The following is a 60,948-nucleotide window of genomic DNA, read 5'->3' as shown; positions in this document are numbered from 1 at the left end:
CTAGCCACAGCTTTCCCAGCTGAGGTACAAGCTATAAAAATAAAGGTTTTGACTGTTCAGCACTTGTACCCAGCCAGGACGCTCTAGCAGATGGATCAGGCAGGCTGTGCACGTGGGCTGATCACTGAAGAGCCGCTTTCAGCTTTCCTTACATTCACGCTGCTACTGGGTTGCAAGAGTTCAACAGGATCTCACTGCTGCAGTTACAGCTCAGTGTACACCGCTGCCCACACCAGACCTCCCTCCCTTTCCCCGTCCTTGTTGCGAGCTCTGCCAAAGGTGATGCCTTCTGCGGTGGACACGAATCGCTCTGCTGCAAGTCCTGAAAAGGGAGGCAGGGGCAGGGCAGAATCTATCTCTGCACGTGCCGGACAAAGGCCTGCACAAGCTGGAACAAAGGCTCCTGCCCCTCAGGACCCAGCTTGGAGGCAGACTTTCCTTGGGGAGAGGGAAGAACCCCGCTGGCAGGTGAAGAGGGACCACCGCGGCGGAAGTAACGAGACAGGCTGGAAAGCAGCGTACTCTGAAATCAGAAGCATGTAACAAGTTAGCTTCTTACAAACACATGCCCCTCTCCCTCCCCAAACCAGGTGCCGGTGGCGCAGGAACAGGTGCCAGTACACGCAGCCCAAGATCCCTGAGGCTGTTGACTCATGCTGGGGAACAGGCTTCATTGGGCAGCCAAAGACAAATGACCTTCTCCCACAAGACACATTTACAATGCAGAGCAAGGAAGGATGGTACAAGCTGCTTACCAGCTCAGAGCTGAGCTCCTGCTTCATCCGCTGCTTATCACGGGGATGCACTGCTGGGTCTCTCAAGTACCGAACAGCCTGGGAGATGAGCAGGTAGAAACAGTTTTCCATTGTAAACATAAGCAGAGACCTGTGCAAAGAAACGCACATCAGAAGGAGCCAAAAGGATCAGCACACTCTAGTTTCAAGGTGAAATACTCTTAGAAAGACTTCACACACAGGATATGAGGAAATGCTGTTACTGTTAACATTCTGCTCAAGTAGTGATGCCCAAAAGCTACAGTCTGCAGACTAGAAACTTCTGTCGGCCATCAGGAAAGTCCGATGTAAATGTACCGATAAGTAAGCATTGAACAACTCTCTACACCGCATCTTAGGATGGGATGGCTTCATACACCCTCCCAAAAAATATCCCTGATTGCTTTGGAGAGCTTCTGATGGACTATCTGAACTCCTTGGTTCAGAGTGAGCAGCTCTGAAGCTACAGGTATCCCTGTAAACCTCAATTCTGAGCTGAGGAGCATGAGGTTCCACTCCTTTGGCCATGACTAAATCGAACAGCTAGAAACTCACTTGAGGGTTTTGGTTCCCTCTTGCATATTCAGCCCTGCAGCCTGAGGGAAAGGCTCCTTCTTCTTATCCAGCTGAGAGGGGAAAAAAAGACAGGCATTAGAGACAGGAGACAGAAAAGAGGAAATACTCCTACTCTTCAAAATATCAGATGAATGAGTGCTCTGAGATCACTGCAACTGCTGTGCTCTCCCAAACAGAGAAATGGCTAGTACCTCTCCCAACATGTTAAGGGCCACGTTGACTGTGGCAAGGAGGGTCCCAAAGGAAGGTGCGACATCTGAATCAAAGGCTGGTGTAGTGAAACTCAGAACGAAGAGCACGTTGTACTCTGCAAGGTCCAGTGACTGTGGAGAAAAAGAAAGAGGAGTGAGTGACCCCTGAGGCCATGAGCATGCTATTGTTATAGTAATGGGAATACCTAGTCCCTGTATCACGCTTTTTGTATGGAGAACCAGAAGCACTGAGATGTTTCCCAAATCTCAAGTATACAGATGGAGCAGTGGAGAGCGTTCTGTACAGTACTGCACAATCAGACTATATGGCTCTCCTCACACAAATGAACCTTCTCCAGCTCCCAAGCTGTACAGCTTGCCACCAAGTGGCAAGCAAAAGTAATGACTGTTTCCAGATTGTTTTCAAAAGTCCAGACCTATGTACCTAGAGACACAGGAAAAGGAAGTTAGCTATCCAAAAGTTAGCAGCAGGACACTGCCAGAATCCAAGATTAAACCTTCCTTTTCTGAAGTTGGAGATGAGCCACCAAGTCACACCAACACAGGATAACGAGGATGTCTTTTCTGAAGAGTGACATACTGACGATACAAACCTAGCTGGGTTATTAGCCTGCTCCAGTAAGGTTACACATACACAGCGTTGTGTGGATCACACAAAAGCTCAGCCAAGCCTTCCTTCCACACTGATCAGTGACCAAGTGACCTTCCACACTGATCAGTGACCAGTGATCCACACTGATCAGTGACCAATTCCAAAGGGGAATTTCTTGGGCCCTGCCTCCCTGCTTTGTACAGCAGGCAGAGGTATGGTGGGGTCATTGTCTCAAGAAGGACAGAATGTACCTCATGGTTTGGACCCAGAACATCACTTGAAATGCTGGAAACTTCCCCCTTCAGGGAACAGCATGTCTCCTCTTGCTCTACCTGATCAAGGAGGATCTGGCAGACATCAGGGGTGAAATGGCGCAGGGCAGCAAGAGATTTGCTGAGGATTTTCAAGAGGCTGTACTGCACTGTCAGCAGTGCTTTCTGCTCTGCTGCCTCCGACTCAGGGCTGGGATGCTTGGAGGAGGCTTGTGGATTACGCTGCACTCGTGGAGTCACACTTGATGGAAGAGAATCACCATTTTTTGTCTGTGGGGAAAGAAAAAAATAAAGCCTTGAATACAGATATGACTATTTTGCACTACTTTCAGGAAAAAAAAGTGCTATGAACAAAAGGAATGAGGAAATAAGGCACCCAAAGTCAGTCACCCACTAAAAGCATGAGAATCTACACTTAGGGTGCATTGGGGGAGGCACTGCATTGCAGGGAGGCAGCTGCAGAGGCTATTTAGATTCCACATTCCAGAAAAAAGAATCTCTAATGACACACCAAGCAGTAGCAATGCATCATCTCCACCTCATAAATCTAAGGATTCCCCAAGAACAAGAGCTATCTCTCTTGAACAAACTAAATCAGATCAAGGACACCAGGTCAACAGTGGCTTAATTAACAGCACTACAGAGTACTACAGCAATGCAGCCTTCCTGCTGCAGTGTAGGCAGTTATAAAATGATAACTGCACCATTCAAACATAGGCTGCTGCTTCTCTGGGACTGGCTTTACACAGTCCAGAGTTTTTAGAGTCCAGACTACTCTTTGCACATTTTTTTTGCTGTGGAGAAATGCAAATCCTTACTATTGATGATTGTCAACAATCACCACTAGGATTACTGACCATCAATTCGATATCCAAGAGCCTGGATATTGAATAATATTTGCCTTTTAACAAGGAGCATGGGCATGCAACACTCCTGACTTAACAGTTTGGCTTACTGTCCCCATCCTCACCTGCAAGTAGTGCTGGAGCATTTTGCGGCTGTGCAGGAGGGAGGTACAGGCCTGACACAGGTAACAGAGATTCACCTGAAATAAATAAAGTGAGGGAGAAATCTCTTAAAAGCTCAAAACCCATCAATTCACTACCATTGGTGGAAGCTAGAAAATCCAGTCAAAGAGAACACTCTGATTATAAAGGATCAACGCAGTCTCTTGATTTCCCAGTATTTTCTCTGAGTTACCTGGCACTGAGAACTGAGAGTAACATATTGAATTTCCCAAGTTATTCTTCCAAGCTACCACCTCTCTGTCCCCAAGAGTTACCTTTCCTCACTCAATTCAGAGAAGGTACTGATGGAACAGACATTTAAATGGCCTCAGCAGTAATTCCTATTAAAAGAGCAGTAGTAAAAGGGTGATACAGTGCCATTTTCTCTTAACACATCGAAATCCCCATGCTCCAAGGCAATGTATTATCCACAGCAGTATCCCAATTCCTACCTGCATGTCCCTCATAAGCTGTGGCAAGTGGAAATGCCACTCCTTTGTGAAATTTGAGAGCTGAAGAATGAAGCCAACAGTGTGATCAGCCTCTTCCAGGCAGGCCAAGCTCTGCACTGTCCGTACTGCATTCAGGCACTGGAAAGGAGAGAGAAGTAAATCAGGGCAATGACAGTTAAAATCACAAAAATCCAATTCCCTCCTCTAGAAGAAAAAGCTGAAGATGCAGAGGATCTGCCCCCTTGGGGACAGAAAATGCATTCATGGAAGTTAGCCACACAGCACATGGGTCAGTCTTGGAGCACTTTATATTCTTAGTCAGAGGTCAACGCATTTCACGAACTGTGCTGCCATACGAGAAGACAGCTATTTGTCTAAGGAGCATGCTTATAAACAAGTAATTCAGCACCTACGTACAAACAGGACTCCTCAGCACGTCTGCACCGACACAATCCAGCCAGTACAGGTACTTCAGTATCGCAGGACATGAGAGCTTGCCAACCCAAATGGTGACTGAACCCTGACCATAGCATTTTCATTCTTTGAGCAAGGCTGAGCTGAAGCCACCTCCAAGAACAGCCTTCATACTTTTCTTTCCAGACCAGACAGCCACAAAGTGAGTTCCCATCACACTCTCACTTGGGCTACTGTCTTGAGTAGGCATATTAAACACCTGTAGCAAAGTTACAACCCCAAGAGTGAACAGGATGAACAGATGGTGACTGCCCAGCTCTAACAAGTGTCGTAATAATCATCGCTGCCTGACTGCATGGCTTGTATATTCTATCCTCCTTCCCCCACTATTCAATTATTTCCACTGTAAATCTTTCTGAGGCAGGAGCCTCTTTTCAATGCTTCTGCCCTTTCTGACATGTTTCCACTGCTATTGCAACACAGAAGCCAAGGGAACCATCGCAGAGGAAGTACATGACATACCTGAAGAATCCTCTCTTGATGAACACCGACAAAGTCCAGTGCTTCCGTCAGGAAGTTGTATCTAAGTGTTTTAAGAAGACGCTCCATCAGTGACATGGAGAGACGATAGACCCCAGGCCAAGAGGGGGCATCCAGAGACTTTCGAGATGAAGCGGATGTCTGAACAAATCAGATACAAAAATAAATTACTTATTTACACTGCTGCCCAGCAGAGCACACACCACAAACCCTCCACACCATTTTGGTAGTCTCCAGGCTCTAAAGGCAGCTGCTGTCCTTCCCAGAGCAGGAGGGCTCTGCTCCAACCACAGCATGGTGGACAAGGCATGGCAAGCTCTCCTGGCATATCCCACTCAAAAGGAAGTAGCACCCACCTGAATGGCTCCATTAGTGCTGAGCTGGTACACGCTCAAGAGGGGCAGGCAGACACTCTGTGTGACACCAGCTCCAGCCACTGCTGCTGCTCCCTACAAGAGAGAGAACAAACTACTGTTTAATTTATGATTCTGAGAATGATTGAATTTCAGGTTGTGTTAGTAAATGCTGTTTGTTAAATCTGCATGCCTGTCTCCTCTCTGAGACTAGAGAGACTTATTTTGCATTAGATATTTCTGTCCTTTGCACTGTCACCACCCTTTTAGAGAACTTTCATCTACACACACTTCTTCTATGTTGTTAAAATTCAGTATCAAGAAAAGCAACACTGTTCTTCCAGTAAAATCTAACCTGCATAACTGTACTATAAATTCCATTTCACTATCACCTGGTTTGGTATATAATCTTTGAAAAGGGCTGGCTTTGGAATGACCTTGCTTTCACCTAAAGCCCAACCCAAAGTTGAATTTGTAACAGATAAATAATGCTTTATTGCAACTAATGAGGAAGCAGGTTCCAACACTTAATGCTGTTTTAACGGGGCTGGGGATAACTTGCACTGCAGAAGAATACATTCAGTGAAAGTGCCTGCTCTAAATTACAGGGCTCCTCTGGCTGGCCCAGCTCTTCCATCTGAGACATCCCATTATCAAGAAGAACAAAGCAAACTAAGCAGGTGTACACACAGGACCTGCTGCTTGCCAGCCTCTAAGACACCCTTTATCTACAGATCGTTGTTCAGACACATCACAGACAGAATAACGAGAGATATGGTTCCTATTAAAAACGTGTAGCTATACTCTCTAATTTCTCTGCATATCTCACCTGTTGAGTCCTTGCTAAGGTCAGCAGTAAATGTAATGAGGCCTCTGTGAAGTGAAGGTTTTGTTTAACTCTCAGGCTGATCTCCAATGCGGCAAAGATAGTAGGGAGCACAGGGACTTTCCTAGTAATCTGTAGCCAGTAGTCTCCATCTTCATCAACTTCACAGAGCTCTTTAGCCAGATGCAGACCCAGAACACATACCTGCAGTGACAAAGATAGGACAACAAGGTATAGGCTTGACATGTATAGCATGAAAATCCTGAAAGCATTTACTAACATAACCTGAAGTTTAATCATTCTCAGAATCATGAATTAAGACACCCCTCACATTATACTCTGCACACTTCCTGGCTGTATTAGCAATTGTGACACTTTTAGGACATATCTGAAAGAGAGGCAGCAACAGCCAATTTCCCAAACTGATGCATGCCAAAAAGACATGGAGTAATTCTGAGATAGAAACTGCCAAAACCTCCTTTGAAGGCCAGCAGGCTGCAAGGGAAAGTTGTTCCAAACATACACGGAACTTTTGTCTAGAGAGAAGAAACATGGCTGCAAAGCAGAGAAACAGGTCTTTTACCCCATCTCGCTGGTCCTTGTGCTTAACTCGGGAGGCATCATCTGTTTCCATGCTGTCCTTGTCATCTGTAGCATCTCCCAGTGTCAGGCTGTGTCGAGTCTGATCAAAGAGTGCAATGACCTCATCTTGGAGTGTTTCACACACGCTCAGCACCAGCTGGGAGTACTGTGGGATCTCATTCACTGTGACACACACAGAACAGGCAACAGTTAACACATACTCCTTGTACTTAGATTTCCAGTTGAACCGGTAACATCACTGGGCACATTTCTTGGGGTTAGTATTTACTCTGTTTTCATTTCAAAAACCTACAAAACAGAAGGGGAGGAACCGTGACTAAGTTAGATGATTAAGCCTAGGAGGACATAATAAAGGATTAGACAGTCATCTGGATAATAAAAACATGTAGTTTTCCCAAGAAGTCATATAAGCTCATGACATTTCAAGGCACAAATCGAGCACTACTGTGGACAGATTATTCCATAACTGCTCACTACATTACTTCCTACCCATTTCTCCAGATTGCTGGTACTGGCCAGTGGGTACAGTCTATGTTCTGTGGGTCTGTACAAATACTACATTCTCATCAAAACTATTATAATAAATTACACCACCTTTTAGCAGCATGACTGGAAACTCAAATTCAACAGCAAAGAAAAACATTCAAAACCAACCCAATCCTCCACTTTTTTTTTTTTCTTCATTTATTTTCAAATATATATGGGCTTGCAGAGCCAAAGCAGTGGGACAAGGACTACACAGAAAGGTGAGCTGATACACTTCTCAACACTACGCTTGCCTTTGCATGAGTTGTACAGAGAAATACTGCCCAGATTCCACTGAGGGTCTTCAAGTTCTACTGCAATGTAAGACACCCCAACAAGTGGCAGGAATAATGACCAGATTAGTTTCTCTGGTTTGTAACAAAATGTACCCTCAGAAGACTTCCTTGTATTTGGGTCTTTTGTTATCTCTAACTAGAAATTCATGTCAGAATCTAAGTCCTACAATCACTCTGTGAGATGGCATTTCTAGGGTGTCCCTCCCACACCTGCTCAGATATTTTCCGAAACAGATGGGAACCCTAACTTGTTTCTATCAAACTGATCAAATATGGGGGTTATTGTTGGGGAAAGACATGAGAAGGGAAGACATACACATATTGTGAATGATAAACCTCTTTCTAAAACTAGCCAAAATAAGTAAGAAAAAAGTAGAGAAGTTCCACAGATTGGTGACTATATTCAGCATCCTGTACTACTACTAACACCAAAAGCATTTTTATCTTGGAAACGCTAGTGTTAGGGTGTATTCAGCCATGGCAGTCCTGCTCTTGACACTTGTACATACACCACCTCACCTTTCATCTCCTTCATTTGCAGCACAGTGATAAGAGCTGAGAACACTTTGGCTTTGGTTTTCTCCATCATCTGCTGATCTGCCTGTAGTACTCCCTCCAGAATCTGCGTCAAGGAGTTTATGATTTTATCCACAGAACACAACTCGCTGACAACAAAAAGGAAGAGCTCTTCAGATTAGACAAGATCCCTCAATAGATATATTGGCTTGATTGAGCTGTGTGTATCATAAGTTATATGATCCACACAAATAAAAGCAGTTCTTCCAAGTAAAGTTTAAGTCACTACCTGGATCTCACTAAAGACATTGCACAGTACAGTGAGAATGCAGGACTGACTATCACAAAAGCTTTCTGATACACTTTTTTTTCCAGCAAGCAGGAAGCCAAACCATAAACGTATTACTAAAAGAGATTTCAGCAACAGATATTTGCCATCCCAAAAGAGAACTCTAGGATAAGGCTTTGGTTTCCTCCCCAAATCACTAAGGGAATCTCACTAGAGCAAAACACTTAAACATAATCTCCCAGAAGTGTTTATATTTAGCAGTGACTAATAATTATCCAAACAAAATACCTACCTCTTCCACTGTTTGAGCAGGATCAGAAGAAGAGTACAGAGCATAGACCCCAGCTGCAGACAGGATACTGACATGGGAACTAGAAGCTAAGAAGAAAGAGTTACAGTTGCAACAGTCACATCGAAGAACACTTAAGAAATCCTCAGCCCGAGCACTGCCACTAAATGACCAGGACCAGGTTTGTTCTTCAGCAGCTAGCAGCAGTGAGGGAACCAGAGTCAGGACCCTCTGCAGGGTCACTCAGTGATGACACAGACAAAATAAAGACTTATAAGCAGCTCATCAATTCAGGCAGACATACTTTGTTTCAGCCCAATTTCACAGGATCTAAAAAAACCTATGACGGCAAGCAGCTGCAGAAGTAGAACTCCTCATAGTACAAAGGAGATGAGCAATTGGGAAATTAAAGAACTGACAAGAAGCAGCACCTACCAAAACCTTGGTCCCATTTAGCACATCCAGAAACAACTGCTGATGAACTGCAGAATCAGTCAGATGCATTATATCCGCCTAAGATCCACAAAGACAGAGATCAGTCACGCACAACAAACGATGCACCTTCTTAGCAGTCTAACATCAGTCTACTGCTTTAGTTACTTTAAGAATTCACCAAATTTTACAGCTGCTGAACGATGCAGTTTTACAGAAATCACTGAAGTATTACGCTAACAGTTGACAAGAAGTCAGCGATGACTGATTTACCTAATGGTGCATCCCTGCCTCACTTGACTCAGCAGAATCTCTTCAGGATTACAGAATTACTCATAATTGCTATAAAAATTACTGACCACCTCCCTCCTCTGCTCAGACAGACAATATGCTCATTTTGATCAAACAGCAAAACCCCACTTACTCTAACCTCTTGTACCGTGCTCATGACAACTTGTGTTGTAAGCATATACACAGGAAAATTGAAAGAAAAACCAGTGAATTCTTCATTGTAGCTTAGCTGGCCCTGAGAAGTTGACATTGTATTATTTGAAATGTTAATTTCAGAGTATCATGAAAGATAAGAGGTAGCTCTTACATGGCTAGTAGAGATTATCAGCAGCATCCGCCAGGCTGAGATCAGCATTTGATATTCTGTCATGGAGGCACAGCTGCTACCCTCTGTCTCTGCCACGTGATATGCCAGTAACTTCACATATTCTGACCAATAGGCAAAGCGCTTTTTGGTGGAGAAATTCTTCAGCGTGTCTTTCAGGGACTGATCCAGTGAGCCCCTGACCAAATCAAAAGGAGAGGTTACCTTCATTTATTCTTTGGTCAGAAAATACAGTTCTTCTGAGATTCAGGTAGGAAAGCCAAGGACACAGCTTGCAAGTGAAGGTTATTCCACATATTAGACCTGTGCAAGGAATCCCACTTTTCGCATCAAATTATGAAGGAAAAGCATGATCCCTCAAGAAAATCTATGATTTTAATTGGTTTTTAAGCAGAGATTTTAGTTAATCCTGACTTTTCAACATATTAAAGGGCAGTTACATTCAGGGAAACAAAATGAGCAGGAGAAAACGACTAAAATGTTATTCAGCAATCACTATCATAGGTGTACTTAGTTTAGTTTACAATTAGTTTTAATAAATATAGCATATTCTCATTCTAGGATGCCAGGAAAATACTAATACTAATATTTTCACCTACAGGCTGCAGAAACACTATAACATCTCTTTCTGCAATTGGTGATTGCAAGAGTCTCAAACGCATGTTTGTGATTTCTTTATAAATCACTGTTCCTCCCCATTTTCACAGGATTATATGTACTTTGTCCCTCAAGGCCTGCATGGTCTATCAAGATTTAACACACGCAGTTTAGATAACTAAAAAGTACAGGGACAAAGGACAGACTACCAAAGACTCACTTGACAACATAGTAGATCTCCAAACAGATGATTTTCATAATTAAGGCACAGGTATCCAAGACACTGAGCTATAAAGACAAAAAAAAAAAAACAAAACCAAACAAAATCTGAGCACCTAGCTCTGCAGGAATTCTGATTTATCCATACCCATCCACTTGCAGTGACAGATACTCCAGATTTGCAGGAGATTTGTTTCTCCCATGATAGCAATAGTTATGTCATTTGACTATGGACTGGTGGTAATAAGGAAAGAATGCTGTGTTCAAAGTGGCACTCTGAGTGAGAGCACAGGACTTCCATAATGAAAACTCCCACAGAAAGGAAGAATAACAAGAACCTAACGGATTCCACTAGTCAGCCTGAGCTATGCCTAAAAAAAAAAGTTTCTTTTGCCAAACAGCACGCGACGTATAGGATGGATACACTACAGACAGCATACCTTACAAAGAGTAAGTGTTACCACAGATGCTAGGTAACATCTAATTTTGTTTCATATGTGAATAAAAAGCAGAGAATTTCAAAAGGCAGTTCATAGCTGTACAGTCTCTGCAAAGCCAGAAAGCATACACTTCATCTCCTGCCTGTGTTTAAAGCACTCGATAATACTTCCTTTTAGAAAACTGCAAGCAGAGGGAAGAGCCATGTACATCACTTAGAAACCTTTTCTGAGAAGTGCGTAACTACCTGCATTTTGTTTGGATGTAACTCACCTCTGACGATTCTGAAGGTGGAGGAAGAGTCCCAAAGAGGGGATTGGTTAAATTTTCCCAAAACTTTGGCCTAAAGAGATATATAGAGAAGTAATATCAATTATCTCCCCGACACCACAGGCCTAGCAGCATTTTGACTGTTCCAAACTTCACAGAAGATATGCTTTCGCAAATACAAGTTTATACAGCTTTGTACAAAAGAAACAGAACAAGATATATTTGCTTCTGAACATGTACATAGGGGCTTCTCATCTTCTTTCCTGAGAGACTAAGTTCAAAGCCCACACACTGCATACCCTTACCAGGGCACACACAGACTAAGATGCAAATGTCCCTGAAAAGTCTGATGAACCAAAGAAAAACCGTTTTGGACAAAAGGAAGGAAAATGCATTGTAGAAAAACAACAACTCACTTCGTCCTCAGAACTAGCATGGCGCTATCTCGCCGGTCCTGCCACAGAGCATGCAGGAAGGCAATGGCAGCACGATGCAAGAGAGGAGGGCACCAGTACCTCTCCTGTTGTTTGGAGTCTATCAGCTCTAAGACTACTTGGAGGCAACTCCACTCCCCTAAGCTGAATTCCTAAAGCAAAAGGAAACCAGAGAGGTTACATTGCCACAGAAGCACTATGTAGGCACCTATTAAAGCAGAATTTGCTTGATTCCACTTTAACAATACACCGACAAATAAATCTTGAGCACATGATGCCATCATATATTTTGTATATAACTACAAGGAATGTAGTCGTAACAGGAGAGAAAAAAAATAGTTTTTAGGGGAAGAAAAAATGAGCTAAACTAAGACTTAGTTACACCAAGTGCCTTCAGAACGTCTCAATCCAAGAAGACCTTGAAATGAAAACTGATATTGTCCATTGTACCTCAATCTTCAGTTTTCTCACTGACTGGCCACTGTCAAGAGTCAAGAGAGGGGGCCACAGGGATCTTTGGTCTGACCCAGTTCTTATGTTAACTCAGTATCTCCCTTGAAACACTGGGGAAAGTTTCTCTTTGGTTACAGGGAAAAGTGAACTGGGATAGCAGCACATCCATTAATTGCAAGCACAAGCTGCATTTATCTGTACATTAAGCACATCAGGTTACATGTAAGAACTATCAGATTTTAGAGCCTAGTGCCATAAGATTTGCTATGAATGCTACAATAAAAGACTAGTGAGTCCTTGGGCAAATATCTGCTATTCTACCTTTGACCCGTCACTGCCATCCTTCACTTCCAAGTTCAGGAACAGCTCAATGAGCCCAGGTTGTGTCTCCACCGCAACTGTGAGGAATTCCAGTATCATGACCTTAATACGCATGTCCTCAATCTTGCTCTGCAAGCGGGTGAGGAAGGCATCACGGATGGCAGCAGCATCACTACCAAGGCAGGCATAAACAGACATGGGAGCAACCTGCAAAAGGAAAGAAACATCAGATGCAAGAATAACTAAACTCTACAGAATGCTTCTTCTCTATATAAAAGGTGTTTTGCATTTCAAATTGAAACTCCAAAATACTTGATATTGGATATCATATATCCTAGTTCGTAGTATCATACACATATGATACTACGAACATATGTGAGGGAACTCAAAAGTAAGTTGTTGTCATTAAGCAGGAAGAAACTTGCAAAGTGATCCAAATTTTCCTCTTCGGCAGTTCTGCTCTATCCCTCACCTATTTCTCAAGGGTTATGACAAAACCGGACAAGACAAGGAGAAAAGCAGTTTTGGAGTAAGGTTTCTTGAAATAAATAAGCCCAGAGCTGGATTTATGTGCTTTAATAAAACTGCAAATACCTTCTCAGAAGTTTAGGAGCCAAAACGAGCAAGTCTGAAAGGCAAAGTTGAAAGTTCCTGATAAAAACTTAAACAGGATCCTCATCACAGTAAGATGTTAAAGTTCTAGTTAAGAAGGTGTTGGAATTGTATTTAAGAATGTGACTTGAGAACGTTACTCAAAGAAGTGGAAAGAGATCAACTGGAGGTGCAAATACTTTGCATAAAACATCCCACTCATATGAAGCCTCTCAGTGACTGAGTGACTTCTGAAACAGCAGAGGATTACATTAAAAAACTAAGAGGCCTTTATGTGATTTTTAACGTGCTCTACCTTTCAGTCCACACTGCCTTCAACTGACTTGCATTAAGCTCCCTGATACAAAAAAGCCTCAAGAAATTTTCTTGAAAGAATTTCAGTGGTGGAATCAGTCACAAGGGGAAAAGCAACGGAGCACTTGGGCTAGTCTCATCTTACCGTAGCCAGTCGTTTGAGCAATTGGATGGCCAGGCGTGGAAGTGCAGGGTCATGCTTGTGGTAGATGTATTTGGCCAAGACCGCAATAAGATTGTTTCCATGAGCACCTGGAGAACACACAATTAAAATCAAAGAGAAGAAACTGCAACAAGATGTAAATATTTGCCAAATAATGATTTCCATAGCAGAAGGTGAGAACTAGGTCAGTCTTCCAAAAGAACAAGGCATGGGGCCCAGCCAGAGGTACTAATGGCAGCTGATTTACTGTATTCTGTAATTACACCATCTCATTACAAAGCAGCAAACAATAAGCCACATTTGCTTAATACTTTAGAAGCTGTCCCAGAGCAAAAGAATCCCTTAGAGGAGGGAGAATAGGCCTTCTGCCATCACTAGAAACCACTTTTTGGAACCTTGAAATCTTAACTACTGTTTGTAACGAGACACACACTGACTATCTGCAAATAACAAAAAAGCATAGCTGCCCAGGCTGTCCCCATGGAAAAATACATACCATGCTGCGTAAGTGCCTGTTCTAGTGGAGATACCACACTAGAGGGAGGTTTCAACCGGATGACATTATTGGTAACAGAGAATGCCAGCTTAACTGTTTGGATCAGCAGCTGACCTTGGCCTTGTGACTCATCACTGTGTTTCCAAAAAGAAACCAAAGTAAGTAACTGTGTTGACAATCGACATTTATTATTTGCACAACATTCAAAGAGGAAAGTCTATACTCTGTCAAACAGGGGTTATAAGACATTTTTACTCAAGACTGTCATGTCACCGCACAACAGCTGCTGAAAACAAACCCCTGCATATCCACACAAAATAGTCTACCCAGCCCCAAGTTTTCAGCATCAAACAAAAAAGAAAAATAGCCTGTCAGCCTGTTGTCACTTTTTTTTTCCCTCTTTGGGATACAGAGATTTAAAATGTCTTAAGACAGAGGAAGAAACATTTACAGAACCAATCTCACAGAAATTATAGTATACCAAAACTGTATGAAGACAGAAAGCTGTCTCTAAGTCTGGTATTTTCCAAGATTTTCCTTATCAGATAAACGTTCTGAAGAGACATTAATGCCAAAGAGGTTTCTCAGATAGGTCTCACTTTCTCCTTAACAAGTCTGGATTCCCTTCCAGACTTGTTTCGAAAGAAAAAAATGGCAGACTGTACCAGAAACAACCTGCTAGCAAGTTTGGCTGGCTGTGTGTCAAGTAAGGTTGGCCAGGAAAAGAGAATAGAGGAAAGACGAGAGATTCAAGCCTCAGTGAGAGCCACATAAGGAGGTTAAAGCACTCAGCACTGGAGACATCTTCAATACTTCCAGAGTACTGCAAGTTGCCTTTAGAACCGCCCTGAAAAGACTGATCATCTCTAGCACTTGCAAAAGTACAGTTCAAGCTTCATTAAAATTTATTCACGAGCATAGCTTCACTTGAACTCTGGTGTTAACTAGAAGATACAAAACTTCTAACATTTTCTCAAACTTCTCTAACATCTTCTCGCTTCCAATTCACTCATGCAATCTTATAAATTGCATTCAAATGAATTCTTTATTAAAAAAAATGTAACTGCTAGCAAACATTAAACAATTGAGCACATTTACACTCACCATCATACTCCAAATGTAATTTAGAAATAGAAAATTAAAACAACTGCATGGAATGGATAGCGTACAGAAAAGACTATATACACATCTGGAACAAACAGGCTTGTTCCTCCAGACCACAGAAGGCAGGCTGTCATCGCTAGCAGCTATGCTGATTCCCTGTTAAGTGCAATCAACTAAAGCTACACTTCAGATATTATCATTTGCTTCTTTCCTCACACTACTGAAACCAAACAGACCACTCACCTACTAGACTGGGAGGCCATTACCATATCAATAGTGTCCACACCAATTCCCATGATGTTAATGACAGCTTGCCCTGCTTCAGTGTTGGCCAGGCTGAAGATGCACAAGGACTGAAGGCTGGGGGCATTGCTGTGACAAATGAACAACACAGAACATCATCACTAGGGGCACTTGCAGTATTTTCCCACCAACCACTTAGAAAACTACCACAAAGTAACCTCTTCGTTTCTACACCACCACTGACCCCTACTTTATCCTCCCTTCTACTTTCTTCAGAGTGGATACACCAAATAGGAAAAGTGGATGGCAGTCTGTCCCAGTAACTGTATTTACTGTTTTCTCTTTCTTCACCAGGTATTCTAAAAAACAATGTCTGCCATCTTTTTCTACCCTTCCTGTACTCAGTAACACTGAAAAGAGCTAAAAACAGCACTACACAACCATACCAGTTCATTCCTAGTCATTTACATTCAAAAACTGAAACAAAAAGATAGCAACAGATCCCTCCTGCACTGTAAGCCAGGCTAGTGCAGATCTGAAATCCATCACCTGTCTTACCTGCTGCGAGGATCCATTTCAGGGCATAAATTCAGTATAGCATGGATCAACTGCAGAATAAGGCATCCTAAAACAGAGATGAAATGGACTACTCAGTTTTCAGGAAGATCTGTTGCCGAGTTCCTAATATTTTCAAAGAAATCACAGCATCTAGCAATACTGGTAGACATACAGATCAAATCCCAAATGGCTGCTAGAAAAGGTATGATAAAAATGCAGTAAAAATTCACACATCCTCTCTGAGAAGACAGGTGATCCTTTTTATGCCCTCCTCCTCCCCACCAACAACATCCTTACCAATTTTCTCTCTCACTCCATGAGAGTTGTAACGCCATTTGTGGTAATTTGGTAACATCTCCTTCAAGACAAACACAATGCAGGGCACAAGTCCTTGGCTCTGGGTGCTACCAAGTTGTCCCTAGGAGAAAGAGAAATGTTGTCCCCCTTCTACTAAGACGGACAAGAAACCTTTTGCAGGAAGATACGCCATAGGTCTTTACAGTGTCGAGCATGGCAACATAGATTTACAAGCGACTTTATTCTTTTGTAGATGAGATGAATCAGAACAGTTTTTTGAAAGAATCAGACTGAAGAGAAAGCACAAACGGTAGCACAGAAGGGAGTGTCCACCAATGATTACTGAGAGACCTATTGCACAGGGGATCTCAGACACAGCTATATTTTACTTTCCTATGGTAACAGCCTACAGCTGACTTAACATGCAGACCATTCCAGAAACACTCACCCGGACAAGAGTTGTGATCAGGTTCAGGAAGGAGATGGTAACACTGTACTCGCCTTGAGGCTGTTCTATGCTCATCAATAGGTTTCCATAGCCCCCAGCATTCATTCCCTCCGCACTGTGAAATGAGCAAGAGGGTTTATTACATGAATAGCAGGACTCTGACACGAGGGAGAGATGTCAGATGCATAGATTTCACAGTAGCAAAAAGTTCTTATGACAGGTTAGGAATAGATTAGGGGAAAAAAGAAATTTTTAAAAAAAGGGCTGGGGGATCATCAATACCTAATCATGTGATTCATACTGGACACTGGATTGGCAACAAAAGGTAAGAACCCCGTATGGTGAAGGTCAGTCCAAACCTGCAAGAGAAAAAGTACAGGCATTCCCTCTCATTCACATATACATGTCTACTAGTTCTCAAACCTAGCAAACTCAGAAGGTCATTTCCTCACCTTGGCTGGCATCCGAGCAGCTAGTACCGTCAAACAATTGACACAAGAAGCAATAACATCCACAGGGGGAGAGATTACAGTCGTTAGCCTAGAAAAAAGAAATATTATGCCTAAAATGCACTGCCACCTGTGGTGTAGCCTATATACTGGTTTTTTCTAATCAAAAAAGCTTCTCTCTCACTGAAGTACACAGTGAGAAGTGTGTACTGAAGTACACAGTACTTCAGTGTGTACTTAGTACATAGTTAGTAGTAGTTAGTACTTAGTACTTCAGTCCTAAGCCTAAAACCTAACTAGGTAAATACAGACACCACAGTCTGCACTTTCAGTCTAGACTTGCCACCTCCCCCTCATACCTGAGTCAGATCAATTTACTGCAAGAGGCAAGGCTGGCAAGATAGCAGACTGTCACAGCAAACAATGCATATCCAGCAGAAAATCACTTCCCAGGCAGTTAACACTGCGAGGAGAGTTAGTATGTACAACTGTTTTAACACCTGGAAGTTACTGCTCTAATGATATGCTTTATTCCCCTTTCCAGTAAATATAGCTACCGAAAAAATGCCTTTAAATAGATAAAAATTGCAGAACATTCAGGAAAGAAGCAGGAGAGGAGCCATTCAGCTGCATCAAAGCATGAAACAGTGTGTAGCCAAAATAGTCTTGAGAACTGAATGCCAGTCTTGGGGAGTTCAAGCCCTGAGCCACACTTCTTGCAAAGGTCTTGTCAAAATTAGTAATTCACCATTCTTCCAGATCGTATCTTCCCAGGCACCTCTGCTGTTAATGACTTCATGCCAGTCAGTGACGTACCTCTGCAGGAGCATGTAGATTCGCGACGTGATTGGCAGAAGGCAATCTGCTATTGATACATCAGTGCTGATGACTTTATGAACTAGATCAATTATTGGCTTGACCCTCTGGCAATGCTGAATCACATCTGGGTAAAGAAAACTAACACTAGAATGCAAAATCATACTTATGCAGTAATCAAATCTGGAACAATGTACATTAATCTTACCACACATCCCCATGATCATTCCCCATACCAAAAAACAATTATTTTATCTATCTCAACTTTTCCTTCATCTACAATTTATCCCATCTCACTAAATGTTCTTGGCCTTTTGCAGTGAATTTTATAGCATTGTAACAATAATTTTAAGAATCGCATTTCTTGGAAAGTATTCCATGCTCTTTCAAAAGTATTCAGAGCTGTTCAACCCTACTGATACCGATTAACAATTACTTATTCTCTTTTATACTCCCAGCCTATCTCACCTGCTGTTGATACAACATGGAGGAGCATCTCAATCTCACAGGTAAACAGTGTCCAGCTACTGTAGGAATACTCCCATCGTACCAAATAAGCTCGATCATCCAGCATCACTTGTCCCACTGTTCCCTGAGGTATCCGCAGATTGGTTTGACCTAGTCCTAAAGAATGAAGGAGCAGGTGAAATAGTCAAAAATTCACCCACGAGTTAGAAGCCAGATAAAAGAAATAAATTTCCCAAAGCATTTCAGCAAGAGGTTTAGTGCAGTTTCCTTACCAAGAGGATAGAGGAGCTTTGGAGCCTGTCTTCGCCAAAGTGTGCCATCTTCATGAGAGATCACATCAGGAGGTTTATGCTTGTACAGTTCGATATAGAAGGACATTTTATCCAGGAAACTGTATACCTGCATACAGAGAGAGCTTAAACAACACAGCCGAAGAGCCAGGCTGTGTTGTTTTAATTCTTAAAAATTAATCAACCAGGTCATTTCCAGGAATAGGCAACTTTTCTTGATGTGGACAATATCCTTCTAATACACCAACCCTACTAAAACATCATTAGACAGCTCACAAGTCCAAAAACATCTGATGTAATGAATCAGGAACTTACGAATAAAGTACAACCTGAAAAATTACAGAATATCTTAATCTTCAGCCAGTACACTTGAAGAGTTTTCTAAAAGCCAGGAAACAGTGTCCTGCAACAGCACAGGACTAAAAAGGAGCCCTGTCCACTGCCTTTTAACAAAACCTTTATGTCTGTTATCTAAGATTGCAACTGAGACAGGTACATGCAATGGAAAGAAAGAAAGAATCACACAGCACATTATCCCTGACTTAAAATAAATCATCTCCAAAATACTAAGAGAGAACCTGTACCTTTTTTGCTGTAGATTTATCTGACACAAGGGCTTGGAGCAGCTGAAGGAGAGGAGTAAGCACATGGGGGAACATCCCACACACACTGTCCAGGATAATACCCAGACCTGCAGTAGGTTCCTGGCAGCAGAAACAGAAAACAAATGTCTTATTACTAAAAATAAACACTGAAATGGTCTCAGTATAGTACAAGGATACAGTTCCTTTTAAGTTGTACATTTAACATTAATCATGCACAAAAGTATCACTCCAGTCCTTGCACAGACTAAAGCATGAGGCAGTGTGCAAGTATAAGGCAGGAAGTAAGACTGTAATGCATTACATATCATCCTAATTCTGTGACAACAAAAAAAATAAGCATGATGCTTTTGCCAGCAGTTAGTTCAATCCTTGCAACCCCAGCCCTGGTTTAAACTATCACCTATATTAAAACTTGTTCCAGTATCCTTCAAGAGTAAAGCCAAGGCTGTACCTAAAAGGCAGGAAAGGGCAAAAGTAAATCAAAGATAGATACAAATGAACACTAGCTCCTCAGGCCCTCCTAGAAACTAACTAAATACAATCAGTCTGTTCCTTTCCTAAAAGGGGACCTTTTATCAGGTTTTAGTTATAAGAAAGGTAGGTCAAAGAAGTTGGCAACACACTCACCGTCTTCCAGAAGAGCTGAGGAATGCTGGAAGCCGCCAGAACTTCACATGCAGCATCAATTATATCCTTCAAAGGAAGAGAGGACGGAGAAAATAAAAGTTACTTTACACAGGGGGATTTCATCCCATACAAGTTCTGCCACATCTTTGGAATTTAAATTTCCGTGTTTACTAGCCAAGATGTAACTACTTCCTCTAGTCAAAACAGAAGGAAACACCCAACACACCCAAACCCAGAACACACAGCCAGCCTAAAGCCATGCTCTTTATTGTAAATGGACTGACCGGGACAAATACATCCACTATATCTGCATGTCTTCTCAAACATGGAAACTGAGTATGTATTATTTCTATTGCTTTGGAAATAACACATCAGCAATTACTTCAAATCCATAGGACTTCAAGTGCAAGATATGTTATCTTTCATTATTAATCAGCCAGTCTGCAGAGGTGTTTACTAAGTCTGCATAGTATAAATGCAGTAGGGAAAACAGCAAATCACTCTTCTAGATCTAAGTCACAAAGTTTGCAGTCTCAAATGCAGGATTACAATTTAACAAAAGTAATTAGCATCAGTTATGACAGGTTATTTTAAATTAGCTAAGACACACAACAAGCCTTGGATGCTTACCTGCTGATTGCCCAATGTATGTAATTCCAGTGATGTCAGGACAAAGGAAAGAAGCCCATAAATACACATACAAGCTGTGCTGGCAGTACACTGGGAAGAAAGAATACACAAGGCCATTATAAGAAAGATTATGAATTATAGAACACACTGTAACTTTACTCAGCCTCCTTTACAAACTGTGGGCACATCTGAGTAACTGCCTCTTTCATTTCATCCTTGCTGCAGTCAGCAGAGGGCCAGCAAAACAAGTATCAGTCATTAGTTAAGCACCACATTAACATCAAGTATTTCACTGAAATGAGAAATCTTGCCACTACCATTATCATCGAAATGCCTTCCAGACATCAAAAAAAGCAGCACTCGGTGTTCATAGAAATCAAAAGGATTTACTTTCACTGGTTTCCGCCTACGAAGTAGTTTACTCTCATACACAGTATTGTCTAATGAAACCATATATAGAGAAGAGTGCAGAGTTAAATCATATAATACTCAAGATCTACTATGGCAAGTACACCTATGGAGGCAAATCAACAAATGTGATTAAATGCAGCTATTCTGCTCAGAAGAGATGTAGTTCCTGAACTTAGAAAAGCTTTTTTTTTTATTCTTAGGGCATAAAAATCTGTTTTCTTTCAACTTGATTTCTGATCTTCACTGAAAGAAGGTAAGATGATAAAACATGCTTTACTGCATATTCTGTTTAAAACCAGATTTAGTTTGAAAGAACACTCGTTCAAAATCATCCATCTCCCACCACACCTTTACATCAGCAGTAGTTAAAAACCTTCAAGAGCTTACGTATATGATTATAAGAAACTCACATTCTTCCCCCCGCTGCTCAGTGATCGCAGAAGCTTTGTCAGATACTGGAAAACATTCAGCTGGATAGCAGTGCTGCCCATTCTTCTGATAATGTTTGTTGACTCCTCTGGGTTTACAGTGTGACGGAGCAGAGCCCAAGCCAAAAGCACTGGAGCATGATGTGAGACATCCCCTAACTGCAGCAGCTGATTGTCCATCTCCTGCACAGAGAAAAGACAAAGGCAAAATAACTGACATCTTCTGAAAGCGGCTCATACTCAGCAAGCATATAACTGATTGCATCTGCTTGCTAACAGTCACCTTTCCCTTGCAGGTAATTATTTCAAACATGCAACTGACCAAATTATATACTTGCAGCCTTGGTCTGCTTTTCTGCATCATTTACTGACTTATAGTTGGCCTAACCTCAGATATCTCTGTCCTAAAAGCCCTGACACCACAAATCTTTTCTTTCATTCCCTTCTGGAAAGTTCACACTGCCTATTTCTTTGCACACACCTTTCTTTAGAGAAAGGTCCAAGATAACTAAGGAAATGTAAGTGGGAGAGGAATTAATTTTGTTCTTATTTGCCCCAGAATGTTATGTGGATGTAAGTTCTTACACCTGGTCAACAAAACCAAGGATTAGAAACTTACAGACATAATCTTTAAACAGCACTGCTTGGCTAACAACAGTAAGTTCTGCATTGTTAGGCCTGACAAGGGGTTACTCTGCCAGTGCTTTACCTGGTGGATGTGCTCATTATTGGCTAACTTGTGCTCCTCCGTCCTGTCATCCAAAGCACGCTCATGGAGGGAGTCAATTTCCATGCCTTCCACCAGAATAAGAGCACTAAAGTAGCTGCAAGCAGGAAAAGAATAAAACCAAGTAGGTCAGAAGAATTCAGCTGTGGTTTTTTTCAATTAAAAGTGGTCAAAAAACAACCCTTAGTTTTCTTTTGTCCAGCTCTTCTTTCAACCAATAGAAATTGCAGAAAATTAACAGCAGATAATCCAAATTTTGCCTTGAAATGCTAGTAGATGACAGATTACAACCTTCAGAACTACCATTTCTGGAAAGAAAAAAAGGTCACTGAAATTTAGAGATAGCTTTTCCACCTTTGTAACTCTCTGCCACCCGGCAGGATTTTCATTCCCCCTGGCTGCAGCTCAAGTTATGTCCCATGCAGCAAAATGAAAACATTACTGCCATTTGTGTAAGCAGACTCACAATAGCTTGAACTGAGGCAACACAGTTAATGACACAGGTCAGAGAAAGAGTGCAAGCCTCCATGCAGCCAGACTACCAGCACAGGACCGTGAAGACACAACTTCACTTTACCACTAGACCATCTAATTAGGAAGGAGTGGCACCGTGTCTTCTTACCATTCTTATCAGAGGCTAGATTATGTACTAGATTAAAGTATATGGATTCCTTTCTGCTTTGCAATCATACCTTCATTTTGCCACAAATCTCCAACTTCACCAGAAAAGATATTTTGGCTTCATCACAATAAGCTTATCTTGAAATAGCAGTGATTTTAAGAGGCAGCAGCAGGAATTAAAAATGCTTTTTTCCTGAGGAAATAAATTGTTTTGCTCTGTAGTCACTTCACAAATATACATGATACTTACCCAATACGATCCACCAGGTGATCCATGCTCTCATCTACCAAATGTCTGTTGGTTTGTCTAGTGCCAAACCCCTGTTCTTTGAACATCTTTGCAAATGCCAGAAGCTCATCAGGTGCCATTTCAAAGTACGCATAGTAGAGGAAGATGACTTCCAGGAGCATGGACTGTTCACGGAGGCATTGCACAAACCAACGGGAAACCTGACGCTCTGTCTGCACAAGGAAAAGTTCTACCATCATACATCGAAGCTCACAGGTCAGTCAAAGCAGTGAGAAACTGAGAAGTGTTGAAGCATTTCACCAGCTTGTGTAGCCAGCGGCTTGTACCAATGGCAAGGAAAGCCACTGTAAATACTGATGCTGATGCAGAGAGATTATGAATAACTACAAATAAATGGATCTGTTAGCCTAAGGCTATCAACGGATTTATTACAAAGAACAATACGTTTCATGCAACTCACTCTGTTTCTGAGCAAAAGTGTGTTCTGTTAGAGAGAAAACAAATTTTAGGTTTCCTGGACCACAAGAAACATCGTTTTTAACTGTATCTGCACATATGCATTCTCCAACACACTACATGTAAGGAAAGACTTTATAAGTTTAATAAATAATAGCAAGAAACAAAATACCATGAGATTTCCATGTGTTTCCCATGTAGGAGCTTCTGCTTTGTACAGCACTTCAAACTGTTTCCGGTAATTAGGAACTAGTTCCTTGTCCAACTTTTCGACACACTGGAAGTATTGTGCCTTAAATAAACAGATAAGCAAATGAACTTCTCACACGCACACTCACGTGCTTTTACAATCACAAGTGGACAACTACTACACAACTTATATGTTCAGCCTATTTCAATGACATCAGAACCAGAAAAAGGTTCCTGTACTCACTGTGTAAGGATGCCTCTCATCCTGAAAATAGGTGAGTAGATGGAGGACACAGCGCAAAATGCAGATTCTCTCTTCGTAGTAATAGTCAGCGAGCTGTGAATATATAACGTCACTGATATCAATTTGCTATAATGTCCAACTCCCATACACCTTCCTCTCCCATACACTGCCAAGGCCTCCATCACAAGAATATATAGTGCTCTAATATTACTACAGTTGGAGTTTCAACTAAGCAGTTTTTAAGTTATCTGAAAAAAAACCCACCTTAATTAACTTTACAGAACTCAGTAAGACATCCCCATAGGGACATGTCTATAATTACACTGCTAAGTGAGAAAACTTGGAAAAGAAAGGCAAAAAAAACAGAGAGATGGTATCTCATTCCTCATTCCTATTATCCTCTGTCAGATATGATCACCAGTCTCCATTTCAGAGTTGTCACTTCAGACAGTACCATATAAACCTGTAAGCTTTGGAAAACATGGGAGCGTATGTCTGCCCAGCCTAATTCCCTGATATTAAGCTAAAATTTCCTTTCTGCAGCAACTATTAACACTGTTCAAATCTTTACGCACATCCCTCTGTTTCAGGAGCATTTTCTAAAATCTGTTCTTTATATGAAGGAATACTTCAATTATCCCAAGATTTTCTGGATCCATAGAAATAAAGTTGGTTCTCTGTCAACAGATCTTTTCAACAGCAAATACAAATGGAAACAACTAACCTTCAGCATCAGAGCCTGACTCTGCCTTTCATCCTGAAGAACCGTCTGTAAGCAAAACACAACAAAATAAAGACGTATCTACTGCAGAAATACCTACTGACAAAATACACACACAAATAAGGCAAATTTTTCTTTCCATTTCTTTTGGAAAGACAGATTCCAAAAGTACAAAGCCAAAAACACTCATTTATAACTACATATTTGTTCTTCATCTCCGCTCACTCTCCTTCACAAATCTGTAGCTTTCCTCTCTTTCCTGCAAGAGAGAGGAGCTGAGTTCCTGCAGAGAGATTCAAGCAGGAAGATGTACTAGAAAGTTAGGCCTGGATTTCTGCTATCACATTTCCTTAAAGCGGAACTTGAGCATTGTAGGTTCAGAGCAGAAAAGCTACAAAGCCATTTCCAAATCAGAACTCAGACTCACATGTGACCATATGCATCAGCAAACTACTGGTATTAAGGAAAGATGTGGAGTAAATAGAACATAAAATGGGAACTACGGACCTTCAGGGAGTCCCTTGTTCCTCTGTAATCCTCTTGAAGATAACACTGTAACAACTGCACGCTCTGCTCTTCATCCAGACCCTGCAAAAAAGAGAGATGCTCTGAGATGAATAAAAGGCAAATATTCAGGCAGCTCTTCTCTTCAAAACAAATAACTTCCAAAATATGCCAGAAGAAAATTTTTTGCATCATGCAGATGCTTGCTTTAATCAGCACTTCTGTTTAAACCAAAATACATAAGCTTTGATGTCACTTAGATGTTGCCAGTTTAACTTCAGCAAAAAGGAGTACAACAGTGATTTGTTGTACTGGTACCGCCACCAGTCACTGAATTCTAACTTCTCGCTTGAAGGAACATAACCTTGCAGGTGAGCCAACAGTATTTTCAAACAAGGCAACTGATTTCAGGGACATCAGTTTTTAACTGAGCAGTTTCAGATGTCTTGAAAGAACCTGAGAAAGACCAAAAGCAGGTGACTGCTGCTGAAAAGCAGGGCCCTTTGCAGCAGGAAGGGGTGTTAACCAGGAAAACTGAGGCACTTCAAGGTCACTAACCACTGTTTAAAATTTTCACCTACAGCCCCAACAAGTACTTCTAACATTCTTTAGATTATTTTGAACTGCAAGTAATTTAAATTTGCCTCTATTCAACATCAAGGAGTTTACTTAAACAACAGAATCCAAATAACAATGCATTCCAATTACAGGGATAAAAAATAATCAGAATAGGACCTTCACTCACCAAAAACTTGCTGACCCTCAGGCCCAACTCTTTTAGTGGAGCAGCTACATCTTTATCAGCTCTTATTTTTTCTGCAGAAGTCGTGCTAAAGAAAAAAGAAATTTGAGTCACAAAAAATGTAGCAATTCCAAGGAATGAACTAATGAGGCTTAATTTCAAAGTTCTCAGTTTCATCATTTTAAACTAAACATTTGCTTTTTCCCCAATGGCCTTTCAATATCCATACAACAATATTCTGTAATCTTCCCACTAGACAAAAACTTAACATTGTTCACAATTATTACTACAATAAATGCAGGCTATATTCATTCCACCTTCTGCAGTGAGGTAATCTGGATATCTTTCCGGGATGACTGAGTGTGGAGTCACTTCTCCAGATGCTGCACACTTGCACAGGATTGCTGCAGCTCAGCAGAGGCAAGGCCTCTAAGCTACGTAAGATTAGTAATGGCTGTAGAAATTGCTGTTACTTCTTTCTGGTCTGTACTTCATGACCAAAAATGTTATGTGGATTAAGTACCTTCTCTTACTATTCCTATTCTGAAATCTCAAGTCGTGAAAGAGAGTAAAAAAATCTATTTTTATGTAATCAGAGAGAAATATTCAACATGCTCCTCTACTTATTAGAAGACCCCATTTCAGAGGTTAATTTCTAAAATCAGGCAATTACCATACCTTGGCGGTTTATAGTATGAAAGTCCCTCTAACAACCTCTGCCAGTGCTTGCTCAATTCTGCCGCAATCTGTGCCTACAAAAAGAACCAAATACTACTGAACGGATTCCTCAACATACACTGCCGAGCACCAGATTTCTTAAATTTAAGCGAAGCAAAGAAATTCCACCACCACAAAGAGACAGGAACAACACAAGACAAGCATCTATGATTCAGACTGATTCAAGGTGCGTATCGTATGAGAAAGCTCGCTGCTTTGCCTAATCACGGGAAGGAAGAGGAAATAGGAGGCAATGGACTAGGTTCAGAAACATTTGGATTTCCAACCTCTGGGCAAATTCTTGAAAGCACGGGCTCCATCCCAGAAAATAAGGAAGCAGGCTGTACCACTCATGAATACCCCAGGCCAGCCAGTCTAGAAAGCAGCACTTGTGTCCACTCCAGAAAGGGAACCACCTTTTCACATACACCCTTCCAGGTAGTTCGTGAAGCAGCTATAAACAAGGAGTGGAAGAATGAACAAGTAGCAGACATAGAGGAACACAAAATCACACAGAGGAAGAGGGAAAAGCAGCAAAACATATTTTCACTAATATTCAAACAGATGTACAAATTATATATTCGGCCATGGAGTCCATTCAGTGATGAGCAAACCTGCTTAGGAAGACACAGACTTACTGGTTCTCTTAAAGCTGATCTGCCCAGAAGAATTGTCCACAATTCTCTGCTGCTCCTGCATGCAAAGGGAAAAGGTGGAGAGTATTTTAATGATGAACACTATTTCAGGCTTCCATTTAGCTTACACCTTTTCAAACCTGCAATTAACTCAGAGCAGATCACGCTGCAATATAAGAAAACTGATTTAAGGAACATTAGTTTTTAGCTGACCAGTTTCAGATGTCCCGGAAGAACCCAGGAAAGACCCAAAGAGGGTGACAACTGATATAGCAAGACTTGGAAACTTGTATCAAAGCAGCATCACACTTATATCTGTTTACTAGCTCAGTTTGATTTTGTTAATTGGATATTTGAGGTTAGTAAAAACAAACCTAATGAAAGCATAGAGCAATATTTCATTCAGTTACATTTGATGCTCTCCTCCAAACAAATTCTTCTGTAACAGTTTCATCCTTCACTCTAAGTGGGTGAAGTGAAAAATTGCAACACCTTTTCATAAGGTAGAATAATTTGCCACAGATCTTCAGCCCATTTACCCTTGGCCTCTTGTTTCTACCCAAGAACTCTGTAGAAAAGCCAATCAGCGCTGTAACATATTATAGATCAAATCCTGACCCTGGCACAGGCATCCAGAAAAAATTAATTTCCCTACAACAGCTCTGAAAAAGGATGTTTGTCAAGAAGAGTATTTCAGGAACTTAGACAAATGCTGACTTGATAGCAATGTAATACAAATCAGGAGTTAAACACCACAGCTCCCCACGCAAAGACTGCCTATAAAAGCAAGAACACTCATTAACTTATTTTTAGAATAGCATCATCAAAATAACTTACTATGGCAGTGAAAGTCATCTGCAACTTCTGACACATGGTGCCACTTCTTAAAAGAACGATAAGACCTATTATTTCCAGTACACCTATCAACATAATTTCTACCTGCTAATTCCTCGGCAGTTAGGTGCACCTCCCTGTGTGGTTGGCATCCAGCTGTGGGTGCAAACTCTCCAGACCACAAAGAGCACCGAAACGCCAAAGAATTTTACCAAGAAAAGAATCGCTTCGTAGAACTGAGCAGCAGCCTAGCAGAGCCAACCCTTCCACTTTTCATTCCCTCCTAACCTCTTCTGTGAATAAAACAGACTACAGGTTGTTGCCAGTTCATTAATTAGACTCCAAGACAGTTAAGGAAGGACCGTTCTCTTTATACTATCACACGTAACAGTGGTGTTCTTGTCCCCATTAGGGCTTACAGACATTAATTTAATAAAAATTAGACACCTAAGAACAGTGCGGACTCTCAAAATGTTACAATAAAAGTCAAAAAACGTGCTCAGGACAAACGAGGGCACCGATCTATTCGCTGATCCTGGGATTCATTGAATGGTTTCCTTTGTACACCCTCCACATCTCTATTGTGATTTTTGTATTTGCAAACAGTTGTCCAAAAGGTGAAAATCGAGCCCTGAATGCTCCGCTCTTCTGGGACTGGGGCGGAGGTCTGACAGGCGCCGCCGCGAGGTTTGCGTAAACCCCGACTTCAGCTTCGAAAGAGCTTTGAAAGTTCTACTTAACGTTTCATCTTTTACAATACGGCAGAATAAAAGAAACGCAAAATCACGAAAAAGTCACTACCAACACCAAAATTTAGCCGCCTCGGGGGTCCCCGCGAGGCCCCTCAGCGAGGGACGGGGCGGGGCCTCGCTGCGCGCGCGGGGGGCGGGACCAGGCCGGCGCGGGCCCCGCTGCCGTTAACCCTCCCCTCCCCGCTCCCCCGCCAGCACTGCCCCTCTCCCCGCGGGGCCCCTCTCCGCCCCTCCCTGCCCCACGGAGGGGGACCCACGCGCAGCCAGGGACGGGGCCGCCCCCGCCTTCCCCCTCCCCAGCGCCGGAGCAGCCACCGCCGCGTCCCCGCACCTCGCGCACAGCCCGCCCGCCGCCATCTTCGCTCCCTTCTCACGTGACCCGCCGCGCGGAGTCACCGTCTCCTCCTCCTGCCCAGCGCCGTCGTCACGTGGTGGGGCTTGCCACTCCGCCTCCGGCCCCCTCCCGGCGGGTCTGGTCATGTGACAGACGGCAGCGCCAAGATGGCGGCGCCTGTGAGGTAGGTGCCCGCTCCCGGGCTGCAGTGGGGCGGTCGGGGAAGGCCGCGGCGCCTCGGTGGGACCCGGAGTTCACCGAGGCAGCGCCTCCGAGACCTTCCGGCGGCTGTTGCGGCCGCCATTCCCCCTGAGGCCCGTGCCCCTTCGCAGCTTCGTGGTAGCCATGGCTGAGGGGAAGAGGAGGCGGAGGGCGGCGCGGAAGGACGGGGCAAGGGGAGGCTGCGGCGCCGCGGGCGACACAGGGAAGAGAGGGAGTAGGCAGGTGCTGCAGCGAGGCGAGGGCTGACGGGCGTTTGGGAGCACGTCGGTGGGAAGCTTCCCCACTAAGAGCAGCCGGGATGCAGATCACGGAACGGGCAGAAAACGGGCGATGGGTCCCATTCGGTGTGTGAGAGCACCGGAGCGCTGAAGCGCTTCACGTTACCGGAAAGAAGCGGGGGGGGCGGAATTGCAGGAGGCATAAGAAAATGAAGTAATTCAGTAGTGAAATACACCGTGTTGCAAATTCACAGGTCAGCGGCTTTCAAAGTTGCTGCATTAGAGTAGCAGAGCTGTGTTTCATATAGTGAAATTCTTCCTTGTCTTATAGCCCAGCTGGCAGGCTGCCTGCTGGGAGAAGCTGTCATGTGTCATTATTGATGCAAGAGCTGGTTTGCAGGCTTAAAGTTGCCAGACTGAGTGGGAGATCCTTTTTCAGTCTTTGGCTAGCATGTGGTATTTACCCTGCCTCTTCTCACATAAGCCTTAAGCTTCACTCTCCCTTGTGCTCAGAAACAAGGAATGGGACCCCAAAACCATTCTTGGTCATATCCTATTGGCCATGCTAATTCTGTTTTGTTGACTATATGATTAATTTTCCTGTTCTGTTTAAAAATTAATTGTGATGGCAAAATGATTACAGTAAATGTAATGAAGTTGTTCGTCAATCAAGTATTTCCGGCCACGTGAATAAGGATGCCAAAAAGTAATCTTTTAATATTCAGTACAAAGGCATAAATAGCTAAATTCCAGACCCACAGTGTAAGGGAGTTTGACAGTACAAACTTTAATAGTTGCCCAGTAATATTACTACTGAGATCTCTATCAGCTTTATAATTTGGTGAAGCTATTCAACACTAGATGAAAAGCCACATCAGGACTTTAAATAAACTTCTAGCCTTCCATGAGGGAGCTAATGTAGATACTAGTAACGAGACTGGGGGAGCAGAATTTAATAGGAGTTTACTACTAATCAGCTTAAGGGCGGGCCAGAAAGGATGAAGCAATCCAAAGTTATAGCTGGAGATATCTTATCCAGCAGGGATACATACAACTGGATCAGCCATTCTGTTGCCAACAGAAATTCAGAGACTGATACCTTCAAAGAACCCAAAAGAGATGCCAGTATAATTGCATTGACTTATGTATGGCTAAGACGTAATTTCAAGTTACGGATAAGGAGAAATAAAGGTTGCCAGAAAGCAATAAAAGTTGGTGAGAATTTCACAACATTGTGAATGCTCACAATACTTCGAAGAAGATAAGATATGATTTAACCTAATAGGGTCATTATGTGCATTGCTGATTATCTCAACTATTTATCTTACAGTCCAAAGGTTTAAAGGAAAGTTTAGTTTGCAATGCAGCTGTCATTGGCTGTGAGCCTTGATTCAGAGAAGGTGAAGTGCTGTAAATGCGGCAAGTTTTGGTAAGACAAGGGAGTGAGCGGATGTAGAAAACAGTGACAGCTTTAGATCATCATCAAGAACATCTTGCAAGGTTTACTTACTCTTCAAGGATTTTAGGAAAATAATTAATTGAGAGTTCTAGTAATAGATCAAAATTTGATGAAGTATGCCATTTGACAATTTTTGTTAACGATTGTGATGTTTTCTTTCCTACTTCTATTGCAAATACTATGTAGCATTATAAAAGACCTGCTGTGATAGTGGAAGTATTCAGGCATAACACCAGTAACAGAAGGGGAGAGAGGTACATAGGGGGTTCATACAGCAGTGGTAGAAGAAATATTTAATAAGAGGAGGAACATTCTGTAAAACCACAGTGAAAACTGCATCCAAAATTAGGTTCTAAAATTACCTTTAAGCATTTAAATTAACTATATTTCAAATTCACAGCATCACAATGAAGCCTTCTGGGAATATTTATGGCTTGTTTGCTTCATATTTCAATTCAAAGACAGTGGAACAGAAATACTAAAACTGTATCTGAATACCCCAGTATTCAGTGGTTCGTTTCTGTCACTGCAGGGTGACTTCTCTGATTCTCAGAGGGGAATAACAGTTGTGGCTGATCCATTACCTCATTGGTTTTATTTTTTTATTCACCAACGTGTTGACATTAACAATTGGCACATACCTATCAGTTTAAATTGAGCTTAAGAACAAAACAGCTGTGCAGAAGCTTTAGCTTTTCTAGTAGTTGCTTTAATTGTTTGCCTTTTTTTTTTTTAATAGGAATTGCAGTAGCATGAAAGGGAATTCTTCCTAGTGGACAACTGGTTAGCACATCAGTACTCACAAGAAAAATTTTGAAAGCTTGAGCCACGTGTGACTGGAGTCATGTTAAACAAGCCGGTGCTGGTGGAATCCCTGATCGTGTTCATCATCGTTCTCTTTATGCACGCAGTGGTGTGGGATCGGTATTCCTGGTGCGCTGTCGCTCTCGCCATCCAGGCTTTCTATGTCCAATTCAAATGGGACCGTCTGCTCCAGCTGGGTGGGGCTGTATTCCAGTTCCGTACGGCAGCTAACAGTGGCCTGCTGCCAGCTAGCATGGTCATCCCCTTGTTGGGGATAGCGATGAAGGAGAGGTGCAAGTCTGCTGGCATTGTGTACTTTGAACGTTTTGGCATAGTTGTAGCTTCCACTGGCATGCTGGTTGCTCTTTTTCTGTCTGTAATAGCGGTTGGCATCACAAAACCTGTGCCAACCAACACTTGCATACTTACTGGTGTTGCTGGCAGTATAATTATCTATACCATGAAGCACTCTTTGACTGTTTCAGAAGTGATAGAGGTACTAGAAGTGCTGCTAATTTTTGTCTACCTCAGTATGATCTTGCTGTACTTGCTGCCTCGATGTTTTACTCCTGGAGAAGCATTGCTGGTTCTTGGAGGTATAAGTTTTGTTCTCAATCAGCTCATTAAACGCTCACTGAATGTAATCGAGGGCAGAGGTGATCCCATAGACTTTTTACTTCTGGTAGCAGTTGTTGGAGTTGTTCTACTTGGACTGTTTTTCACTGTGCTCTTCATTTTCATGGATTCGGGTACGTGGATCTCCTCCATGTTTTTCCACATGATGACAGCAGTGCTAGGCTTAGGGGTCATCATGCCCTGGCTGTACCGACTGATCCAGAGGAACCCTTTGTTCTGGCTACTCCAGTTTCTGTTTCAGACACAGACAAGAGTTTACCTTCTTGTATATTGGACTTTTTTGGCTGCTTCAGCATGTGGTGTAGTTTTCTACCAGAATGCTAAGAGATCATCTGAATCTAAAAAACACCAGGCCTCAACTATAACCAGGAAATATTTCCATTTCATTGTTGTAGCTACTTATGTTCCTGGACTGATCTATGACCACCAGCTTCTCTACGTTGCTGCAGTACTGTGTCTGGCAGTGTTTATCTTCCTAGAGTATATTCGGTACTTCAGGATCAAACCATTTGGCCAAACCCTTAGGCATCTGCTGTCTCTCTTCTTGGATGAAAGAGATAGCGGACCTTTAATTTTGACTCATATTTATCTCCTCCTTGGCATGTCTCTCCCAGTATGGTTGTTCCCCAGATCTTGCGCTCCTAAAGGTACCTTGTCTGGGGCAGGAGCACTGGTCCCCTACTCTGGGGTACTGGCAGTAGGGGTAGGAGACACTATTGCCTCCGTTTTTGGCAGTACAATGGGGGAAATCAAATGGCCAGGAACAAAGAAGACCTTTGAAGGGACAATGACAGCTATTTTTGCTCAGATCATAGCTGTGGCTCTTATTCTGATCTTCGACAGCAGCGTGAATCTGAACTCTGGCTATGCCTGGATTCTGGCGTCTGTGAGTTTAGTTTCTCTTTTGGAAGCTTACACTACCCAAATCGATAATCTGCTGTTGCCTCTCTACCTCCAGATAATGTTTATGGCTTAGAAGTACTTCCAGGAACAGAAATTTCTCTCTTTCTAGAGAAAAAGGGTAATAGAATATGCACTGTAATGAGAGCTCAAAGCTGATCTAAACACTGCTTTTGGTACAGCAGATAAAACTGCTAAAAATGTAAATGAAAGACCTATTTAAAATAAAGGTTTTGGTTTGGTCTTTTCCCCTGTTTAAAAAAAGCGTTAATCGCTTTATGTTCTCACAGAAACACAAACATGACTGATAAAAATAGCATTTGTGTTTAACAACCTAAGTTTTTTCTGGGTGCCCAGAGGCAAAGGAAGTAGGGGAAGAAGAGGTAAGTCAATTAGAGGGAAAACAAAATAAGCAAACCTCTCAGATTTTGCCACCTCTGTATTACATCAGAACTAAAACTTGTTTTGCTGTACTGAGTCCTGCTGTCTCGTATTACTATGTGAACTCCCTCATTTCTGTATTTAAAGCGTGTTTTATAATGAGGGTAGCCACACAGAGCGAACACATCTGTCCAGATGTATCCAGTCACCACCACCAAGAGCCTGCACTGCGATGCATGAGCACAACTTCAAATTCAGTAGCTACAATAGCCAAGTTTATCCAGGGTGGGTGCAGGGGGTTTGAGCATGTAAGAGACTGTATTCCAAACAGAACAAGAGAGTTGCAGTTTTAGCCCTGGAGATCTATGCAACAAGAAAAATGTTTTATCTTCAAGATTTTAATCCCTAAATTCATTTGGAATAATATTCAATATAGGGGAAAAAACCTAAGCAAGGTCACAGAAAAAACTAATTGTACATTAATCATGAAAGCAGAACATCTGCTAAAGTCAATAAAGCTCTTTAATACTACTGCAGTTTTCTACTCTTCACATTTTTTCAGCTAGATGTTTAAGCAAATAATTTATAAAAATGCTTCTGTCAACAAATTGAGTAAAGCCATTTAATTCTGTCCATTTCATTAAAATTATAACTACCGTTTTGTGGCAAAACCCACAATTTTTATATATTAAACACTTTTGTATTGACAATCTCTTCTTGCCAGTTTGCCAAGTGTCCATTAGAACAAAACACATTAGCACATACCCTCCCTGCCTTTTCCCCTGAGAGGTGTCCGAGCAGAAGATTTGCATTCCAGGATTCTTGTTTGCAGGATGAAGTTAACTTTATTCACTTTTGGGAACAGTTTTGTACTAGTCCAAGATACCTTACACAATACTGTCCTGCAGTCCTAGCCCTGAAGCTGTGCTTTAGGAGATTAAGACGGGGGGTGGAGTGAAACTAGCACTCTGGGCCAGCAGAGCCAGCAAAATTGGCCCCCAAATCTAATACTGTGTTTGTCCCTGCAACAAGCCAGGACTTGAATAGCTCAAAGGCAGCATTGCCCAATTTACCCACACACACACCCAGGCAGGGCTACCGAGATTTGATACTGCTTTTCCTGAGGATGTCAAAATTGTCCGTAGTTGGTTTTGGTTAATAACGCAATAAATTGTCAGATAACCTTTGTAGAAAATCAAACTTGGTAATTGTGCAAGACTGAGTTTCCTTCACTCTTAACAGGAAATCCTGCAAATCCAATCTAGCTTCTTGTTTTTATTTAAGCACTTGAACTAGATGTTTTTATACATTGCAGGTAGCAGTGCATATAGTCAGAGGACAAACTATCCCTCCTCAGCAGAAAGGTGCTATTCTAAATTACTAACTCTTCTAGTGGAAAGATATGGAAAAAGCTTTGGCTGCTTCCATCACAAACCACAGCCTTCACCGTTAACATCATAATTGTCAAAAATTGTCCAGAGTTGGTTTTGGGACCAGACTTAAAGTCATTTTGCCTCCACCCCACTCACGGCTTTCAAACAAACTGTAGAAGAGGTAGGGGAGGGCAGCAGGTCTACCTGCAGAAACTGTCACAGCTGGGGGTTGCCCCTGGACCAGTGCCAGTGAAGTTACACCTACACAGCCTCTGTTCAGGCTCAGGCTTGAGCTTGCCTCAGATGTAACTTAAGTTTCTTAACATTCCTTAGGTTTTACCTTGCTATAGGTCGGTTTAGTTTTGTTGGGGGTTTGGAGATAGTAATGGGGTTTTTTTGTACATTAAGGGTTCAAACGGGTCATCGGACAACTTGGCGCTGGCCCCAGCTCTTGGGACAAGGTCACACTGTGTCTTCCTCAAAAAAGAGATGAGGGAAATGAAAAGGAGAATTTTTATTTTTTTATTTACATGATAGGCATTTGATCGGAGTTTTTTCATAATTTCAACAGGAATCTTTAAGAACTGTATTTTTAATCAACACACCCAGAGATAAAACACTCAGCTACAGGTTCCTAGAAATACTTAGAAGATTTATTATAAAAGTAGACTTCCTGCTTCATTTTGCCCACAACAGGATTATTTTTAATCATTATTATTCAAACAATTGGATAGAGACCTAAGGGTAAAAGTCGGCCATCTCCATGTGACACGTTCACCTGCATTGCTGGCATCGACGCAGCCAAGAAATGCACTAGACAAGCTCTTGACTTAAAACAGAAGAAAATACTGAACATCTGCAAGAAGAATTACTTCTTAACTGGTCCCAGTCAAGGTAGAATGATCTTTAATGGTCTATTCTCAAGACTGAAGAAGTTTCCTTACCAAAAGGACTGGGCTACTACTCTCATACTAGTAGGGCTCATGCTGTAGTAGAAGCTTGTATCTAATGCAGGTGTATTTGGCTGTGTCAAGGGTCGTTGTTCTAAAAGGAGGATGAATTAATCTTGAGGGCTGATCTAGTGAAAGTTGTATTTAAAGGGAACAAGAACGAACGCTGAGGAAGGAATATTGATGAGCTATTGACTCCAAAAGCCAATCACTAAGTTCCAGTGTAGAGCGATGGAAAAGGCAGTTCGGGAGTTGGCTGGAGCCTAGGAAGCAAGGAAGAGGTAAAAACAAAACTTCAGAGGCTATTCCAGTTCTACAGATATGAAATCACTGCTGCCTGAGGTACTACCAACAGAAACTGGGTGACATCCAAGACCTCCCTTAAAAGTTTCTCCGGGCAATTGCACCAAAAAGGCTCCGGTTTCCCCAGCTGCTTGTTAGGATGGCGACCTTACCAGTTCTCTTTGCTCCAGCTGGTGTCTTTGGCTTCCATCACATGGAAGGTGAATGCATGGCGAGAAGACCCTGAGCTGTTCAGTTCGCTCTTATGGACGACTTCCCCATGGATGAGAATGAGTCCACCTGTTTGAAAGGAACATCCGTGCTGCTTTTTTCAAGTTGCGAGTGCTAGCTTTAAAATATAAGGGAAGTCGAAAGCGTTAAAATACAATTTTAGTGCTCTCATTTTTCTCGAGCTGTAAAGCAGACTTGTTTGAGGGTTGTTTTTACCTTTACTTATAGGCAGAGGTATGAACTGGCTGTCATCGTAGGCCCGCTCTGACCCGACAAACTCCACACATGTTGCGGTACCTGAAGCGGCACGGACCATCCTCCGGGTAATTCCACCTGCAAATCCACAGAATAAGCAAACCCACATAAAAATGAAGAGGTAGCTGCATTCCGCACAGCGGAGGAACAGTATCCGTCATTTCTCTTGGCAATGATAGGAACTTTATTATTATAGTAGATTCAGTTTTTCCTTAGTAATTTGGGTGGGTTTTTTAAATTAAGCAAAGATTTAGGATTTTCCAGCTGTGGCAGAAACTGATAAACAACTGCCTTTTGTTTGCCTTTCTGGTTCTTTCTGTGCATTGCAACATAGCCCTTTAGGAACACAAATAGTCATACACTTATGCAAAGCCAACCTTTGGTCCATTGCTCCTTTCTATAAGAGTATAAATTGCAACGAGAGCGCAGCTGACTCCAGAATTTGAGGAATGAGTGCCTTGATCTTCAGAGCACGGTAATTGCACTCACTGAGCGAACGCTTAGGTGAGCGACAGTTTAAGAGCTGATTAGGGTGCCTTAGAGGTCGCGACAACCCGAAAGCTGTGCTGGTAGCCCAGTAGTGGTTACACACACACAGCAAGTACCGCTGGTCACAACAGCCACGGCTGGGTCTGCGCTGATCTGCTTCTGTCTGTGCGCTCCCCCGGGACACTGACCGTTCTCTGACGGCGTGGATGGTGTGTCCGAGTGATGCTTGCGTAGACTTGGAGGCTTTCCTGTGTCTACTGAAATTCAGACCAATATTTAACAGTTGGGTGTAAGAGGATTTTTATTCCCCTTACATAGGGCTGTTAGGACTAAAAGTTTTATTGGCCAGGGCAAAAAAAGGGGTATATGTGAAGGGGATGCAACCTGGAAAAGACACAGTTTTGTGAGTCAATGGCAGGGAAGAGCGATTTCTCAGGGTATTTCTAGTCTGGAAGGCAAAAGGAAGATTTTTACTCTTTGCGGTCCAGATCAGACTTGATGAACATTTTCAAGGCTACAGTCAAAACTGTGGAAGGAGCACTAACATATAGCAATGGCCTGTTTCACTACACGAAGAAGGGACCAGGTAGTTTAAGACCTTCTTTACATAAAGGTCTTAAATCTCAGTGGCCTGGCAAGGAAGGCTCAATCTTACAGGGGAAGCTTCTGAAGTAATACTGAAATGAAAAGGAAAGATTCAGGAGCAGTTTTAATGCGCCTCCCCTGAACAGGTTCTAGAGCAAATAAAAATTCAGGAGGACTGTCCTTCCTTGCCCCAGTACCCCGGATTCTTTGTTTCTAGGCTAGATAGCAACTTAAAAGTAAACACACTGTCAGTCACGCATACTACCTATTTTTTATTTAAAAATATTGTTATATTAGACTCATGTGATGGACCGGTGGCCAAGAGCGAAGTGAAGCAGTTAATAACCTGCTGAAAGATGCGGTTGTAATTTTGACAACAGCACAGGAGGAGCTCCTGGTAGTAAAGTCATCCTTTCGACAAACACGAATAGCAGCGTGTTCCTGCAGGCGCCGCACGACGCAGCGGACATAACGCTGCCTGCGTTAGCCTCCGCCCTCGAGCGAGACGAGGGAGCGTATTTCGCAGAGCAAACTACCGTGACTTACCGGTGTGAGAGCCGGGAATGAACCACAAGCAGCCGTTCTCCCGCGTGGCATCCTCCAGGGCGATCCAGAACCCCAGGATCCTGCCCAGAGGTTCCGTGTGCAGGAAAGTGGCATCCTGGTGTGGGGTCACTGCAAGGAGGCACAGTCGTGAGGGTTTTCCGATGCCCGAGGGCTCCAGGACTGCTAGGATGGCAGCAGGCTTGTTCTCCCCCACTCCTTGACCTGCCCTGCCCACCCATCTGGCACACACGTTAAATTGCACGTAAATACTGCCTTTCAGCCTGCTGCAAAGGTAAAAGTGGCTCTCTGTTCAAGTTGCGTATGAGGTAGAAAGATTTCTGGAAAACACGGATGGGTTTTAATAATTTTAAGAAGGTTTGGACCACGAGACTCACAGGCTTAAGTCTGATTCTGAGCCTTAGCCTGGTAATATTCCTTTCCTGAAGGAGTATTATCTGCAGCGTGATATAGAGATAATACGAATCTTACCTTCACCGCCAATGCCAGGTTGCTGCAAAGAAAGAAAGGTGACGTGTGAAGAGAGGAGTTTCACAGCTTCCCACCTAACAGGGTCTTACTTGAAGTGACAAGACGACTTGAGTTACTGTACCTTGAAGATATACATGCTTTGCACAACTACTGGTCTCTCAAGGCCCAGTTTTCTTCCCAATTCCTGAAAAAACACGAAATAAAACAAAACTCTCGGAAATTTATGTTTGCTGTTTTGTGCACCCTACAAAGCACTATTCTTTGAAGATCTTTAAATTTCCTTTTAAGGACAAAGTTACTATACTTCGGAGTCTAGAATGTTTCTATTAACTACCCCATAATTTATTTTTCCCAGACTATTCTTGGAAACGGTAACAGCTCACCTGCACCTTGGAGGAGTGGGTGATTTGCTTGAAGACAGGATCATAAGCATGTAAAGCTAAGGGGAAAGAAAAGGCTGAGACTGAAGATTTCATTAACAGAAGGGAACTCTGCAGCACCCGATGATGAGCTGCAGAGACAACAGCCAAGCAAGATAAATTGCAACCAGAAACTTTCATCCCTCCCAAGAGTGGATATACACGGTTATCACACCTCAGGTGATAGGACACTTGCAGATATTTACAATCTTCTTTAGAGTCCAAAAATATAATCACTCACAAGCCACAGCTATATACAAAAAGAGTGTATAGAGTGAAAAAAATTGAGTATTATGTGATTACATATTATATTATGCATATGCTATCGTGACAACCACTATACACAACCCTGAGGCAGATAGGTGAATTCTCCCTTTAAAAAAAAAAAACCAAACAAAAAAAAACCCCAACAGTTCTTAAGACCTACCAAAAAAGTAATTACTGCAAAAATGAGCTAGGGCTTATTTTTGGTGCCCTTCGCAGAGGACCACAGCCTGCAGGTCAGAGCTATTTGTGCACAGGCGCTTGCTACAGCCCAGCTCTGCCAAAACCATACAGCAGGCTTGGAATCGCGCCTCCGTCTCATCGCGATCCCATTTGCCACAAAGACACAGGACCGGGTCCAGCAGGGGCTGCTCCCGAGCAAGGGATGAGGCAAGACTCGACCGAAAGGAGCAGTTACAAAAAAATAAGTCCCGAGAACCCTTTGAATTGTTAAGTTGCTGAGTCAGCAGGCATCGACAGTTCTTTCACTTCCCCTGGGGAAAAGCTGAAGTATAACAGAAGGGGGGGGCTGGGAGGGGCAGAGTATTTTTCTGAGAAAACCAAAGAACCAAGAACTCTCAGTACTGAATTTTCAAGTTTAGCAAAGTTTAATCTGAACAGAGTTCACGTGTGTGTTTGACGATGCAGCGAAACCTGCTCTCGTTTTCCATGTATTGTTTAAAAAGAAAAGGGATCAAAATGCAAGTTCGGTAGCTGGGAGAGAGGAAATAGGTCAAACAAACCAGTAAGGGTAAAGAAAAGGTACTGGTGACACCGAAGGAGGGAGGACAGCTTCGGCGTTGGCAATGCACCACTGCACAGGACACAGGACACAGTTTGACCTGTGACCAGTCTTAGGTGGCAGATCTCTTAGAGCAATCTCTCACATAAAAGAGACAAGGGCTGAAGTCCAAACTTTTGCACGTCAGTGACTCTGAGCGATGCGCAGCTGAAAAACCTCCTAGAAGGGTTTTTTGCAAAGGGTCATAACAGAAGATTTTGAAGTCCTTTCACAGCAGAGGGCGAGGGGCAGCATGGAGAGAATTGCAGAGACCGTTTCAGAGCAAGGTGGGGAAAAGCTGACTGATGGGTAGAAGTCAAGTTCAAGAATTTCATGCAGCAACCCAGAGTGAAACAGCCCGGGGTTGCAAAAACAGGAGCTGCATGGCCACACGGAGTGAGGTTTGAGGGGTTTGATGCAGTAGTGCCCCGAAGCACAGAGAAGCAACAGATGAAGGAAGAAGTCGTTTCTCTGCTCAGATAGCTTTCAACTCAGATGGCCAAGGTCATTTATAGTGAGTAGGTTTGGAGAAATCCTCAGGTCTGAAAACCACATCCCTTTTGTCCATCCCTCTCAAAACCCCATCCTTTAAACGTACCGTGGCCAATCTTGCTGATGGATTTCTCCTTTGGAATTAGAAAGTTACCTACAAAACAAAACCAGAATTTAACATAGTTTGCGAAGCAGGAATCATCCCTAGACCTGGAAACTGGCCCCCGGCTCCTCCTCCAGCCTTCTCCTGTCCCCTCCCTGGGGCTAACTCAGGCCAGGGCTTACCTCTCTCATCCAAAGCACCTTTCTCAAAGAAGAATCTAATCTTGTCTCCACTGGTTAGGAAATAATCCGAGCTACCCTGCCAGGGATAAGAGCCCAGTAAAGATAGTATCCTTGTAAAAAATAAATGAACCTTCAATCAGAGCATTAATACTCACCTGCATCTTTTTTCCGCATCAAGCGGCAGCATAAACAAAACGGTCAACAGAAATCATTCATAAAAAGGCTTTGCACAGTGCTACGTGTCTTGGCGTTGATTAGGACTTCACAAGACCCTCTCACATAGAGGCTACCCTTGCTTTTCTTTTGCTAGCTGCCTGGAAAATAACCTATTTTCTGTCTGCAGAACAAGTACAAAGTGATCCGAGAGAACTGCTTGCGCCTACCGGGGCAAGAGTTGTGGGGGCTGAAAACACAGCAGAGCCACGTGCCCCCTCTCCTCCTTCACCCTCCGATAAGACCATCACCAAACATTTGCAGAAAGCTGGAGATGTCTCGCAGCGTTACGTGCCGTTAGAAGAGCCACCTTCCCCCAGAGCGAGTTCTGAGCTGCTATTTGCCTTTTCCCCTTCTCCTTCCAGCGCTCCGACGGGGACAGCCCTGCCCTTCCCAGTACCTGCGCCTGGAGCTGCTCCTCTTCCTTGGTGGAGAACTCGGTGCGGCAGTGCAGCGGCACTTCCATCTCCGCTATGATTCTCTGAATCTGGTTCCTCATGCTGTCACACTCCTCTGCAGTGAAAAAATGCTCTAGGACAAGGAAGCCATCCTTGCGGAACTGGAAGAGACGGGGTGACTGCTCTCCTCCAGAGTCCTCGGGGGGAAGCAGCCCAAAGCAAGAGAAAACAGTTCTGGCCCTTCTCTGTGCCTCAGCTCCGTGTGAAAAGCATCCCAACTTCAGCTCTGCAGCTGGACCACCTCCTCTTAATTTCAGGAGGGGTTTCTATTGTAAAAAAGGTAGTTCGTTAACAGGCTTAGATTCCACGCAGTTAAGAACAACGTATTTCAACTCCTCAGTCCACAAAGTAGAGAAGTTACCATCGCTAGAGCCTTTGTGGCTTCAGGATATCTTATCTAAGATGTGCAACCAGCAACTATTAAATTACAAAGTCTGCTAACACAATCAGAGCAGTCATACCTGGATTACAAATGAGATTCCTTCACAAGCTGGAAAGCGTTGTTTACTCTAATGGAAAAATCCCTGGGGGATTTCTCACGGTTGACTACACAATGTAGTCAACAAAACGAAGTGAACTCTGTTGGCACTGCTGTTTCTTTATATAGAATACCCTGGAGATTATCCTTTGACCAGGCAGATTTCGACTTCACGTATTAGAGCTGAGCAGCGGAGACAAAAGGGCACGAGAGAAATTCCTCCAAGAGCCCTGCAGGACAAGTTGCCCTCTGGAAGACTTTGTAGCCACAACAGGGTCCTCACACACTCAAAATGAATGTAATACAAGAAGCTGAGAAGCATATAAAGTGTTTGAAAAGCAGATCTTTGCTGATCACGGGTTAACTAACAGTGACTGTATCTTACAAGTCCTGTTGCCTGCCTGCACTAGAGACGTGCTCGGTCCCCAGGACGTAGCTCCTTACCTGTTGGACCTGATGCTGGGTTACAAACGCCATCAGAGGCGGAAGCTCCCAGGACCTCACCAACAACACCACGATGCCACCCAGGCTCTGCAGGGCTCACTCCCCGCCTCTTCACGTGACCCTTTTCCCAGCATGTGACAACAGCAAGCGCTGGGCAGCCGGACTCTTGCACAGCCGGCAGAGCTGCCTCTCAAAGAATTTGGTCTCCATCTCTGGCCATTTGCTCCTGGCAGGGACGTTTGAGGCTGCAGAGTTTTGCTGTGGCTCTTGGTGCTATTTAAAGCACACAGAAACGTTCTGCTCAAGTGTGATCACAAACTCGATTCACTTCTTAACTTGAAGGAAGAATCACTGTTTTAATTAATAAATAACCCAGATTAAAAAAAAAATAGAGCAGCTCAACTGGTAAACACAGTGGTAAAAGAAGATAAGGGGGGGGTCCAAGGGGGATGCAAAGATCTGGAAGCTTTGAAACAAATTTAAAGCGGCAATTCGGGCTCCTACAAGAGCCCTTTCTGTTCGGTTCGCGCTCGCCCGAAAGGGACTTCAGTGACCCAGGAGATGGCAAACGTCAGACTAAAGGGTGATGAAGCTAAAGAGCTTTTACTAAGGGTTTGGTAAAATTCATAGAGAATTTATCTGCTATTGTCATTCACAGCTGCTCTTTGGCCACGTACACCTTCACTTGCTCGGCTCGCTCTGCTGCGGCTCCAAACGTGCACGTGAATAGGCGACCCCAAAGCCACAGTTCACACCAGAGGGAGAAAAATGCAGCAACCAAATCCAAAAGGCAGAAGAGCGAAGAACGGGTGCCAGCCCCGCGGTGGCGCTCCCCGCCAGCGCATGCCTTCCCCCAGCGATCCCTGGGGAAGATTTTTCTCTCCAGAGAAAAATACGTTTAGCTCTTGCGGGAAACCCTGAAAACATCCTTTCAGCAGCACTCCACAAAGAAATAACATCTTGGGGGCCGTTGTATGCATCACTCGCCTCACCGCGGGGGGGAAAAAAAACCCACTAACGTAATGAAGTAGGGCAAAATGCTCATGGGAGGGTGTTTACTTCTGAATATATTTGCTAGCAACCATCTTAAAGAGGTGATGTTTGAAAAAAAAAAAAAGTCCTCTATTCTGTAAGGGAATCAACTCTGGATAAAAATCCATCCCCACCTTGTTCAAGGTTGGTTTTGGTTTTTAATGAAAAGCGAAATCAGTGCTTTCTCTTTTTGAGCATTTACAGCTTACGTTCAAGCGTCTCTGCACACAGAAGGATATGAATTTAGTGGTTTAAAACGCTAAATTTTGCAAGAGAATTTAATCACTGGGCTACAAACATGGAGGGGAAATAATCAACCTCCAATGCTGCAAAATGCAAAAAATAATCGAGTAGTGCCTCCATCGTGTTAAGAGTCTCACCAATGGATGGAGCTGAAGTGTTTTGAGGGACGATGTGTAACCAGTGGGAAAAAAACACTGCTGCAGCTATTGCCTGCAAGTCGACCTCACGAGGACAGCAATCCTGGAGAAAGATGCCTCTTTTTTTTTTTAAACACTCTTCCATGCCACTCCTCGGTCACTCTCTCCGTTCATTCGTAATGTCATGTACTTCTCGTTCCCAGTCATTTTTTTTTTTTCCCCAGCAATTTAGCATGTCATCTTTCCCACTCTCCACTTTACACACTGTTCATGATGTCAGAAGCTGTTTTAAGTTCACACACGTGACGGTAAACCACAGCTTTCCTGTTCTACGGAGTTTTGAGCAATAAAAACAGCAGATCACAGCACACGACCCCACAAGTACCAGCAGGCAGCTGACTGCGTGAGCTAGGAGAGGCAGCCCGTCCGGTTACAGGGGCCTTCATCAGCCTCCTGTACTTAGGAGTCCTCCAGGTCTTCACACTCCAGACATGCTCCTATTTTGAAAGGCCTTTTTCAGCAAGAGGAAAGCCACCCCCACCACACAATGCCCCAAAAAAGTCAGAGAAGGATGTCACCTTTGTAAATACCTTCTCTTCCAGCAAGTTTAAATAAGGAAGGTAGAAAGTGCTCAGATAAAACTGGGAAATGGCCCCCTTTTCCTTCCCTTCCTGCCCCTCCGAGAGCTCTTTTGCAGACTGTTAAGCCACATTTTCTCCTGTCAGCTCCACAAGAAAACTGCACTTCTGGCAAACTCCGTTGGAGGCTGCCAAAGCCCATCCCACGTCTGCATGACAAGTACAGGAGTGAGCATCATCGGGCACATGGACAACCCTGCAGCAAAGCCCAGGTGTTTCAAATGACTTTGGCACAGTGATCCCAATTTCCTCCTCAGTAAGAGTTCCTGTTGAAACCATTTGGAGCCAAGCCAGCTCACCAGTTCAAGCAGCTCAGCATTCTCACCAAAATTGCTGCTGTTGGAGCTGCCAGGGTTATTAGGTGAGAAAAAAAATTTCAGCTAGATCTCTTGTCAACTCTCCTGACATCTTCAATATGATCAGGAACGAGTGACAGAGTATTTAATGAGAAACAAGGAGCACAGGAACAACATCAACAAGTATTTAAATAGTATTAAATAGTATATTAGTATTTAAAATGGCATAGATACTTGAATACTTTTTTTTCCCTGTGTATTGACACACCTTTCAGGTTATCAGAAGCCACAGAAATGCAGTAATTTTCCATCAAGAGAATTCTCATTGTTATCAACAAGTAAAAAAAAGAAAGATGGTTACTTTCTTCAAAAATCAGCAAGGTGAAAAGCCTATGGTGCAGTAGGGCTAGAGGATTTTACTTGAATAAAACAAATATAGTTCCAGCTGCCCCTTATTGCATCTTTACTCTATGCTTTTCAATTAGCTATATAGAAAGTTTGGAATTATCAGGATTAAAAGTCTTTTTACAACACCAAAGATCAGTTCTCTACCCTTGGCTCTTTCCCTATCACTGGATTAGTCCTGCAGGAATCCAGCAAGTACCAGTTTTCTTTGATAGCACCTTTCATCTTCTCCTTCTGCTCAACTATTTAAAGAGCTGGTAAATCCTTGCCAAAAGGAGCTGCAGTCCAAGCCTTAGATGGCAAAGGGCATTTTGTCCTCTCCCTTCTTGGTTCAGTCCTGCTAAGCATTTCATTAAAACTCATCAATGCCAATAGGCAGCATCACAGACTATCACCTTCCACCTGATTCACAGCTGCTCACATTTTCTGGCACTGAAGTGGGGCCAGCATCACTGTGGTCAAGTAGTCTTGGACAGAGGAAGCAAGGGAAGGCAAAACACAAGAGAAATACCTTTCTCTACAATAAATGAGCTGCACAGAAACTCGGTCTGAAAGTTACAGGCTGATTCTCTGCAACACGTCGTGAACACACTCAACTAGGAAAGATGCTATCTGCCAGCATTTTCAGTTGCAAGGGTGGTGCGTGGGGTAGGCACACAACTAGAAAACACACGTAATTTGTTACCAGTAGTTGGCTGAAGACACTATTTCTATGGCAACAGGCAGCTTCTCCGTTGACTTCAGTCCCTATCCCCTTCCGAGGGAAGGGGAGCACAACGTGCATTTTGAAAACCCAACTGAACTTCTGTAAGACCATGTAGACAATACTGCAACAGTCTTATATTTGGCAACGTAAACTGTATCAGCCATTTGTTAAAGTGATGGTGAAATACATAAAGCAGTCCAGGCTTGTCACTGAGCAATACCTCTTCTGCTGTACATCTACTTTTTGCTTTTTCATAAAGGAACGTCATAATCCACAAAGATTTACTCATGTGATGAGTAAAAGCCCAATAATCCTACACAATAGTTGGAATTATGAACATCTGTCTTCTGAAAAGTGAGATCGTGAAAGGCTAAGTGCCTTCGTGTACAGAAAACTTAAGAAAGCAGACATAAAGGGAAAATGCAAATTAAAAATTAAAACTTTTATTCTGTTAAAGTGTCCAGTCTTACAAGTCTTTCAGAGAAAACAATAGCAGCCTTCAGTGCTTAAGGTGGAGGTGCTGTTGATCAGTTGCCCAAACAATCCCACATACAAAGTGAATGTCATGATTCTGAAATGTTACATCAAGTCGCAGGTCTCAGATGCCAAACCACAACGCTGCTCGTACATTTACAAAATGGGAGTGAACAATGTCTAAGCCATGAGTAGTGTCTTGCTTAAATGGACACATTTGTCAGCTATAAAAGATGACTCAGGCCCATTAGCCCCCTTCTCATTAAGTCTCCTCTAGAAAAAGTTTCCCCCATTGTTCAATAAAATTCCTTTAAAGGAGACAGAGGGAGGAAGGGAAGGGTAATTCCAGAAATCTTAAATTAAGCCTTTCTTTGTGTGAATTCACGTGAAGTTCACCTTTGCTATTGGGGTCTAACAATTCAAGTACAGCTGCTTTTGAAAAGGGATGGAAGAGATGAGACTTCCAGAGGATTTCATACTGCCGAAGCAGTTGAGTATTATCCTACTGCTGCAGGGGGAGGGATGGAGGGAGAGAGGTCTAGTCAACCAATACTCTTGTCCCAGTTCTGCTTCATGCACTGTTAGAATGCAGGTAAGACAGAAAACCCCCTGTTTTGGCACACGCTTAGAAAAACTACAGGATCCACTGTGTGGCCAAACAGTGGGGAAAAAGCCCTCATCTTAAAGTGCAATAAGGAAAAAAAAACAAAGTAAAGTTTAAGCAATAGTTTTACTAGTTACCATTCATACAGCCTTACCTTAGGTAACATTTCAGAGTGGATGACTCTACTGTTTACAGTATGACAATATTGTTGGTCAGCGAGAAGTCACAACAAAAGTTAAGAAATCTCTCCACGGTTGAAAGAAAAAGAATAAAAGAGAACAGCTGTCTTCAGGCAGAGACTATTACAAATATGCTTGAAGGAGCAAGTGCCTCTGTGGAGAAGTTACATTAATGTATCTCTAGAGAAGGCACAGCTATTAATGAGAAAAAAATTTACTCCTCCCCAAAGGTCTAAAAAAATCCAAAGAACTCCAACCATGCGAGTCCCTTTCTAAAGCAGAAAAAAGGGTAATGAAAGGAAACAATCACAGCTGTTGAATCAATACTACTTGAAAATTTTTTCCATACACCTCATCCTCTGCAAAGGATATGTTATTGTTCCCAGAATTCCTAGAATTTGTTAGAAAAAAACCAAACCAACACCCAAGGACCTCAGAGTGGTTCAGCAACAGAAAGCCACTTAATACTATTTATGGTAACGAACACCAAGACCTTATTAAAATGAAGTGAGCTAAATGGAGTTTATAAATGGTAATAAGAAAAATAAAAAATGAGGTAGGTTATTATCAGGAAGTGATAATTAATACTAAAGAACACCACATCATGAAAGACACCTGTAACAGCTATTTAACCAGACTGGCAGAGTAAATTAATTCCAGCTGCTGAATTAACTGAGGACCAAATAATAAACTCAGAAAACAATCTTAAACAAAAAAACTACTTCAGCTAACATTCCAGTGCATAGTTTCAGAGATACAGCAAGACTTAACATATTTAATAGGTTTGGTATTCCTTGTCTTTCAGTTGGTTCAAATAATTAATTGCAGCTTACTACTTTTGGGGGTACTTAGCAGGAAAGGTAGAATTCCATTTTACTAACGTTCAGTCCTAACATGGGATGAGTGTGCTTGTGATCTAGAGGGGCTCCAAGAACTCATTCAGCTCAAAAGTGCTATTAAGGAAACAGTTGGTTTTAATTCAAGTTGTTGTGTGGTTTAGCAGCTAATAATCTGGTTTGCTACTATAAAGAGTGCTTTTAAAAGCCTGTCAGGAGAACAAGACACTGACCAGACTGTCGATTGTCTGCTTAAGTTGAACTTCTTTTCTGGGCATACAGATCAGTGTCAGAAATAAAACCCCTAAACTTCAGTTTGATGGAACCTTAAAGGAAAAAAATACAATATATACTGATTGAGTACTCGCAAATGAGGAATGACTGTTGATGTAAGCTCATCCCTCAAAGACTGAGCAATCCAGACAAGTATGGGAAGTGGATGACTCACTCTGCTGTGGGTTGAGTTTCGCAGGAGTCCTGAGCAGTAAACACATTCAGGACCTCATATTTTAGACCCTATCCTTGAAGTTTTAAAGCTTCTTCCATCTCATCATACGAGACTGATACTCTGGAATCAGTATCTATTTGAGGGAAGACCAAACACATATGAGAAGTAATATATATTGCTGTCTTCCAGAGTGGCAATGTATTTTTGTGCCACCTGTGTTTCTGGTACAAAAAGTTACTAAAACTGCTCATTCCCAGTTTTGCCATACAGGAAGCTATCTCAAGCCCTAGCAGCCATGACCGGAAAAAGCTGAGCTTGGAACATTGTGAGAGCAGCAAAAAACTAGTGTTTTCATGCATGATCAATACAGGCCTGTCTTACAATTGCTTTGTAGACCTCAGGCATAGGGCAGTCTCTACTCAGCAAGCTGCAGGAGTATAGGTCTGTTATTTGATCAGAAGTTAGAGACAGTCTCTCACTTCTAGCAGAATAGCCTATTGTCGACTTGTCCTATGGACTCAGCACTGAGATACATGGCGATTCAGGAGGCTTGCAAGCTTCTAGAAGCACTGCAGCATACCTTCAGGAGCTGCTTATAGAAAATTCTAATGTAGCTGTGTAAAGTTTAGTTTGTATAACTAAGACCACAATTAGGATCAAGAGTCAAAGCACTCACCTACAATGATCTAGACATACAGAAATCTCTTTGCTCCTGTAAGCTAGGTATAAATCCTGTGAGGTGCTTTGCCCTTTCAGCCCTACCTAGTCTAAAATACATGTGTTGTAAACCAGTTACCCAGTGGCCTTCAATACAAAACAGAGTTCAAGCCTCTATTCAGCAGCCATTACTCTCCAGCACTATCTTCTGGCACATAGTATGGGGGTGGAGGGTGTCCTTCACCATCCAAACAGCCCCCACACCCACCACAAGGAACCGACTGGAAAACAGCACTACTGTAGCTAAGCCTGAAGCTGTTCCTGCTTTACCTAAGAAGCATTAAGTCCACCGAGCAATTTCTGTCCTCTCTGTTGATCCAAAATGCTTGTGCAAATAGAACAAGTAAAATCCAAGAAGCATCAGCATCAACACTTCCTCATCTTTTCGGCAGTGGCCTCAACTCTAACACAATTTCAAGACACTAACTCTGTTAGAAACAAGAAGAGCTTTTACAATACCTTGCCTTCCAAATAAAGAGATTTAATTATATTATTCCATGGACTGTTTAAACTTTTCATAATGAATAAGCTAAGGGAGCCAGAATTTACATCTTTCTTAAAAGCAGTTCTATAAACAGATCTCCTGGATTTTCATGTAGCTTTATTTAAGCATCTGAACATCAACAAATCCAGAACCCAGTTAACATTGTTCATGGTTTCAGCATGTTTAGTGTATATATTTCATATCTTACATCTGATGAAGAAAGAATGCCACAGTGTGCCTTATTGCCCCAATGTCCATGGGATCACGACGATTTGCTAAGCCAGGGCACTCACGGGCAGCTTGCCAGGAACCACTTCGGAGATGGCTGCAGCTCCCCCCTTCTGTACCCATGGGAGGCCTCCAAGCTTTTCATGCCTCAGCTTGCAGCACTCCACCTTGGAGCCAACCTGTTGGTCTGATGCAGAGTATTACAACCAGAACCTGCAGGTCCATGAGCCTCCTCTTCCTTCTGATAGAAAAGAGCAGACTTAAGGTGTACTGTAGGCACACCTTAACCACCCCACCTTAAGGACATGATTACCATTAGCTATTACAAGTTACCTACCTCTGCCAATGCAGAAGGTTGGATTTTTTTTTTTGTTAAACAATACTCAACAGGTCAGACTTGTTTCAGTAAAGACTGCTCTGTCCCAGGGATCTAGAGGAGCTCAGTCCACAGAGGATTCTCATACTGCTCCTTAACACCAAGGGAATGAAAAGGGGAAGAAACAGGAGGACAGGTTTCTTTTCCAGCACCAAGTTCAATCAGTATTAGCCTCTTATTTAGGTCAAGAGGTGTAACAGGAACTGACAGCTGTTAAATTGAGGAGGACAACAGAAAAGAACAATCGAGCAGCTCTGTAGACTGCATTCATGAAAAACACTGGCAAAGCATCTAACAAGTAATGGTGGGGGGGGGCAAGAGGTGAAGAGGTGCAGAGGAAACCTGAGTGTTCCTCTTTACTAACACCACCAGCCCCAGGAGAGACCCCAACACACTGGCCAGTTGTATGTTCAGATTTTATAAGTGACAAGATACCATGAATTTAAAAGTAGCTTAAAAACTTTAAAAGCCAGATCCTGAAGCTACTCAATGCTTCTGGGAGAGTAGATTAGACAGTCCCACTGCTTTTTATCCAAATATTCCCCCAGGTGCACTATAACCATCCATTTCAGAACAGGTTAAAGTGCCAGAATTATGTCAGTTAGTGCCTCCAGAACATGAGCTGGAGAAGGATGCTATACGATCTACTCATCAGCACAAGTGACTTGAAACTGTTAAAATAGTGCAATCTTAAATGAGCAGATAAGAGTTTGCAGGGTTTGGTTTCTTCTCCAGGGGCAGAGAAGGAGGTGTGGAGTGCAAAGGGGAAAAGACAATTAAAAAAGATCCTGCATTCAAGCTAATGTCTGAGATCAGGTTTATCCCCCAAATCCTAATGCCAGCATCTAGATAAAATCAGCTGTCTGTATCCTATGCCACCCCACTGTGGGGCCTCACTGTCTGAATCTGAGTCAGAGAGGAACAGTACCAGGTGTCACAGGAAGAGACGGAGGTTCAAGAGGTTTCCTAGTCTCTTGATCTTTGCTTGCAGGCCACTGGACACACTCAGTCCCTGACATGTTTAAGCCCCATTTGGAGCAATGCAGCAATCCCCACATTTCATTGTTTCCTCCATTCAAAGGTAATTTCTTCTTACCAGCACCATCCGCCTCGCCCCACTTCCTGTCCAGAACAACAGCAACACCTCTTACTCCCAATGGCCCTTGGTCAGAGGCCAACTAATCTGCCTTGATCCTCATCCTGATCCCAAGCTTCCCCCATCCTGCACCTGAGGCAAGACACCACCTCATTCAGAGTCATGTTCGTTCAGGGACTCCTTGGCTAGTCTGGTAGTGATCGGAAGGGAGAAAGGGGAGGATCTGGGGAAAAGGGGACTGGAATGGCCTTTTGTTTCCATCTAGTTGGTCAGAGGCTTTCCCCTTTTTTCAGGGGTTCAGGCTTGCTCTTTGTCTGCCCTCCACAGCCGCTCTTTGACTTCCAAGGGCAGCGTGTTGAACAGGTCCTCCTCTACTACAAGCCCGCTGCGTTTCAGCAGAGGACATTCTCCCAGCTCCACAGGCAGGCACTCCAAGCGGTTCCCTCGTAGCTCTATCTGCGACAGATTTGTCAGCTCTCCAACCCGAGATGGGAGTGACTGCAGCACATTGTTCCCCAGGTTCAAGGTTCTCAGCTTCCTGCACTGGAACAGCTCTGGTGGGAGACTCTCAATCTAAAAAAAAAAATAAGGAAGAAATTTTTTACAATGAGGGTGGTGAAACCCTGTCACAGATTGCCCCATCCCTGGAAACATTCACAGTCAGGTTGAAGGGGGTTCTGAGCAACCTGATCTAGTTGAAAGTGTCCCTGCTCATTGCAGGGGTGTAGGACTAGATGACCTTTAAAGGTCACTTCCAACCCTATGATTCTATGATAAGCGAAGTCACCAAACAGGACATATGCTCATAAGAGAGCAACAAGCCCACACAATGCTTCAAGGTTTACAGAGCACTATTTTCAATCATCCACTTCTCCCTTGAGTGAGCTCCAGCTCTCCACCATAAAGACTGTTCAAAAAGTAAAAGTCACTACACCATGATGGTATGGATTCCTCTTTCAGACACTGCATTAGTTACAAGAGATCTCTAATGATGGTGGCTAAAGACGACAACATCACCAATGACAGGATTAGAAGGCCAGAAATCCCCTCACAGCTGGCCTATGCTGTCACATGCTCCCCTCAGTATTTAGCTTCTTTCCATTCCCAAACCCTTTGTGCCATCATTGGAACATAGCCTCTTTGCTCTAGGCAGCCATTGCACAACAGGTGTTATACCAAACGCCGTAAGGACTGGATTTAAGTCAGTATTCCTAGTTTCCTGTAATAAAAGCAGAGGCTACATGGCTATGATCTCCAGGCCCCGAGAACTGGGACTATTCTTCCATCATTTCTGTAGGGCTTTGAAGTGTTGCAAAGACTCTCTACACTCCAAAACACAGGTTTTTGACAATGCCAAAATGCAACAACAACAAAAATGAAGCCACCAGCTGTTAGCTTTCCCACCACCACCTTCATGTATCCATGAGTCACTAATTTAATAAGGCTTATTTGTATTAAAGCCTTTTAATAGTCCAGTCCTCCCAAACAATTTCTAGGAAAACAGTATGGCTAAGGTTTAACAAACACTAGACTATGAACTGAATGTAGCAATTCAGTATTCTCCTCATAATTCAAAAGCTCATCTTGGAGGCTATCATTTGCCTTTAAATGCAACCGTGTCCTTTTAAAAACTTAAGTTATGTGTGAGATCATTCATGACTAAATTAGACTGTAATCAGTTCAAAATGAGATTGAATCCAAGGAAAAGCCAAGATGAGACCAGAGCAATTAAAGACAGTTCAATTCAGTCATCATTACTGGTACTGTTGAGTGTTTTGCAAACAGCAACATGCAATCAAACGATCGCCGACTCTTGAAAATAAGTGTTATTTAAGGGATAAGTACTAGTTTAGGAAGGAAGCAATGTACAGCTTGCTTCGAGTGGTATATTGGTTACCAGCCAACTCCAGAAGTCTCCATTTGCTAAGGCTGCTGAGCTAGGCGAGGACATTTGACATAATTCCTGGCCTTGGGAAATGCCAGCCTACCAGTTCCTTGTTTCTTGAAGTCACTGTTTTACAGTAAGAAACTAGGCTGTCAGAGCACCAGGGCAACTGTGGCCTTGCCCAGGCACCTGCAGAGGACACAGAAGAGCTTAGCTGTTTCACTGGGTCCGCATCACCTTTTCCTTCAGAACCCATTGGAGGCAAAGGCTGCTCCAGCCTTCCTGTTGCATTAGTGTTTTCTTCCAGAGAGAAAAGGGTGGTGCCACTCTCTGCTGCAGAAAATGGAGCTGCCTCTCCTTTCCATCCAAGAGAGGCTCCACCCCAAGACTGCAGAGCATATATTGCAGATTAACCCTCAGGAAGCTGGGCTAGGAAGGTTGCCAGAAGACAAACAGCACAGAATTATCTGCGTCCTGAACAACAGCTTAAGAATCTTCACGACTCCCTCATCTTTGCTTAATGCCATCCTCAGAAACTGCCTGTATCAGCCCCACTTGCCCTTGAGAAAATGTTTTGTGTTGTAACATAATAGGAAATGTGCGCATACCATGAAGTTTACCAGAGTTTAAGCCACCCATACAAACAGATGCACAGCCACGCAGTCTGTTAGTGCTGGGAAAACTGAGTGAGCAGCTGTTAAGCAGCAGCCATTCAGCTATTCCAGTTTGTCTGCCATTACTCTTCAGTGGTACAGACTTGAACTTTCAGACACCAACTTCAAAATGCTGGCTGGAGTTTTATGAACCCTGTGTAATACTGAACTGCATTAGCAATTAATACTTGATTTGAGAGCATTTCCCCTGTGAAAAGCCAAACCATACTAGAGCTGCGCTGTCTGGCTCTCACAGGCAATTTGACAGTGTTCCGTTATGAATACATCTTGCCAGTAGCAGAAGGGATCTCGATACCTTTACTGTGAAGGATAGTGAAGACAGTGAAAGCCTGGACTGCTCCAGGACAATTCTACTGCATATTCCCAGAAGAGCCCAGAAGTCACTAATTAGATCTGCCAGCAATTTGTAGTTATGTTACAGCCTTTTGCAACTTCAGGTGGTAATAAACTCCAAGAGAAAGAGCCTCTGAGGAATTTGCAGACAGCATGAATGAAAGCTTCAACAAGACATTCAGCTCAGCACATCTCAGCTCACCAGCGTGCAGTCACAGGCTGATTTTTGTGATACATGGTAAATTGAGTCTCCTTAATCCCAAACCCAAGAACAAAGATTCAGGAAAAAACATGGGTACAGTTTGCTTTAAGCAAATACATGCCCTCCAACACAAGCCAAGAGACAACTTGTGGTAATCAGGCAGCACAGCCCACTTGGTCATCCCCTCTAACCTGCCCTCCACTTAAACAGACTTAAGACGCTTAAGGTTTAGACTTCACCTATCTGGGATTACACAAGAAAACCCACAGCCATCATACTGAGGCATAGCAAGGTGCCATCACATTCCTTGCCCTCTGAAAGTCAAGGAATTGCCACAGTTCACACTTTCACATCTAACTGCCTGCCAATTGATAAACCTGGTTTAGTTTGTTCTGCCCTGAGTAAGGACACTGCAGAAGATTGCTTTGCTCTCTCTAAAGTCAACTCTGTGAAACAAGACAATGTGTTTTAAAAGTGAGAACTTAAGAATCCTTTTTCGTAAGTCTGTCCATATCCAACTTCTCACAGAAGTGCATGCTTACAAGACCAAACTATGGAGTATTCCCTGGAAATGCAAAGTACTATAAGCAAAGCCTGAAGCCACACACATACATGCCCTTAAATGGCTGCTGCCACAGTGTATGTGCATGGCTGAATTACACATGCTTAAGCACATCGCTCTAGACTAAGACTACAGCTTCTCAGCTCTCCATTTTAAGTCCAAAACTGATGTCTAGAGACTACAAACTTCCAACTGCAGAGAAGCAACTGACAGGCAGGGTTTCTAGAAAACAGCCTCCAATTGCCACTTATAAGCAGTTTCACTGTTAAGAGAAGAAATGCTACAGAACAAGGACTGTGAAAGACTTGGTCCTGGAGTTATTTGAAATGTTTTGTCTTAGATAAACCCCTCAGAAAAAAAAAGCTTGAGAATTTAAATAGAATGGCAGTGCCAGGAGTATTTCACACACCATCATGGCATGCTTAATCACACATAACAGAAGTGCCAGGGTTACTTTTACTCACATAGGAAAGCTGAGTGCCTTGCTCACTTACCCGGTTGGCTGTCACAGCTAGATTCTGCAGGTTTTGAAGAAGTCCAACATCTGGTGGTATGGAAGTCAGATTGTTGTGGCTGAGATCCAAGTACCGAAGTTTTCGGCAATAGAAGAGCTGGGTAGGGATCTTTTCTATCTTGTTACGATTCAGGTAAAGGCGCTCTAAATTGGTTAGGTTGCCTATTTGCATGGGGATGTAGGCAATGTGGTTATACCACAGTTTAAGGCAAGTGAGACGATGTAAGTGCTGGAAGCTGATGATTTCCTCGATGGTCTTCAGGTTATTGTCCTTCAAGTCTATCTCCTGCAAATTGTGGAGGCTAAAGATAGAGTGAGGAATGCGTTCCAAGTCACAACGGATCAGCTCAAGTTCTGTCAAGTTGACCATTTTCTTAAGGCTGTTGAGAACAATGAGCTTGGTGCCCTCATTGTTGATGGAAAGCTTCTGAAGATGCACACCAACATCTGTCACCACCTGTGGCAGCTTGGTGAGGTTACTCTTCAATCTCAACACTTTCAGCCTCTTCAGCTCCCTCAATCCATCTATCACAATGTACCGGTTGTTTTCAGCACTCAAATTCCCTGTCAGGTGAAGCTCCTCTAGTGTCTTCAGGCTATAAATCCAAAGAGGGATCTCCTTGATGTCTGTGAACTTGATGTGAAGAGATTTCAAATTCTCCCTCAAGAAGGCAAGGGCTGGAGCCTCAATTTTGGCAGCTGTGTGGTAGAGCCACAGTTCCTTAAGGCTGGTGAGCTGAGCAATGCTTGGGGGAATAGTGACATCAGGGATAAGCTCCAGCTTCAAGACCTCCAGCTCAATGAGGTCAAAGACAGTGTCAGGAATGCCACTCAACATGAAGAGATGCAGTTCCAACTTATCCTGGGAGTTCTTGGTGATCCTCTGGCGCAGCTTCTCCAAAGTCCACTCATTGTTGAGGTTCAGCTGCCGCAGTTTGTTCTCACTCACCTCTGACAGAAAGACAGCAAAGCGCTTGGAATAGAGGGGGTCATACTGGTCGATCAGATGGAGCATAAAAGCAAAGTCATTTTTCACATCAGGAATGTCACTGTAACTGCTCTCCTCCCGGATGGACTCAAAGGAGTATTTCTTGAGTGATCGCCTCAGCATCCACCAGAGCGTGTACACACAGATCAAGCCATAGAATATCACCAAACTGATGTAGAAAGATGCCAAGATCTTGAAAAGAGTAGCCAAAGGATGAGCACAGCGGTACATCCTGTAGCCAGTCAAGCTCTCAATGTCAACTTTACAGTCAACATCAAATGTTATGTTGTTGACATAGTAAACAGTATAGCAGATGATCAGAATGAACTTGATCACTTTGATGATGGTCTGCCTCATATACAGGCGATAAACTATATCTCCCTCTTCCACATGCGTGCGGAACTTCTTCACTTTCTCGAAGAGCGCTTTGGCCTGTTCACCTTCCTTTTTGTCCAAGACACCAGTCTCAGAGCGGTCCACAATCCCTTGCTCAATTCGAGACTTTGTTCTCTGCAGCATGGGAACAGTGGCTTCCACATCCTCACTGACCGTGGAGGATTTCTTGTCCATGGAGCCATTCATTTTCCCAAATGCTGGCTTGGTATCACTCTCTTCCACCACTGTCTCAGATAATGCCCTCGTTGTCCACGGAGAATCAAAACACTTAAGCAAAATAGACACAAAGTGCTCCAGCTTGGAGCTGGTCCTTGGGAATTTGAACCAGAAATTGCTACAAGCCAGGAATATGAGTGTATGTAGCAGCACCAGATAAGGAAAATACTTGGCAAACCAGTGAAGACGGTTCTCATAACACACCGCATCCACATAGTTATACTGGTGCCGGTCCAAATCATATCGGATGCCCGTAGGCCCTGTATCAGTAGAGGGAACAAGACTAGAATTATAGTAGGTACGTTCTGGGGTTGTGGCTGTCCAACCTCTGACTGAGTCATTGCAAGAGTCTTTGGTAACCCATTTACAGGGCAAACAAATCATTTTGTCCTGGGTGACCTGAAGCGTCCCTCCAAACACTGCAATCATCAGCATCACTATGGAAATGTAGTCCGTGAAGACATCCCACCATGGCTTCAGGATGCGGTATGCTGGCTGAGTGTCAGCAAAGTAGCGCAATTCAGTGACTGGAATCATGATTCACCTGAAAGGAAACCAGAAGCAGGCATTACTAGCTTAAACTGTTTTGTTCTGCTTTTCAAGAGGGCATCAGGAAACTCATGTTAAATGCTAGCAGAGCAAGACTGGAATTAGCTGAGACCCAGTTTCAAGTCACTTTTAGACCAATGAATGAGGCTTCCTGTGAGTAATTTGCTACAGCTGAGACCGAAGTTAGTTTGTTGCCGTCTTCCCTGACAGAAGAACTGTCACAAAACATCAGAACTAGTACTTATTAGCAGTCTGTGGGGCAAGACAGTCACACCTAAAGCTCACAGGACCAACTTAAACTAGCCTGCCAGACCAGTATTTGGAAGTGTACTGTTTTATCTAGGGATTTTGTTTCAGCGATGAAGGAATTTGCCAGCACTGTTAGAAGAGAAAATCCATGCACAGAGCATAGTTGTCATAAGTCTGTTACTGTTTTCACCAAGCTAGAAAATATTTCTAACATTTGTGCAGTTCTCAAACTGTAGTGTCAAGGAAGAGGATTTACATAATACAGTTATATTTCCTATAACCACTTTATTGATGCAACTCAACATCACATTGATAAAGCAAGCTGAAAAGAGAACAAAGTTGCCTGATGTCATGGCTTTTCCTTCCATATAAGTGAGTTTTGGCTTCACCCCTTTGCATTAATTCTCCAAGGAAAGATCAGCTAGTTACTTGCCCTCTAATAGGTTCAGTACTGAAATCCTCTAACAGCTGCTCTTTGTCTTATTTACTTCAGAAGTAGAGGAAGAGGGAAACATACTTAAAAGAACACACTTCCCTGACCAACCACTCCCACCTAGAGTCCATCTCAGTTGGGATTTAAGTGTCTCAAAGGAAATCAAAAGGTTCTGGGAAGCAGAAGCCTTATGGCAGTGCTTGTTCTGTCCTTCAGACTTCCAGATGAAACTTTGAGCACATTCTTCAACAAGCCCGGAAGCCTGACTGACACACAGATAACTCTGAGCTCACAAAATTCCCCCATCTGACAGGCAACACAAGCCAACGAACATGAAGTCATTGTGCCTTGTTCTAATGATGGTGGAAAAGCAGTAATATAACATCATACTTGCTAGCAAAGTTCAAGAGTAGGACAAGCATTCATCTTTCAGTCATTTTGAAACTCCCACAAGTTCAACTTTACAGGAGGAAGAGCAAAAATTCAACCATGTTTCCCCAACCCATAAGATATCATTTGTACAGACAGTCCCAACAAACCCTGGGGGACTGCAGGGTCAATAGCAGGTTTCTATATACCACTGGCTGGGAGAAAGCTTTCTTTAACAAGTGGGGTGCCCACACCACCTGCTTTGGTAGAATTCAAGTTTGTATTTAAAATTAACTTCCAGCACAGAACTTCAAAGGAAACCCTTCCTAGTATGAACTCAAAAAGCACCACATTCCCTAGAGACATTAGATACAGAACTCTATTCCCTGGTTTGCTGCTTACAACAATGAATGGTAAAATGCCAGCTTTGACCTAGTGCTACTTGGGAAGGCTGCAAGAAACTAGAGGTAGTAGATTGAGAGATGAAAGCCATCCCTGTAAGAAGTGTTTGCCCTTCTGCCCATCCAGTTCCAATGCTATATTAGTCCATCACAAAAGACAGACCGGGGTAACTACATGCATTTTCTTTTTTTTTTTAGGGAATTTTGAGAGACAAAATAGCAATATCTGTTTTAGAAGTTCAGTAAAACAAGGCAGAACAGCAAATCTATTAATTTATCAGCCAGTAAACTCACACAATCCTGGCATGGGATGCAGAAACAAGGGATGAAAATAGCCACGTACACCACTTTCAGAAGAAACTACTGTCCTGGTAGGCTGCAGAGTACTAGCAAAGTAGACGGAATGCTCTTCAGAATGGACTGCATTGAGCAGATTAGGGCAAGGGGATTACACATTCACAGGGGTGAAATGAACAGCATGTGAACAGCATCTGAGCAGCTAGACTAAAAGAAGTGACAGTGTGTTCAGAGTCCCACTCCCAGTCCTGTTGCTACCTTGCTGCGAGGCCCTAGGCAAGGCATTTCAGCCATGCCTCAGTTTGCTTCTCAGAATACATGCACCTCAGGGAGAAGAGAGTCCATTTGCAAGATAAATTTGAGAAGAGCTGTCCATGCGTACTGCAGAAGTACTAATTCCGGGATAAAACAGCATACAGACGTTTTCTTTATACACCCAGCAATCCAGAACACCTAAAAGCCAGTAGTTCAAGGGCTCCCTGAATCACAGTTCCTGGGGATATCTGGTTCTTCAGTTTGTCTACACAGACAAGAAAATTCAGGGTCAAACCCTATTTTGCATCTCTATATTCTGCAGGAGAATCTATAGCTCTTACAGAGGCCTTTTATCACTACTAATAGAAGCCTTATGCTACCCCAGGCCCCTTACCCATACATTCCCTCCCTCCTCAGAAGCACCAAAACAGGACATATACCCCCTTTCTTTTTTTCTTCTTTATTTATTTGTTAGGACCCCTACTATACCAGGCTTGGAAACCAAGACAATTCCTAGAGAAACCAAGAAGTTCAGCTACTGAAAGGATTGAGAGCCAGGGCAGGACTGCACCACTGACGTACTGCTGGACCACAAGGAAAAACAAGACAAGACAACACATGCCCTCCCTGTCACCCCCTGTATCCCTCCCACCATCATCAGATCAAGGGAGCAGAGTGCTGCACTTCTACATTCCAAGTAGGAAAAAGCCTGGAAAGCTTTGCAAAAGGGGAACATCAAAAGCTACTGCAGTCATTGGCTGGAACAGTTAGCTTTGACATGGCTTAGTTTCTGAAATCCAAATATGCTTCCAGGTCAGCTTCAGTTCTACCAGACTCGTAACATGGAGGGACTGTGAGAGCCAGAGGTCTCATGACACACCACCCTAAGGCTCCAAGAGAGACTAATGGCAGTCTCCCAGCAAGTACACATCTTTCTTAAACACTCTTGCTAGATGTGATGGAAAGCTCTTGTTATGACTCCTAAACTACATCTAAGAGGTAACACAAATGCTGCCATACCATTCCTTGCTCTCCATAAATGCTGTTTAAGATTCTTCTTTTCCTTTCAGGAACATGCAGTAAAAACACCAA

General features: G+C 43.0%; 4 protein-coding genes across 4 annotated transcripts; 1 reads left to right on the top strand and 3 right to left on the bottom strand.

The window, feature by feature from the left end:
• Positions 1-352: 352 nt before the first annotated feature.
• NUP188 (nucleoporin 188) lies at positions 353-29,021 on the bottom strand (the record flags this gene model as incomplete). Its single annotated transcript, XM_082008912.1, has 44 exons — positions 28,978-29,021; positions 27,064-27,118; positions 26,387-26,460; positions 25,712-25,796; positions 24,970-25,050; positions 24,466-24,510; positions 23,742-23,834; positions 23,481-23,600; positions 22,853-23,064; positions 21,964-22,078; positions 21,237-21,437; positions 20,416-20,505; positions 19,786-19,851; positions 19,138-19,257; positions 18,536-18,662; positions 18,264-18,419; positions 17,796-17,922; positions 16,983-17,070; positions 16,813-16,889; positions 16,531-16,645; positions 16,083-16,203; positions 15,786-15,852; positions 15,228-15,356; positions 13,881-14,014; positions 13,367-13,473; positions 12,316-12,522; positions 11,524-11,693; positions 11,111-11,180; positions 10,401-10,468; positions 9,566-9,761; positions 8,971-9,048; positions 8,539-8,624; positions 7,961-8,106; positions 6,601-6,782; positions 6,021-6,221; positions 5,195-5,287; positions 4,821-4,979; positions 3,885-4,022; positions 3,396-3,470; positions 2,486-2,695; positions 1,541-1,672; positions 1,329-1,399; positions 756-885; positions 353-523 (listed from the first exon to the last, which is right to left on the bottom strand). Exons 1-44 carry the CDS (start codon positions 29,001-29,003, stop codon positions 353-355), a joined length of 5,214 nt encoding a protein of 1,737 aa, XP_081865038.1. The 5' UTR covers positions 29,004-29,021.
• A 2,084-nt stretch (positions 29,022-31,105) lies between these two features.
• Positions 31,106-33,295, top strand: DOLK (dolichol kinase; the record flags this gene model as incomplete). Its single annotated transcript, XM_082009163.1, has 1 exon — positions 31,106-33,295. Exon 1 carries the CDS (start codon positions 31,724-31,726, stop codon positions 33,293-33,295), a length of 1,572 nt encoding a protein of 523 aa, XP_081865289.1. The 5' UTR covers positions 31,106-31,723.
• A 2,749-nt stretch (positions 33,296-36,044) lies between these two features.
• Positions 36,045-42,844, bottom strand: PHYHD1 (phytanoyl-CoA dioxygenase domain containing 1; the record flags this gene model as incomplete). The annotated part of the gene is given in 12 exon segments (XM_082009014.1): positions 36,045-36,186; positions 36,379-36,505; positions 36,653-36,769; positions 38,312-38,440; positions 38,801-38,822; positions 38,922-38,984; positions 39,184-39,239; positions 40,863-40,910; positions 41,042-41,117; positions 41,655-41,785; positions 42,635-42,769; positions 42,772-42,844. Coding segments are annotated over 12 exon segments (1,029 nt in total). The 3' UTR covers positions 36,045-36,134.
• An 8,986-nt stretch (positions 42,845-51,830) lies between these two features.
• Positions 51,831-57,840, bottom strand: LRRC8A (leucine rich repeat containing 8 VRAC subunit A; the record flags this gene model as incomplete). Its single annotated transcript, XM_082008883.1, has 2 exons — positions 51,831-52,106; positions 55,684-57,840. The coding sequence occupies 2 exons, from the start codon at positions 57,838-57,840 to the stop codon at positions 51,831-51,833; spliced, it is 2,433 nt and encodes an 810-aa protein (XP_081865009.1).
• Positions 57,841-60,948: the final 3,108 nt, after the last annotated feature.

The sequence above is a fragment of the Phaethon aethereus genome, assembly GCF_964289735.1.
Source record: "Phaethon aethereus genome assembly, chromosome: 20".
NCBI classification, from domain to species: Eukaryota; Metazoa; Chordata; class Aves; order Phaethontiformes; family Phaethontidae; genus Phaethon; species Phaethon aethereus.
This window is presented reverse-complemented; position numbering and strand designations above follow the sequence as displayed.